The 72089-nt window shown below is 28.8% G+C and overlaps 1 protein-coding gene across 4 annotated transcripts; it reads right to left on the bottom strand.

Annotated features, from left to right (window-relative positions):
- Positions 1–23374: 23374 nt before the first annotated feature.
- LOC129969546 (N-acetylneuraminate lyase-like) lies at positions 23375–69224 on the bottom strand. Of its 4 annotated transcripts, none has more exons than XM_056084165.1 (12): positions 69106–69224; positions 62289–62408; positions 53675–53730; positions 51451–51521; positions 51275–51362; positions 49396–49453; positions 48970–49045; positions 47566–47658; positions 45333–45478; positions 34950–35081; positions 26587–26626; positions 23375–23744 (listed from the first exon to the last, which is right to left on the bottom strand). In XM_056084165.1, exons 1-12 carry the CDS (start codon positions 69106–69108, stop codon positions 23593–23595), a joined length of 1035 nt encoding a protein of 344 aa, XP_055940140.1. In that variant the 5' UTR covers positions 69109–69224; the 3' UTR covers positions 23375–23592. The 4 variants fall into 4 exon arrangements, with proteins under 4 accessions (XP_055940140.1, XP_055940141.1, XP_055940143.1 ...); XM_056084166.1 differs by lacking the exon at positions 69106–69224 and adding an exon at positions 68702–68792; XM_056084168.1 differs by lacking the exon at positions 34950–35081.
- Between the last annotated feature and the right edge of the window lie 2865 nt (positions 69225–72089).

Genomic DNA, 72089 nt, shown 5'->3' with positions numbered 1-72089 from the left:
TCAATTTGTTGGACGAAAAGTCAGACCCCTCACAGAAAAAATCCCTGGTTTGAATCCTTGCCTGAGGGTGACCCTTGAAAAAGTCTTCGGGCCGGATTCAGTTAATCTTTCTTTTTCTTTTTGATTCTTTGACTATTAACTTAATATTTATTTCTAATTTGGTTTTATGACTAATATATCATTTAAAACTAATTACAAACACCAACAATATATATTAAACTAGATAGAAAAAACTGCAGTGCGTTAATCCTCTATTGTATTGCAAATAACAATAGCATTTTAAAGAACAAAACTTTTTAAGTTTTTTTTTAACATTTAGCTACTTTTATAAGATTTTCCATTAGTGTCAGCTGATATGACTGTCCATTCCACTTATTTTATTATATGTGCGTATGTAAGTATGCACTATCCGTTTTTAGCGATCAGTTGATTCGCCAAAATCGAAAGCTAATTATTAAATATTTTATGTAACTTGTCTGAATATCTTCATAAACAAACTATTTTCAAGCTTCATATTCATATAACAAAATATTTTAAAGCTTTAGTTCATGTCGTTTTGTTCATTTTACTATCCATTTCTCTTACTTTCTGTCAACTCGACCATAGTTCATAAAAAAATATATTCACTTTGGTATTTCTAGCGTCTTAACAACATAACCTAATTCCTAACCTAAAATGATGTAAAATTTGATCTTTTTCTTCATAACAGCATTTTAAATATTCGTTTAAATCTTTTACAGGTTCTTCTGATAATTAATTTAAATATATCGCATCATTTAAAATTTACTTTGCCAATAATAATTTATGTTAAGTACAGAGACATAATTTCATTATTTTACACGTTTTATTATTTTTATATTATTTACAGCAATTCGCATTTTAAAACAATCAAAAAAGAATGTCAGCTGATTGCCATATTGATCAGAATTATTCCATCCATTTCAGAATCCATCAGAATTATTCCATCCACTTCAGAATCCATCAGAATTATTCCAGGATCCTTACAGGTTTTTTAATTATAATTATTATCGTGCGTGGAACATTTAATATTCGTTCAGAATTCTTACGTTTCTTTGTGTTCCGGTTGGAAAATATGCTTAAAATATCTTTTAACACTTGATTGAATATTTTTAAAAAATTAAAAACTGAAAACGTCATTTTTTTTATTTTAAGGTGATGTAAAAATTATTTTTAAACCTTAATATTTTCGAAAATTATAGCAGAAAAACTATAAAATTACGCTTAATTCTTTCTGGATTATTTTTTTAGAATTCACTTCGTTTTTTAGAATTTTAATTAAACTTTTTTTAAAAACTCGTTTCGAGATGTTTCCACTCCCACCCTCCTCAGTATATATGCGCTATGTTTGGTAGCTCTAGGTGAAGTGGTCTAACCCGTGAAATGCTGAAATGCAGACACACACAAATACACATTTATCTTTATTATAATTTGGGATAATAAGTCGTTGAAAAAGTATTTAATATCTGTGGTTTTCAAAAGCATAAACGTTAAACTTAAATAACGATATGCATTTCTCTTTATTTATTATGACTTAAGGGAACTAAATATTATATATTTACTAAGTTATATTCATTTTCTTTGTGAAATACTGACAATAAAATTGGAGTCATGATTCATGTGCGAAGAGATTATATTTCTTTATTATATTATTAGAATTAAAAAAATTAACTTGAAAACAATTGAGAATCATTTAATAAATTTTTCACATTCAATGTGAAAAAATACTTTCTATAATACTTCATATTTAAATAATACTTTCTAAAATACTTCAATTTTAAATAATTTACTAATTTAATAATTTGGCTTTATAGTAATCAAAACAAAAATGATTTTATCGTAATAATATTTTAATTACTCTTTTTTTTATAAAACATTACACAGGCAACATAAAAAAATTGTTTGGTTCTTCGATTTTTTAATTTGATTTTTTTGCAGAGTTCTGTGAACTATTTCAATTATAAAAGCAATTTTTCTGCAACATCCTTTTTTTTTCTTTTTTTTTTAAGATTTTCGAATGCGATTAATATAAATTTCGAAATGCGATTAACTTTAAAGAATAAGTTCTTCATCGAAAAGATCAATAACGTAAAAAGAAAAAAAATGTAACATTAATATATGTTCCTATATAGGAAGTTGTGTGACGTATAAAAATAAAAAGTGATATCACAGTTTTGACCATCGCATCACGTGGTATCACAAAATTAGGTTTCATGAATGCCAGCTAGTATTTTGTGTAGACTTACAAATTATTAACTTTTTCTTTGGTCAGCAAGGTATAGGAAGCCACAAGAAATGCCTTTTCTTCTGGTATCTATGAGAAACCACAGCCAAATAAGAACAATAGATAAAAAAAAAAGAATAGCAGATGAGAAAGAATATGGTTCTTGATAAAACTATCATGTGATTTTTGAATCTTTAAATTTACAAGATTTACAAGCCAGAATCATATTGCTTCCACTGTATGTATATAAAGCAAGCGTAAATATCTTTTAGATCAGAATAACTGTTGATTTGCAAATACAGAATAAAGCATACCTGTAAGTACAAAGAAATTCAAAACTGAAAGGGTTGTTGTGTGTGTGTGTGTGTGTGTGTGTGTGTGTGTGTGTGTGTGTGTGTGTGTGTGTGTGTAAACAACTTCGTCAGAACATAAAGCCGATGGATAAAGACAGGCATCAAGACATATGATATTCTCATATGGCAGCAGATTACCGTTGAGATCTATGAAGTGATTATGTAGATAAAGTTCATTCAAAATTGTCAAGCAGTTTTCAAGGTAGAGCAAAACTATCTTTCCTTTTATTATTATTTGATTTTTTTTCTAATTTTAAATTAAGCTACTGTTGATTTACAAGTATTGTAATAAATTTTTCTACTTATTAAAATATTTGACAAATTTTAATTGCGAAATTTATTTTAATTTAATACTTCATCCAAAATTTAATGCGTTTACATAATTAATGGTATGATCATTTCTTACAACTAAAAATAATGCTCAAAATTCGCGACATGTTTCGTTTTAGCACAAGAAATACACGTAAATTCGATTTAAAAAGTCTTTGATACAAAAGTATGTAATACTAGGCAAATTTTTGTATCCATATTTCATTTATAATCCTAATTTTTTAGAAAGAAACTAATAAATATCTGTTCTTTAAGAAGAGGGAAATGATAAATCTTTTCATTGAAGAAAGCAACATAATGAAATAATGCATACAGAATTTTGATAATCCTTTAATACTGAAAGTGCATCAATAATCCTTATTTACAACGAAAAAAAAAAAAAAAAACGTTGATCTTCGTTAAACAAAAGAAACATATTAGTTAATTTATTTAAAATTTCTTTTGTAATCCAGCCCTCTGGATTTACAGATGATGAAATATTGTTTCTTCAATGTTAATAAATTTACCATTTTTTTTAATTAGCATCTCTACGTTCAAAACACATTTTTGGGAAGTTATAAATAATTCCCTTCAATAAACATAATATTTACTTATTTTATAAAAATTTTGTATGCTCATTTCAAACTAGCAATATCTTTCATATTTTTAGATGAATTAAATTTATCTTCTAAAATATTTAAAATGTATTAAATTTAATTGCGGTGTAAAACGTTTCATTAAAAATATTTTATTCCAAAATGCTCTTCATTTACTAGAAAATATATATCAAGCTCTATCAGATTATCAGTTAAAATTTTTAATTGTTTTACACAATTACTAGTTTTAAAATAAATTTTTAAAAAAGACATTTTTTTTCGATTTAAAAGTTTAATTTGGTTCTACAATACATGAAGGTATTAAAAAGTACTATCTTGAATATAATTTTGGATTTTTTTTTATTATTGGTCTTAATTTTCTCTGAGCGGAAAGCATCAATATGAGAAAAATTATATTTCTTACAAAGCAAATAATGTCGATGTTAGGGGGGGGGGTAAAAATGAAAATATATAAAACAACTAAGAAATATTTTTGAGGCATTAAAAATAAACTAGAATGAATAAACTATGAAGAGGAAAAAAAAAAGAAATCAGAAGAAGAATTCTCATCTCGATTTTCAAACATACTTTCACAATATAACGTTAGGTGGCTCTTCATATCGTGAGTAAAGCACGCAATTTTTATTTCTTCTTATTGACTAATTAAATCTCATCACTCAATTATTCTTCGTGGCCAGTTTAATTTCTTTTAAAAAATCTAATAACAATGTTTTGAACTTTAAAATATCCAATATTAAAAAAATCCAATGTTTGCCAAATTCCATTTATTCAGTTAGTTGAATATCATAATTACATGCACAAGAGAACAGATAGAAATTTTGATCTTAAGAATGCATACTAAATTTCATTTTTCTAGATTATTCATTTTTGCAATTATTGTATTCACAGACAGATAGACAGAATTCAAAAATGTGCTCTTTAGAAACAAGAGAAACTCCAAATATGAAAAGTGGGTAAAATTTAGAAATCATATTTTTGAATATTACGATACGTTCTCTTTCTGTACTTATATGTGATTTTATAAAAAAAATATGAAAAATAAAATATTACTTAAAGTTACAAAAAATACGAAAAAAAATTTATTTCCATTCTTAGTTGAATTGAGAACACGAAATATATTAAACAACACATAACACTTCTTTTAAATAAGCTTTTTAAAATTTCATTCCATTTTAGAGCAATTAGTTTGCAATATATAGAGATTAAAGATTAAAGTACTGCAACGAATACGTAATGTACATATTTCCATACGGTGCCACTTCTTATTATTTTTTAACATGATAAAAAATATTTTATATTTGAAAAATTAAACTTGTTCTTTGGACATGCGTGGAATTTTTTGGAATAACTAAAGATTGAAGTACTGCAACAGATATGTAATGTGTATATTTCCATATAGCGTTACTTTTTTATCATTTGTTAGCATCTAGAATTCATAGAATGTTTAATATTTGAAAAATTAAATTAAGCCTGGTATTTCTGCTGCAGCAATAAGATTAATATCAGATTCACTAAAATTTAAAAAAATAATCCAAGTCTTTATTCGTATTTGTAGTTAGCTCATCGGATACAAATTTTTAACTTCTCGAAAACAATTCTTCCTCGATTATGTCGCAATCGCGTGTTTCCAAAAATCATTTTCACTTATTTGCTATATTTCAACTTTGGCATCTGATGAATTACAATCAAGCATAGAACACAACAAAGAAAAAATTAGAAAAAGAACTCCGTTGTAGTAGCGTTGGATTATTCCACAGAAACAGGAAGATTTTTAAACCGAATTGGTTGATTTTTTTTGACACATAGGGACGATCACTACATTACACAACTTTACAAAGACTAACATTTAAACATGAAACATTTTAAATTTTAATAAGCTATTCCTTCCGGTGTTTCTTTTTCACGCACACCTCCTCATTCCGCTCCAGACTTCTTTCTCCACGTTACCACTCAGCACCAACTAAATATAGCTTCTGTCGCCATCTCACCAAAGCGTCTAATCCTTCAGTACTTTACACCGTTAAGAAGATGAAAAAACACTTTCCAAAAATTGTTAGTGTAGCAAAAAAGAGAAAAGGAAAAGGACAGAGTAGAAAAAAAACTTCTATTTCTCGACTAATAAGAAGAGATGAAGCAAAAATAGTGCTTAAAAAGATAATAAAGTGTCCATAAATAGTGGAGAAGCAGTGGAATAGATAAGAGAGTATAAATTAAAAAGTGATGTGAACCAGATTGATAATGATAGTTGTCACTGAATAGTTTAGTACATAGAACGTGGGATTTGATAAAAATAGAAACAAACAATCCAGTTACCATAAAATACTGTATATTCGGATATATATTATATGAACATTGCACATTATTGTACAAACTTACACGGAATTTTTCAATTTTGTCCGTTATTGCATAATATTTTATGACATTAAACAATATTGCCCGATTTTGTGTAGTATTATTTGGCATCGTATAATATTGTTACGAAATTTCCGGGGTTCGTTTGGATAGTGGAAGTGATATGGTGTTGGAGAACGCTCAATCAGCAGGCGGCAGTAGAAAATAAAACAACGACGTTTATTTACACGAAGACACACAAGACAGCACAAAGACGACAACTATATACAGCACAAAAGACGATTATCTTCAGCCGAGACGTGCAGCATACAACAGACTCAACTGCAGACAGTAGCACACAGCTTAGTTCAGCACTAGCTTCACTCCGTCGCTGCTCCGCTTAGCTCTGGAAGGCCAGTTCTTTACTGTCGATTCCGACTCTCCAATCTGGTTCACGACGACTCTTCTCTGTCGCTTCCGATGACGACTCCGCACTTTCGCTTGTGACAATTCTTCGACTACTCTTTGGTTCACCACTCTCTTCTCTGTCGCTTCCGACTACGACTCAATTCACCACCACTCCCCGGCAGCTGCAGCTCCTTTTATAGGTCTTAGGAGGCGGGGCTAGAAGCCTCTCAACCAATCAGGAACGTTCGAAGCGTAACTCGGTTCCTACTGGACGGATCGGGAAAATTCTCGATGTTTCGGGTATAATCTATTTTGGCTCCAAAGTCTCCAAATTTGTCACCAAATGGTTGCCAAGTTTGTCGCCAAGCTCTGGGACCTCCTATGGAACCAACTATGATGGGAAGCCGCATCACAGATTCGTAACAATATTATTCGAAATTATATGGCATTCTATACGGCAGTCTAAAATCTTATACAATATTTTGTATAATACTGACTACCAAAAAATAGAGTACAATATTTTTGTGTTTCAGGAGAAACAGAAAAAAAAAATTGAAAGGTAGTCTTTTAATAGTTTTTATTAATGAATAATGAATGACTTAAATATTAATATTTAAGACTTAATATTAATATAATATTAATATTAATATTATTAGACTTAAAAATTAATATTGATATTAATGACTTAAATATTAATATTTAATAGTTTTTTTCTTATAATGAATTGACCTTTCATTAGTTCTTTGATAAATCGCCTTTCATCGAATTTCGTGTGAAGAAATGGCATAAAATTTCAAAACCCTGGATGACTTTCAAAATTATTCTTTTTTGCTCTGTTCACTTACAGAAAGTGGTTTTACAAAAAATAATTTGTATTTTTTTTAATTAAATTCATTGTAAAAAACATTTTAAATATTTGTAAAGCAAAAAAAAATAGTATTGCTATTTTTTTTAATAACTTGCAAGGTTATTATGTTATTTTTTATATTTTATGTTAAATTTTTATATTTTGTATTATGTATTCATTTAGATTTTTTTTTACTTTTTTGTTTTTGCACATTGTATTTTTTTATATATATGTACATAATCGCGTATACTTTAATTAAAATGTGCATTTGTGTTTCAAAGTCAGAAAAAAATAATCTTTTTTTTTCCCTCTAAAGTTTTTCTTATTATTTTTTGTTATAAAGCAAATTCATGGCGATTCTTATAATGCTTGAAAAAATATTTTTGAAAAATAATGTAGGCAAATTAAAAGAAGTTAAAAATTAAATGTAATCATTTCTTATTCTAATTATTTTTTTTTCGTGAAAGTTCTAACAAGAGAACATAATTGCCAGCTTTGAATAGTTTGAATATAAACAACAAAAACAGACAGCAAATCAATTGTACCGCATAATAAAACAACTTCTCCATGAGTTTATCTATAATATGGTAGCTAGTTTCCCAAGCAAACGTTATTCAATTACATAAAAGGACTTTGAGGAAGTTTACATTCTGTGAATTCATCTCATGGTCGTATAATATATATATAATTCATATCTAATATGCATTAATAGTTTATACATATTTATAATTGATAACCTGAAACTGAATAAGTTTCGCTGTCATTGTTACCGACTTTTATTTAATTTTACTTGTTTTAAACTTGGAAATTAATAATCGATTTTTCAATTCTTTTATTGATATTATGAAATGTTGTACATTTGTGTGTTCTTACTGACAATATATTGTTTTAATAATCTTAGGACTCAATTATCATTTAATAGAATAATTTAAATTTGGATCGAAATCTGAGGCGCCATCTGGTGACGAATTTCGGAAAAATATTCCAAGTTTGCATACAATTATAACAATTAGCTCTAAAATGATACTCAAATGGCAGAAAATAATTAAAATAAAAAACTGCCTTGAAGCTTTGTAATAAAGATGGGATTTAAAAATTAGTTTTTACACTCATTTTACAGGTAAAACTTCACTCTAAAGATACAAGATGTTGAATAAGGTAAACTTGAAGTAAATTTGAAAATATATTGCCTGTGTCAGTACTTACTTTTGTTTTTTATCATGGATGAGATTCACGAAGAGGTAAGAGAAATTTATATCAATGCAATTAGAAACGATGTGAGAATAGCAAGTGAAGAGATCCTGATTAATATTTCGAATAGTGTCATTGAACTAGAAGGAAAAAAGAAACCCCGATTATTGTTCCATCTTTCATTTGGAGCTAATTGCAAAAGATGTAGGGAAGTGTGATTTCCCTAGACTCTAATAAAATTGTCTGGATTCTCATATTTCTACTCAACTACTCATCTATCGAATTAAAGAAGAATATGCGATGAAAGCAACATCAATATTATAAGTAAGTTTTAAAATATTATTTGCTATGTTTTTATTTATAATTCTTTTTTTTTTTCATGGTTGACTATTTTTTAGTCTATAGTCTGATAAATTGTCTAAAAAGGAACCAATGGGCCACATTGTTTATAGGAGCTTTTAATTCAGATTGCAGATTGGTTATGTTGATTAATTTTCAATGCAGCCTCTAATAAACTATTTAAAGAAGGAGTTGTACATTCTGTTGTTTATGGAAGCGTTTCATTCAGATTGCATATTGATTATCTCCCATATTGTATTCAAGTTTCTTTCGTCTGATGTTCACTATCTTTCAGAGTAGCGTATAATAAGCTATCGGAAGAATGAACTGAATATCCTGTTGTTTGAGGCAACTCTTTATTCGGATTGATTATCTCCCATATTGTATTCAAGTTTCTTTCGTCTGATGTTCACTATCTTTCAGAGTAGCGTATAACAAGCTATCGGAAGAATGAACTGAATATCCTGTTGTTTGAGGCAACTCTTTATTAGGATTGATTATCTCCCATATTGTATTCAAGTTTCTTTCGTCTGATGTTCATTATCTTTCAGAGTAGCGTATAATAGACTATCGGAAGAATGGACTGAGTATCCTGTTGTTTAACGGAACTCTTTATTCGGATTGATTATCTTCCATATTCTATTCAAGTTTCTTTCGTATGATGTTCACTATCTTTCAGAGTAGCGTATAATAAGGTATCGGAAGAATGAACTGAGTATCCTGTTGTTTAAGGGAACTCTTCATTCAGATTGCAAATCGATTATCTTCAATACTAGATTAAAATTTATTTTGTTTCATAATGACTATTTTTTTATGCAACGACCAATAAACAATCCAAAGAAAGAGCAGTGGAACACCGTCCATTTAAGGAATTCAGATTGCAGATTGGTTGTCTTTCTGACTAGATCATTCGTATTTCGACTTGCCAGGAAAAGTCTTTCCTATCTGTAGCAAGTTTCAGACTAATCAGGGTTCAAGGAGCTCATATTTTGTCTAATCTGACGAATTCAAACAATGGTTTGAAATTTTCAATAGTGAATTTGGATTTCAAAAGTTAATTAAATCTGGTTTTGTTTGGAACTCTAATAACTGCTAACAATAATACTTATCCTGTTGTTTTACAAAAATAATTATTGATATTCTCTGTAATCTAATATTTCCTATTAACATTCAACGCTCGCCAACACCAAACTGAATACAGGATATTGAACATTGTCTGAAGGCTTTACAGTGTCTTGTATTAATAGAGGTATAATGCAATATGTTAGATCTCTTAATAAATCGATAATTGATGGCGAATTAGTTCATGTCCTCCTTAGGCAAGGGGCTTACTGGCTACACTTGTCTTAATTAGCTTAAGACAGCAGCTATATTTGAAGATATTAAACTATGCGTTGTTTGAGTTGGTATTCAATTTATGCTACATTTTATTTCAGTAATGCATCAATAATAAAACTAGTAATCTATACATTATAGAAAAAAATTTTAATGCAGCAGGCATATGATTCAGTATTACAATGTAGTTAGTTTGCGTGTTTAGAAATAACTATTATTCAGTTATTTCTCTATTTTCAGACATTCCCTTCTATTTAAGTTGAATCAAAGTGCACCCTGAATTTTCAGCAGAAAAAAACATTATATAACATAATGCTGTTTGATATATTTTTATTTATATTTTAATATTTCAGACAAACCTCTGCTCGGGGCACTTTTTCAGAATATATCTAAATACAATGTTATCTTCTATTTATTTTACTACATAATTCATAAGTTATTATATTTTATGAGATCGTTTTTAAGTCACCCTATATCTATATACTTTTCAAATGCTCTTGAAAATTACCGCATGCCTTGTCCTGGTTCATAAAAGATAAACTTTCAATTTAAATAAAGGTATATTAAATAATCCAGAAGCTCCGAATAAACAGTTGATCAGACATACATAAATATTTTTGGTCTTTGAGGTCCATGCTCCACATCGCAAATAAAAGAACCATCTAAATAGAAACGCAAGTAAATTGCACAATAAATTGCTTAGGAAAAGAAATATTGACTTTCAGTTGATCACACATCATATACTAGAATTATGGTATAAACTATACAGCTTGCTTATGCAAAATATTGCTTAAAATAAACCTATGTCACGAATAATTGTAGCAGTTATAACTGCAGTATATTTTTCTCAACATTTTCGAGCAGCGTATATTTCACTTTTTCTGTTAGATTATCCTCCACCCCTATGGAACATCAGATGTTGAGATGAAAAGTTTCTTCTATAATGATTTGTTCTGGTGGGTAGAGAAATGGCGTGGTGTCAGCTACCCCTTACCAATGATGGGATATGCCTCCTATAAGCAGAAATGCACGGAAACCGATAATGGCCCTTAGAACTCAAGCATAGTTCCAATCTATGCTATTATGGCTTTCCGTGCATTCAAAATTTCCGTGTACCTTCGAGCGGATCGAAGCAGCTGTTTATAGTTTCCTCTATTAGATTATAAGTCCTTAAATCTTTCATAAATATTTACTCACTTTGACTGCTATAACGTTTCTGTCGATTAGTGTATTGAACCTATAAAATTATGCTATTCAATTTGTTTCTGTATCTCTTGGAATAGTAAAGAAGTGTGTGTGTGTGTGTGTGTGTGTGTGTGTGTGTGTGTGTGTGTGTGTGTGTGTGTGTGTGTGTGTGTGTGTGTGTGTGTGTGTGTGTGTGTGTGTGTGTGTGTGTGTGTGTGTGTGTGTGTGTGTGTCATTATAGGAATATATTTGAAGCATTAAAGGAATACTCATGGCAAACTAGAGCTGTATTTCCGTCGTTCTTTTAAAATTGTTCTGTATTTATGTATCTAACTTCTATCCTCAACTGCTCCATTATCTTTGTTTAAACAGTAATTTGCAAGAAATTGGAAAAAAATTCAGTTTCAATTAGTAGACTTCTGTGTATCTTTCAGAGAATAGTTCATAGTTCTGGACTGAGTTCTGCACTAAAAAAGATATCTGAAATTTGAGTTTTATTTTAGGAAAAAATAAATAAAATACTATAAAACCATGTTTTTTTATGCATGTAATAATATAAATTACAAAATTGAGTTTATATTTTACATCTTCATTGCTATAATTTTTTTGGATAGTTTTAAAAAGTTCTTAACAATAATAAATTATTAAACAGCCAACATATAATAAATAATTTCTTTAATCATTTGTAAGATATACTTGTTTCTTTATTTCATCTTTTTTCTGTGTTTAAAAACAATTGTATAATTTTTAAATATTTCAAGTGTCTTACTATGTTATTTTTCATAATATAACACGGGAAAAATAATTGCAACAAAAAATAAAAATTTTGTTGCAAAATTGAATTAGATTAATTTAATTAATGCATATAGTCTTCTAATTCGATTTTTAAATTTCTATGAAATTGGAAAAGTTACTTGTCGTTTCTGGAATTGAAAGTTGTTAAAATTATTGCTTCTTAGGGACTTATATAAGATATATGAATGGAGCAAAACGATAATGTGTAGATTATTTTCTCTGACTCATCTCGGTTTATCATTTCGTGAGTCATGGTAATTTCGTGAGTTGGTAAGGCCTCGGTTTCAGAAATAGAGATTCCCAATTCACCACCATTGAAGAATCACTCTTCACGTTGGCCTGATTTACATTGTAAGAGATATAACTAACCTCCAAACTACCAAATGACTACTGCCCCCTGCCCATCGATATTATTTTCCAAGAACTCAGTGTTCTCAAACGAGTTAAGACGATGCTAAGAGTGAGCTTCCCATGTACCTCATTATGTTGCACAATATTGTAAAATATTGTTCTATATTCTATTACGTTATTCAATATTTAACAATATTATATAATATTGTGAGTATTTTTTGATATCATATAATATTGTACAATATATATGTGTTATGGGAGTGGTTAGTCAAAACGATAAAATGAATGTCAGATTATTAGAATTATTTCAAAATATAAATCATCTCATCAAATATGTGTTAAAATATTTATTCTTGTCTATAGAACTATAATTTGTTAATATCTTACAACTTAAACAAAAATGTCAATACGAAAGTATCCCAGAGTTACATTATGTTGCACAATATTGTAAAATATTGTTCGATATTATATTACATTATTCAACATTTAACAGTGTTATATGATATTGTGAATGTTGTTTGATATCATACAATATTTTGTAATATATATGTGCTATTCGAGTTATTGGTCCAATCAATAAAATGAATGTTAAATTATTGGAAATATATCAAATTATAAATCATCTCATCAAAAATATTTAATCTTATTCAAGGGACTGTTATTTATCAAGATCTTACGTTTTAAATCAGGATATCGATCCGAAAGCATTCCAGAATTAGAGATGCATAATCCACGATTTTTTGAATAAAAAATAAAATTGCTATTGTTATTTTTAAATATGCGTTCCAAATATCTGTTATTTCAATCATATTATTAATTAAATATTATTACTTAATATTAAATATAAAATTTATTCATTGTAATTAATACTTAATTTACTAATTTAAGTAACGTGTGATTGCATTAATTTAATCTGTTTCAGCTTACTTCTCAAATTTTTTTTTTCTCAAAACTATTTATTTAATTTATTTATTAGAGTGAATCATTTTCTGGGAATGGTGAGTTAAAAATATATGTCATTTCTTTAAAATGTTTACTTTAGTCCTATATCCTACCAATAGATGGCGCCAGCAGTAATCAGAATACATGTAATCAAAATCAATCATGTCACGAGCAATTAAATGATCTGTATGGAATAGTGCATCATCAAATACGGATATCGGTCACTCCCGTAAAGTGGAGCGGTGACTTCGCACTTTCCAGTGAAGCCTCGCACTTTCCGGTGTAATCACTGCTCCGATAAATTTCAGTGATATGCAATTCAATGATACGATACGATAATTCCAATAACCGGTCCGTTCACTTTTCAATCGAATCACAGATTTCTTTCGAGAGCTTCCATTGGACAGATCGTATGAATTGTTACTTTCCAGTGAAATGACCGCTCCGGCAAATTTCAGTGATATCGTATCGATTGTTACTTTCTATCGTGATCCAAAACCTGTAATCGAAATATCATCAGTAAGATCGTATCAAGGATTTGAATCACACCCCTCTTTGAAAAGTATTGATCACTTGTATTTGTGACTTTTTGATATTGGTTACGTAATAACCGCTCTTAAAATATTCGTCATCCCTATCCAGAATTGCACAATTGTGTAAAATATTGTTTATTTAATATTTAACTATATTATGAAATATTGTGAATATTGTTTGATATTACACAATATTGTATAATAAATGCATGCAACTGAGTGGTTGTTCGTTTTAATAAAGTGAATGTCAGATATTAGAATTACATCAAAATAAAAATAATATCATAAAATATGCATTTAAAATATTTATTCTTGTCCATGGGGTTGTGATCTGTCAAGATCTTGCAACTTAAACCAAGAGATCCGGCCGAAAACATTCTAGCGCTATAGGCTTAAATTTATCATCAAGAGTCAATATCGTCTACTTAATGTGGTGTGATGCAGAAAAATGGAGAAAGGGTGCTGGCAAAAGTGCCGTTTTGATCATCTGCTCATAGCTCAAAATTGTAAGATCAATTTACAAAACTAAAAAGTCATGCCGAAGTCAATGCACGTTTCTTCAAAACGTACATTTTATAACTAACACTTTACCATATCTTTCCATATAGTCTAGTTATTTTTTCAGTTTCTGAAAGAGATAAAATTTCAGATGTTCTGGTTAGAACATTTCAGAATGACATTTCTTCTAGGTATAGAATATCATGCTAGAATTACTTTTTTGAGAGAAATAACATTTCATAAAAGCGGATGAATTTTATTTTCCTTTTTTTACAGAGAAAAATTCCGACAAAAAATAATATAACTATTACAAATGGTTAAGCTACAATAAAATATAGTAAGCTAAGCCTAAATTTTTTTTGGAATTTTTAAAAGTGGACCATAGAAAAAGCTTTTCTACTTTCAATATTAAATTCTACCACTGAGAAACTTCATTCAATTTTAAATAAAATATTTTTCATCTATTTTATGCGAAGTAAATTTCCACAAAAATAAATTAAAGGCCTTTTTGTTAGGTTCCAACAACATATATTTTGTAAAATTATGACTGCCAAAGGTTTTGACATTAGGATATTAAAGACATGAAATACAATTTTTTTAAATATAATTTCTCTCTACTCTATTTATTTAAAATTCATTCAATAGATTGAAGTTTTTGTATAGCCTTCTCTTGCAATATTTGCCCAAATAAAATTAAAGTACAGCTGAATATTTTGTTATTATTGGCAAAAATATCATACACAAAAGTTTTTTAATAAATGGGTAGGAAATGAGGAAGTTCTGGATTCAGATTGTAATATATCTAAGCTTTTAAGGTACTTATGAAAAATTTCCTAGGTGAAATTGAATATTTTTCTAATTTATAAGCAAATATTTTGCATAAAAAATTCTGAATAATTTAACTGAAAGTATATATATGGAGTTAATTGCATATTCTTATACACACACATATATACACACACATATTTACAATTTATATATATATATATATATATATATATATATATATATATATATATATTATAAATAATGTTGCTTTTCAAAACATGAAATTATGAAATTGAAATAACATAGATTCCGTTTTCCTTTTTTTTTTAGGATATATTATGAAAAAAAATATTTACTATCAAAAGCCAATGAACGATATGAAATTAGAATAATTAAATGTATAGCTTTTTTATTCTCTATCTTTCATTTATATTTAAAATTAAAATATACCAATTAGTTTTTTTGGAAAAAAAAAGGTTTTGCTAAAATTTTTCAATAAATTTATAATAATAGTTATATATTATTGATTTTGGATGATTCTTTTTATTTTAATTTCCTTCTTTTCTTCTTATTGTTACAAGCTGGCTGATATTGTCTCTGAAATATAAAATAGGAGAAAATTCAGGCATGGGTGAACGTTTAATAAGAATAAATATGTAAGGGTTTTTTTTTTTTTTTTTTTTTTTTTTTTTTGAACTTCCAATTATAGGCTAGTTTAAATTTGAAATTTTCTTTAAAACAATAGCTGTTAAAAAACATTTTTTTTAACTAACGAATAAACTTTTTTTGCTAGAAATAAGGTATGTATAAATTATTTTGGGGTCCTTCCAGAAAATAATCTTTTTTGAAACGAATTTCGATATTCGAATTGTATTTCTTCCATTAGAAATTAACTTAATAAAATATTTCAATTTACTTAATAAAATATTTAATAACTTAATAAAAATATTTTAATTTCATATTATAAAATCCTTTCATTTTTTAAGAAAAAAAATAAATTCAGCTATCTTTTTTTCTGAATTCTTTTATAAAATAAGAAGGAAAACAATAATATGAACTAAATTATTGAATGTTAACTACCAAAGTTCCAATTCTAATTCAAGAGCGTTCTTTATGTTATATTTGTTTTCATTTTATACAAAAAATATATTTACCTTTTAATTTAGCTTGTTTTGGAAATAAACATTGATAAAATAAATTTTTCAAAATTTTATTTGCACTTATGTTTGGTAAAATACTGATAAACATACAATTTTCATTCCTCCAAATAAAACTTTTGTGAACGATAAAAAGAGATTTTCAATTTTCTGGAAACAACTGCCTTTCTTAACATAAATATTTTTTTTATGATAACAAAATTTATTACAATCTAAAATTAATGCACATTTTATCGTAATTTTTAAGTTCACTTATGAATTTTGTTTTCATTAAACAATAGATTCTTGAAAATATTTAGTTTTAGAAATTGAATTGACTGAATAAATTAGATAGGCACAAATTCCAAAATTACTGCTCGATGTATTTCTCAATTCCCTAGATTAATCCCTCTTTTGGTTCAGAGCATTCGATATCCTGTCACGGGAACAATACAAAGCAGTAACTAACAATCAGTAGTAGTGTAGCAGCCGAGCCTAGAGAAATGAGCAGCAGGAATGAGTACAGCTCTAGTAAGTAGTTGAGAGTAGACTCCTGCTAGTTCTTACTGAACATTTCGAGCTACTGCAGATTCTAATAACTATTTTCTGCTTATGTGCTGTTGTTTATTGCAAATTCTGTTTTGGTGTATTTTTGGTTGTGTTTTAATTATGTGCTTTCGTGTGGAATAAAGTATCTTTATTCGTTATTGAGTTTTTTAGACTTCTTCAACCTACAAACAACAGATGAATTTTGGAATTTTTTTTTTTGTAATAATATTCAATTAGATAAACAATATTCCACTATATTAAACAAAATTCAATCCAAACATTTTGTTTTCTAATGAATTTTAATGCTAATTACAGTTTATTTCCTTTAAAGATTACACATTTTACTAAGAGAATATATTAACCTTCTTTTATTCGAATTTAAACCAATTTTATTTAAAATAATTACAAGAAATTAAATCGAATAAAATACGTAAAAGTAATTTACTTCAAAGCCCAATTCGAACATGATAATGTGCAAATTAAATTTAGTTTTTGCCATTGATCTCAGTTTAATTTAATCATGCAAATAATATAAAAGTATTTAAAATATATTTATTCAGGAATAAGAATTACTCAAAAAATTTATTTGAAATTAAAAAAAATGTATGTATCTAACTTTTTTTCTAGTGGATTCTAAAAACAATTGAAACGTAAATTTCGAAAATTGATCTCAGAATGAAAAAGAGAGAAAAAGGGAAAGAAAAAGATGTTTTTTTTTTTTTTTTCCTTTGTCAACCACGCATATTATGAAGCAGTGGAGAAGATATCTTTATTCAGTCAAATATTCGCCTGACCAGAACTTCAAATATTTTGACAAAAAATATAATGGCAATTGAATTAAACTACATTACTTCGCCTTCTTTTAATCAAGAATATTTGTACAAAAAGAAAAGCGCCGCTAGTGCTTGTGCAGCTCATTAGTAAACTTTTGAAGATAAAAACACTGAAAGATTAAACGAAATTTCAGGCAACAAAGTTTTAGTTACTTATTGAAAAAGAAAATAAACCTTTTTATGGATTAGAAACCATGAATAAGCTACCACTTCAAAGTCATAAAGCTGGAAAATGCATGTAGTAACTTCTAGTTGAATATGATTTTAAATAAGAATTTCAAAAGTTTCTTTGGTGAAAAGCCACATATAGATTCTACAAAAGTATTTCTACAAAATTATTTCTTATTATTCTTCTCTCTTTATGCTGTTCTTCAGAAAAATTTAATTTTTTTTAACTTCAAAGTAATGGGAAGTTGGGCACAAAAAATAATTTCAAAATAAATTACAACTTTAATATCACACAGAACAAAAGAAAAAAAACATTGATTTGTTATGAAATTCATTTAGACTTTAGAAAGATACAAAATTATATAGTTCAAAAGTCTTGTACGATAACAGAAATGTCAGAAGAAAACCTGAATATGTGATTAGATCAGCGCAAAAGTATTCATTTTTTTTTTTGTCATAAGTTATTAAAATTTTCGCAGATGTGCCTAATAAGATAATAATACATTTTTAGTGAATTTTTCACTCATGTATATGTTTTTCCTTACATTAAATAATAGGATCCTTATTAGCACAAAATTGTTACAATATCTGTTACAACACTGTTACAATATCTTACATAAGTTATTAAAATTCTCGCAGATGTGCCTAATAAGATAATAATACATTTTTAGTGAATTTTTCACTCATGTATATGTTTTTCCTTACATTAAATAATAGGATAATTATTAGCACAAAATTGTTACAATATCTGTTACAATATCTGTTACAACACTGTTACAATATCTTACATAAGTTATTAAAATTCTCGCAGATGTGCCTAATAAGATAATAATACATTTTTAGTGAATTTTTCACTCATGTATATGTTTTTCCTTACATTAAATAATAGGATCCTTATTAGCACAAAATTGTTACAATATCTGTTACAACACTGTTACAATATCTTACATAAGTTATTAAAATTCTCGCAGATGTGCCTAATAAGATAATAATACATTTTTAGTGAATTTTTCACTCATGTATATGTTTTTCCTTACATTAAATAATAGGATCCTTATTAGCACAAAATTGTTACAATATCTGTTACAACACTGTTACAATATCTTACATAAGTTATTAAAATTCTCGCAGATGTGCCTAATAAGATAATAATACATTTTTAGTGAATTTTTCACTCATGTATATGTTTTTCCTTACATTAAATAATAGGATCCTTATTAGCACAAAATTGTTACAATATCTGTTACAACACTGTTACAATATCTTACATAAGTTATTAAAATTCTCGCAGATGTGCCTAATAAGATAATAATACATTTTTAGTGAATTTTTCACTCATGTATATGTTTTTCCTTACATTAAATAATAGGATCCTTATTAGCACAAAATTGTTACAATATCTGTTACAATATCTGTTACAACACTGTTACAATATCTTACATAAGTTATTAAAATTCTCGCAGATGTGCCTAATAAGATAATAATACATTTTTAGTGAATTTTTCACTCATGTATATGTTTTTCCTTACATTAAATAATAGGATCCTTATTAGCACAAAATTGTTACAATATCTGTTACATAAGTTACATAAGTTATAAGTCTTACATAAGTTATTAAAATTCTCGCAGATGTGCCTAATAAGATAATAATACATTTTTAGTGAATTTTTCACTCATGTATATGTTTTTCCTTACATTAAATAATAGGATCCTTATTAGCACAAAATTGTTACAATATCTGTTACAACACTGTTACAATATCTTACATAAGTTATTAAAATTCTCGCAAATGTGCCTAATAAGATAATAATACATTTTTAGTGAATTTTTCACTCATGTATACGTTTTTCCTTACATTAAATAATAGGGTTCTTATTAGCACAAAATACAACACTGTTACAATATCTTACATAAGTTATTAAAATTCTCGCAGATGTGCCTAATAAGATAATAATACATTTTTAGTGAATTTTTCACTCATGTATACGTTTTTCCTTACATTAAATAATAGGGTTCTTATTAGCACAAAATACAACACTGTTACAATATCTTACATAAGTTATTAAAATTCTCGCAAATGTGCCTAATAAGATAATAATACATTTTTAGTGAATTTTTCACTCATGTATACGTTTTTCCTTACATTAAATAATAGGATCCTTATTAGCACAAAATACAACACTGTTACAATATCTTACATAAATTATTAAAATTCTCGCAGATGTGCCTAATAAGATAATAATACATTTTTAGTGAATTTTTCACTCATGTATACGTTTTTCCTTACATTAAATAATAGGGTTCTTATTAGCACAAAATACAACAATGTTACAATATCTTCCAGATATTTGCCAACATGCAGAATATCGGACAACATATGGGAGAATATCATATAATATCTTGTGCTAATAAGGGTTCGTGGATTTTCCAGTTTGATTGGATAAGTATTTTAAAACGTAAAACAGACATTTAAGGTGATAGGTAATCTTTCTTTTAATTTTATGCAAGTAGCTGTTTACTTTAAAAGAACTGTTATAAAATGTAGCATCAAATTTTAAGAAATAAATTTTATTACAAATATAATGCTACTAACGCAAAGTCATTTAAAAGTAAGAAGTTTAAGGTAATAATTATCGTGTAATATAGTTCTACATAATATTTAAAATAATAATTTAATTTTAAATTTAAACTAAAATCAGAGAATAAAAAAAGTCATGTCCTTTTAGTTATCTTGAATATTAAATGTGCATTTTTATTTTATATGATTGATATGCATGGGTGTAGGCATTTAATTAAAAAAAATTCTTTGATTCTCGTCTAATATGCCAAATGTGTGAAAGTATTAAAAACAGTATTATGAAACGAATTGCTATAAAAAGTTTCTTTTAATTGTGTTTTCGTAAATGAAATAAATTGATATTTTCCAAAGTCTACAGAGTCTTTAAGTGGAGGTCGAATAACTTCTTCATATTTTTTTATCATTACTAAAATTAGCACCAGACAGTTTGTCTTCTACTAAATTATCAAATGTGAATAATTCCGAATTTAAGATATTGGTATCACAGCATATAATCTTCGAAAGTGATAGTGAAATAAGCTTGGAAAACTACAAATAATGAGCCCTTACGCAGTATGAATCACAGAGAAAGATAATCAAGAGAATTCCTTTTAATATCTCTTGATTGATCGCAGCGCCAACACTGAATGATCGCAGCGCCAACACTGAACGATCACAGCGCCAATACTAAACGATCGCAGCGCCAAGACTAAACGATCGCAGCGCTCCCACTCGCAGTTTCCAGGACTACAAACCGAAACTATCGCCGCCATGCTGTTCTAGTTGTGGTATGAATGTGTGTGATTGTGCCTCTTGTGATATAAATGAAGTACTATACAATGATTCTGAATTATTTCAGGATTGTAAGGACTGTAACGACATATATAAGAGAAATAAGCAGTGTTATGCCTTAATGTAAAATGAAATATTTTTATTTCACTTGGAGAAATATATTTATTTATTTTTTTCGCTTTTAATTGCATCCAAACCAATTTTAATGTTAATTACAGACCATGAAGGAAATTTTTGATCATGATAAGACTAATTTCGAACATGTAGAAAGAGTCATTTTATTCAGACTTGAGATATATATATATATTTAAATGTATTACATTAAGAATTTAAGTGCATTATTATATTCATTTATAAGCACTTATTTACTTTTCCAATTAATTATATAATTACATTATCACTTATGCAAGAACTTAAAGAAGTCTTGAAATATTTAATCAATGTATATAGTCATCTACCAAAGTCTGCAACTCTCGGCAGAGTTTTAAAATATATCCTCCCTTTTTATCTGTATCATTATCGGATGCGTAGGTCCCAACTTCAATTTTAGAGTCGGGCAATTCAGTAAGTTTTTTTTTTTTTTTTTTTTTTTTCATATTTAAAGTGATTGATTTATTGTAGCTAATAAATATAAACATAAATAACTAATATTTATGCTGATTCATTATATTCTCTTTTCTCAGACCAATTTCAAGTCATTGATAATGTTTTTTTCAGTACTTTTTTTATTTTGTATTCAGCATATTTTATATTTATATAAATAAAATTACTTGTATATGTTTCTGTTAGTGGATTGCTATTTGTTTCCATATGATTTTAATTGAGTATTCAATTGATATAAATATTAGCGAATATTATGGATAAAGAAGATCGCATTATAAGGGAACGAAACTTTTCTTTAAATTTAACTAGTTTACTACAAATAAGTTTTTTTATTATTATTTCTGAATCATTCTGCCAGTATGCATGAGGTTTTCTACGACAATTTTTATTACTTAATCTGTGACAATGAGATCTGAGATATTGTTAACAGAATAACCGTCCGTCTAGACAGGCACTTTTTCTAGATTCTAGATTAATTATTTCAGGAAGCGAGTACGAATTCGCTTTGAATTTTTAATGAATTACTATTTTGAATTAATTAAAGATTTATGTCCCGATATTATTCGATTCACCAGTCAGTCGCACTACTGAATGCAAAAAAAAAAAATTAATGTAGGAGATTACGTAAAAATATCGATTTTTTTGCAAGATTATGATTTTTTTTTTTAAATTTAATCTTCATAATCTTTGAAAGAGTTCTTTTATAAAACCATTACAATTTTCTTTCTATTTTTGGAAATTAAGCTGATTTTTAGATTTGCAATAACATACATTTTAATGCTATTTTGCATTTTCGATGCCATTTCCGCGAATTCCAATCTTTGAAAGCATTTTCTCACGAAAAACCTTATAAATTAAAATCTGATGCATGTTCTTTTGTTTGATTTTAGTATCATAATTCTTCAATATGTTCTGTAATTTCTGAATTAGAAAATAAGTAATCTATTCATTTAGAAATATTTTATAATTGCTTTCGTGCTTCAAAATGTGAAAAAAATAGGAAAATTCGTGTTATTTATTATTTGAATCCCAATATTTAAAGAATGGATAGAAATACTTTTTTAGTTCAGTTATTACTTGCTTTTATATATTTCTTAAGAAACATTTTCAGCAAATCATTTGATAAACATCTGAACTAGAAGATTTTCGCTTTATTTCTCTTTTTAACCAAAAAACGCCCTTTTAGCTGGCGTCCTGGCCTAGGGGTAGCGCGTCTTCCCCGTGATCTGAGCGTTCCTGATTCGAGTCCTGGTTCGGGCATGATTGTTCTCTTCCTTGTGTCCTCTCTGTGAGGTGCGTGAATGAGCCCCCCTATAAAAAGGGGTTGTGCAAGCGAGTGTGTGTGTGCTATCTTCATTTGAGCTAGAAGTCAGACTTCTGCTCTCGGGTGCTCAGGGGTCTTTACCCTCAGAAGCTACTGCGTAAAAATTTGGCTTAAATAGTCATACAACAGAAAAACAAATGCCTTTTTTTTTCATTTGGAACTTAAATTATATATTTTGATTTCATAGGTGCTTTATCAATTTCTTTTATACAAATATTCAAAAATATAACTATTTTCGAACGTTTTTGAAACGTAATTACATACCTTAAAAATACTGCATACTTCTTTATTTTTGTGACTGTTTCACTATTCTAAATAAATATAAGTAACCGAAATCTATCTTCATTAAGACATTAAAATTAAAAACATTAAAAAAGTAAAAAAAATAATAATTTTATTTATTACAATCATTTTGGCACATTTCTTCAAAAACTGAAATATTACAACCAAAAATCACACGGAAATATTTCAAACATCAAAAGAAAAAACCCGCATCCAATCAAGATCAAACAGAACATATTTTAAAACATGAGAGAAAACTTGGTAGAAAATCCCCGAAAGCGCCGTCATCCGATATCCTTTAAATCTAGGCCCATTCCTCTGGCTTGAGTTTTTTCAGATCTTCTTTGAGTTTGGACAGAGCCTCCGGGCTTAGAGGAACCAATGGCACTCGCGGAAGTCCGACATTGATAGGGCCTACAATATTCATGACTGCTTTGAAACAGGCTATTCCTTGGCCTGCATAAAAGAGAGTAAAATCGTGATTTCAGGATTTCAGAAATATATTAAATTACGCGAAAAAAAGTTTATGAAAAAGTTTATGTCATGAAAAAAAGTTTAGTTGTTGGGAAATATCTGTGGTTATAAGTAATAAAAGGAATGAAACTCAATTTCATATAAAGAGTAGAAAGGGCAAGGATAAGTAAAATCCATAAACAAATTTAATAACCAAAATTAATAATGGGAGATAGTTTATTGTTGTTAGAATGAAAACTCTTACAGTGAATTCTGAAAAAAAATGGATTATGAAAATTCACTTTCATATTATTATATTCAGATCTTTTTTTTTATTCTTTCATATTATTATATTATATTCACTTTTAAGTGATAAAAAATTCATAATAAGGATTAAATGGCATACAGTATGAAATTCATACAAAATAATCTTTTATTAATCAAAATTTAACCAAAATGAATAATGGGAGATAGTTTATTGATGTTAGAAAGAAAACACTTACAGTGAATTCTGAAAAAAAAATGCATTATGAAAATTCACTTTCATATTATTATATTCAGATCTTTATTTTTATTCTTTCATATTATTATATTATATTCACTTTCAAGTGATAAAAAATTCATAATAAGGATTAAATGGCATACAGTATGAAATTCCTACAAAATAATCTTTTATTAATCAAAATTTAACCAAAATGAATAATGGGAGATAGTTTATTGCTGTTAGAAAGAAAACACTTACAGTGAATTCTGAAAAAAAATGGATTATGAAAATTCACTTTCATATTATTATATTCAGATCTTTTTTTTTATTCTTTCATATTATTATATTATATTCACTTTTAAGTGATAAAAAATTCATAATAAGGATTAAATGGCATACAGTATGAAATTCATACAAAATAATCTTTTATTAATCAAAATTTAAACAAAATGAATAATGGGAGATAGTTTATTGCTGTTAGAAAGAAAACACTTACAGTGAATTAAAAAAAAAATGCATTATGAAAATTCACTTTCATATTATTATATTCAGATCTTTATTTTTATTCTTTCATATTATTTATTATATTATATTCACTTTCAAGTGATAAAAAATACATAATAAGGATTAAATGGCATACAGTATGAAATTCATACAAAATAATCTTTTATTAATCAAATCGAATTATCCTAATACACATGCATCCTGATCAGTGCTATACCCCAACCCCATAAACAATTTTGTATCGGCAATTTTCAGTTTGACTTATTTTTTCCTTGAAATTCATCATTATATACCTTCTACAATCTTCATATAAAATTTTGCATCATTTTTTTAAAAAAAAGTTCCAAGTATCAGTAATCAAACTATGAAGCTTTGAATATTACTGTTTTAGATTATTTTAATCCATTTTGCTTGGGTAGTGTAAGAAAGATCCAATAATCAATACACGCACGCACTTTCTCAAAGCAATTGTTAATTGGAAAATAATAATAATGAAATGAAAAGTTTCACAGTTCAGTCAGTTTTGCTCTGAAGCCTGTAAGCTTTTTTTATTCTAATTAAAGTCTTAATGTGTCAAAAGTATTTTACTAAGCATGCTTATAAAACTCCACGATTGTATAAAAATTTAGATATCATTTTTTCAGAGTTACATTTATTATTTAAAATAACATAAAATATAATTTTTTATCGCTGAAAATACATGTCTATCTCTAACGATTTAGAAGTTAACTATAAAAACTTAATTAAAATGGATACCCAGTATAATATTTAAATTAGCGAATTAAGGTAAAACAAAATAAATCAAAAGAATTAAATTCACATATATTTTACGTCATCTTTTTTTTCCCATCCCTAAGGACCAAATAGCTTATGGCCGAGAGCATCATTCCGAGGTATGAAATCAGTAATTTATTGATTTGTACAAACTGCATCAATTAATCCTCTTCGTAAAGGGAAAATTAACTGATTTTTTCTAGATGATTCAAGAATTTTAAAAAAAGTCACTATCGGTGGAAATTATCAATATTCTGAAGTTATATTAATATACAATATTATATATACAATATTTAAAAAATTTTCATGCAAATAGGATGAATCACAAATTAAAAATCTTCAATTTTCGTTTCTTCATATGACATGAAAGGAAGCAAGCACATAATAAATAATACGATATTTTGTAATTATAAAGTTAAAAATTAAAAATATACAGTTAACTTAATGTTCTTAGAAAAAAATTTATAAAAAAATTTCCTTCCTTTGTTGAATTAATTCATGAAATTTACTTATTTACATTGTAAAATATTTAGTTAATTCCTTTTTTTCTAAAATGTTCAATTGAAAGAAAAGAATATAATGTTTAAATGTTTAACATTCGTCAAATAACAGCGGTAAAATTAATTTACTTCTACAATTTTCGAGCCGCTATTCGTTCCATGAAACATTCCCTCATATTATCATAAATTTTCTCATATAATTTGCATGTAAAATCAGCAAATACAATTTTTTTATGTTGGATGAAGAAATATTGGCTCTTTATAAAACTTTTGCAGTATGAATATTCAAAGCGATGAATATCAAATCATGTCTGATAAGAATTACATCAGAGATGTTATTCGCTCTTGTTTTTTCCACTATTATGAGGTATTCGATATTCTTAATGAAAACTATATTCAGGTAATTCCTGTATCAGTATAAGAACGTAGGTTTTGAATTATGTTACGAACCATAAATCTAAATAAACAAATATAAACAAACAAAACAAGGTGTACATTGTTATAAACCGAATTTTCATAAACCAGTAAAAATATATCAGAATTTATTTTTTTTAATCAAATAAATAAATAAAATGATTCTTACCGTGCTTTGTGAGCGTCAAAACAGCCTCTAGAACTTTGTTCTAAAATAGATAACATGAGACAATTATAAAAGAAATTAAACAACATTCACATAGATTATAACAGCAAGTAAATTAATAGTTCTAAACATATTTTTAATGCAATATTTAGTTTCTAAATTGGCAGATTTTTTTTTTTTTTCATATTTTAAAGCTGTAGAGGTTATTTTTTGCATCGTAGAATGAAAAAGCATCTTTTGATGTATATATTCCAAGGAGTCTGTAATAATTTTTAATAAAAGTATTTTTTAAATATTACATAAATGTTATTTATCTCAAAAATGTATAAATGATCAAAAATGTTATAATTTGTTTTATTAAATGGAGGAGAATTAAAATCAACTTCCAATTAATGCTTTAATAATGGTCAGAAAATAAGCAACATAAAAAAAAACTTAAATATGATATTATGTAAATAATTTTAAATTTGCCTTTCTCGCATCAACATCTTATACTTTTTTTCATGAATTTCACAATTCTCTAAATTGGTACATAGAAATACTTCTATGTACTGGTAAAAAAAAAAAAAAACTAGTTCCCTACTAAAGAAAATAAACTAGTTCACAAGTAAAAAAAATAAACTAGTTCACTAGCAAAGAAAATAAACTAGCTCACTAATAAATAAAATAAAGTAGTTCGCTAGTAAAGAAAATAACTAGTTCGCTAGTAAAAAAAATAAACTAGTTCACAAATAATGGAAATAAACTAGTTCACTAGTAAAGAAAATAAACTAGCTCCCTAGTAAAAAAAATAAACTTGTTCACTAATAACTAAAATAAATTAATTCACTAATAAAGAAAATAAACTAGTTCACTAATAAAGAAAATAAACTAGCTCCCTAATAAAGAAAATAAACTAGTTCACTAGAAAAGAAAATAAACTAGTTAGCTAGTAAATAAAATTAACTAGTTAGTTAGTAAAGAAAATGAATTAGTTAAATCCCCAAACTTTTGCGAAAGGCAAAATTTAACATAAATCTTTTGTAGAACAAAGGCTATAAGAAATTAAAGTTAAGAAAATATCAAGACAATACAACTTTAGATAAGAATAGTGTTCCTCATAAAAAATAAATGTATTCATTTCAATGACATTATTTTGACATGAATGAAATACTTAAAAATACCATAAAAATGTATTTTTTAATTTGTTTAAAAGAGGAGATCAAAGATTGCAGTTTGTACTTTTCAAATCATTAGATCTCAAAGCGATCTTTCAAATTTTTAAAGAGTTTTATAAAATAATTTTAAATAGCTTATAAAAAGATTAGAAAACCTTTAAAATTAACATTTACACACAAAAAAATCTATCATAAATAATCAAAGTCGTAAAATGAATAAATCTGTCGTAAATCATATAATAATCCAAAATTCAAACAGCAACTACTTAAAAATTTTCAATTATAATTCAAAATTAAACATATTTATTATTTATTTTCATTCTTTCCAACAACAAAAATTCTATTAGAAATTCTTCAGATAGTGAAAGCTGAAAAAAAAATTCTCAAGGTGTCCTCAGTTAAGAAAACAAAAACAAAAATTACAAACAAAAAAAATTGTCATAAATCATCAAAGTCATAGAAAAATGAATCTGTCGTAAATAATATAATAATTCAAAACTTAAACAGCAACTAGCTAAAAGTTTTCAACTATTATGACTTCTTAAAACAAATTATCAAATAGTTCAAAATTAAACATATTTATTATTTATTTTCATTCTTTCCAACAACAAAAATTCTGTTAGAAAAGAAAACTAACAAAAACTTCAGATAGTGAAAGCTGAAAAAAAAATTCTCATGTGTCTTCAGTTAAGAAAACAAAAAAAAAACAAAAAAATTACAAACAAAAAAAATTGTCATAAATCATCAAAGTCATAGAAAAATGAATCTGTCGTAAATAATATAATAATTCAAAATTTAAACAGCAACTAGCTAAAAGTTTTCAACTATTATGACTTCTTAAAACAAATTATCAAATAGTTCAAAATTAAACATATTTATTATTTATTTTCATTCTTTCCAACAACAAAAATTCTGTTAGAAAAGAAAACTAACAAAAACTTCAGATAGTGAAAGCTGAAAAAAAAATTCTCATGTGTCTTCAGTTAAGAAAACAAAAAAAAAACAAAAAAATTACAAACAAAAAAAAAATTGTCATAAATCATCAAAGTCATAGAAAAATGAATCTGTCGTAAATAATATAATAATTCAAAATTTAAACAGCAACTAGCTAAAAGTTTTCAACTATTATGACTTCTTAAAACAAATTGACAAATAGTTCAAAATTAAACGTATTTGTTATTTATTTTCATTCTTTTTAACAACAAAAATTCTGTCAGAAAAGAAAACTGAAAAACTTCAGATAGTGAAAGTTAAAAAAAAAGTTGTCATGTGTTTTCAGCTAAGAAAATGAAAGCCCCCTCCCCATCACGCACACGCACCAGTATTCACGTGAAATAGCATTTCTAACAAACAAGAATAATATTAACTATTAAAAATAGCTTTTCTCTCTTTCTTCTAGACATTTTTTTAGTTCTACTGTGAAATATATCGCTATAGATAAGAAGCTGGGAGGCCAGCAATATAGAAGAATTTCAAAATGAAAACTCCGAGAAAACAAATAAAATAAATTCAGGGAAAATTGCAACTGCAGAAATAAGAGGTCGGAATTTTTTAAAAAAGAAGTGAGGATTTCGAAAAATAAAATAAAAATGAATGCCAGACTCCAACGGCAAGATTCATAAAAATCAAGACCTCCCATTCTTAAAAAAAGAAAACTTGAGAGAAAGCAGCAAGATATAAAATTTATAAAGAAAATCACAGTAGGACAAAATAGAAAATCTTGTGTGTTCTGAGGCTTTAAGAGGCAGTGAGCAGTATCTATAACTATACTCATTAAGGTTTCCCCCGGGATAGTTGAAGTTTGCTTGAAAAAGTCTTTGGCTTCAAAAAACTTTTTTTATGCCAAGAAAGTACAAGTTTTTTATGAGCGCTTCTTTGAGGTAGAATCAGAAAAGGGAGAGGATTACTCAGAGATATGTTGATTTTAAACTTTTTTTTTGTTGTTGTTCGTTGAAAATTGCAATAGAAATGCTATAGAACAACCTATAAACGTGAATTAAAAGAAGTGATAAAATAAAAATGGCTTAAGGCATGTCATTTTTTTTATTGTTTTGATTCAGCAATGAAACGGTTTGGAATATTTTTTTTATTCATTGTAATTGTATGGAATGATTGTTGCTACAAACAAAAAAATATTATTTTCGGTTGTTTCTAAAGAATTTAAAATGTGGAAAAAATTCAATGTTATATCGAGAATGAATTTGTTGTTCATCTAATGAATAGTAGTAGAATTTACAGTATAACCTTCAAAGATATACTGACAGAGATTAAAGCTTAAAAATTTATTTCACTAACTAATCTTGTAAACTTAAAAATGAAAATCTAAATAAAATTAATTTTGAGTCAATATTAACTGCAGATGACATTCTCAAATGTCATTTAAAACCATAACTTTTTTGACAATGTTATTTTTAGACTGACATTAGAATTCACAAGATAGCTTCAAAGATATACTGACAGGGACTAAAGTTTAATAAATTTATTGACAGTAACTAATCTCTAAAATTTATTAATGAAAATTTAAATAAAATAAATTAATTTTGTGTCAATATTAGCCATAAACAACATTCATAAGTTTTAGTTAAAACCGTAACCTTTTTGACAATGTTATTTTTAGGCTGAGATCAAAAGGCTTGACTTTGTTGAAAGGAGTAATTTATTCTTCTGGAAAAATCAACGAAAATAATCAGAAGACTTGACATTTTAATCGCAAGTGTTTTTTTTATATATGATTTATTAATTAAATGTTTCTGATCTGATGATATTGAATGATTATGCTTATACAATACCTGTTCATACGATCTCATCAGTAATACTTACATGTTCTTAGATGGCAACACCATCTGAATACAAATGAATAATAAATGAATAATTAAATTAATTAATGTCGTTGAAATTAATTATTTATTTAATCTGCGATAAATGAGAAATTTTAAAAAGGAAGTATTTCTAATTTGTTAGACTGAGATTGGCTGAAAGCCTTAATTCTGTTGAAAAAGAGTTTTTTATTCTTCTGGAAATCAACGAAAATAATCAGAAGACTAAATATTATAATCAAAAGTTTGCTTTTTATGTATGATTTATTTATTTTTTATTTCCAATCTGATAATGTTGAATGATTATGTTAATACAATACATGTTCATACAATACATTTCATCACTATCACTTATTTGTTTCAAGATGGCAGCATGATCTGAATACAAATGTATAATAAATGAATAATTAAATTAATTAATCTAGATGAAATTAATTATTTATTTAATCAGATATGAAATGAGAAATTTTAAAAAGGAAATATTTCTAAATCGTTTTTTTAATATTTAATTTTTAATAATAATTAATAATTTGGATTGAAGAGGGTCAATTTCCTTTATACATGATATTTCTGAGGAATTCTTTTAAATTAATATCATCCTATGTCTCATACTTTTGTTAATTGAATTCCTCTGTAGGTTCTAATGAACTGGTCATCTATTTCATCCATCTTAATATAAGACAAAATTATTTGACTAATGAAACCTTTTTAGATCAGTAATTTACTTAGGATAATATCGTGTTGTTAATTCTAAAAAAAATTGTGAAAAATTTAATCTAATCTAATCAATGCAAGCAATAATCTACTCTAGGCCTATTGATGCAACATTTTATCTTTAATTTTTTCACATAAGTAGTTTACTCTTTTTTTTTTTTTTTTTTTTTTTTGTACAGAACTTTAAAGATGTCACCATCTAAAGCCTATACAAAGAAATTTTACTAATTTTAGTTTCGGGTGAAAATTTTTGACCTGCACAAAACACATAATCACTTTATTCTTTCTTTCATTTTTTTTTTTTTAAGAAATGCTGAGCATTTTATTTAGCGTTTATACATTTGAAGCTAACATCGCAAACTAAAACATGTTTAAAATTCCTCCTTCCTAGAATTGTCAGAGATAAGTCTCTCAACAATTCAATCGAAAAGGAATTTAATAACTGCTTTAAATTTGATGCATAATGCAAATTTATTTCATGTAACAAGAATGAAATATAAACAGCTCACTTTTCAAATAAACATTATTTTTCAAAATTTTTAAAATTAATTTTGCAATGAAAAAGATGGAAATTTACTTTGAAAAAATTTATTTTTCTTTTTTTTATGTAAAACATCTGTTTAATTCATCTTAAGATAAAATATGAAGTGCAACATTGTTTTATAAAGTAATCAGTAAAAATAAGTTTTGATTATTTGATATTTTGAGAAAATTACTGATAGAGCATAAGAGGTACACTAAACAATGAATTTCTGTGAAATGAATTGATGTGATTATTATCAAATATTTTTATCCTGATCATTTAATAATATTTCAAAGACAGATTAAATATATTACAAATTTGTTACTCATGTGTAATTTACATTTATATATTCAGTATTAATAAAAGAAAACATGTCTTCTCAGCTGAAATTAAAAGGACAATGTAAAATTTAATGTTATTTTGGAATTAAATTTTTAAAAATTGATTATTTTTCATACTTATCAAATTATTTAATTTAATTGAATAATTTACCTGTCTAACAGAAAAACATAACTCGTAATTATTTTTTTTTCCGAAGTGAGAAAAAGTTCTATTCCAGATATCGTGGCGCCATCTACACACAAATCTTAGTACTATTTAAAACTTTTAATTCCCAAATATCATAAAACATATATAAACCATTCGGAAATCTTTTTGCGTGTGTGCGTGGGTTTATGCATTTGAATTTTGCCTTTTAATAAATCGTTATTCAATTTTAAAAACCAAAACTAACTAATGCTAACGTTTAGAAGAAATATATATTCTAATATATGTGAAAAAAATCCAATTAAAAGCAATTAGTTATCCATTTGGGCAATGTTCATTTTTATCAAATGGTACAATGGAACAATTAATCATTGATTTATTAAATTCCTATAATAAAATGGATGATTTAAACAAACATTTCAGAATTTTAAAAAATAAAATGCCGAGGGGATAATACTGGTTTTTCAACAAATTACTTTTATTAAAATGCGAATCGTAATGTTATGTTCCATGCACATATTCTAATTAGACTGCTTTAAAAAAAAATAAGAATAAAAAGTATTGTAAGTTGTTCTTGATCAATCATTGTAGATGGGAGAGTGGGGCCGATTTGATTCATTATCGATGAATTTATTTCCCATTTTAAGACCAGAAACAACAAGAAAAAGTTGTTTTCATTTTTATTTCAGAGCGAGTGCATTTAGTCTTGTTACGACATTAAAAATTAATTTGAAAGAATTTAGACAAAAAAAATTGTAATTTCTTTTTCCAAATAAGAAGCAAAATCCTGCTTCAAAAGTATAGCAGTCTAAGACAAATTTCTTTTTAACTTTAGCTCCAGGCAGTGAGAAGTTTACTTTTATTTTTGGTTCTGATTCGAAAATATAAATTCAAAATTGGCGGTAAGATGAAATCTTTTTGTGAATGTTAAAACAAACATTAAAAGATGAAATTCAACTCAAAATCTTCTTCCTTATTTAACAAATTCGTTACATACACATACTTTCCGTTTCAGTATCCCGAGACTACCACGTTTCACCGATTCTGTTTCGCTAAGGGGTGAGATGAAGAAGGATGGACGCATTTCTGGAATTTTTCGCCATTATTTGACGTTGATTTTCTCCACCCATTAGATACTTTTTCACTTTTTTTTTCTCTCTCTCTCTCATGTGTATGAGAGTGTCATGTCGTTTCTGATTGTACTATGTTATTTTAATTTAAAATTGCGTATTAATTACTTATTGGGCTAGTTCAAGTGGCAAAAACACTTTCAGGAGTGACCCAAGGAATATTTTTATAACGTGTCTAAAATTATCTATAGTTAATTTCAAAATGTTATAAAAAATCGATGGCAAATAAAAAAGAAATGTTACAAACATAAAAAAAAATATTAATTTGTAAAAAAGTTAATTTTCAAACTTTCAGAACCGAACTCTATTTATTTATCATAACTTAATGCTTAGTCTCTTTAAAGTAAATCATAATTATTCTATAATATTTTATTAGGAACTAGCTGTTACCCGGCGCGTTGCTGTTGCAGAAGAAATAATTTTGGAAATATCGCTTGAAAATTAAAATAGCTATCTTGCTTAATTAGGAATGATAGAAATAATTACATTTTTTTTGTACGACAATGAATGCATTCAATAAAATTGAATGATATATAAAGGAAAAGTATAAATAATATTTATTCTATTTTTTTATATTATCATTCAAGTATACTTTAGGGTAGACAATTTTTTCCCCTATTTTCAGCAAAAACAAATAAATTTTGTGGCTGTCCGATTCGCGAGCATCTAACATACAACTGGCCATGTGAAAAACATAGATTTTCTAGGCTCAAAGCAATAAGTTGGCAAATTTTTCGCCAATTTCTTGCCAACTTATCGCCACCGTATGAACGGTACGGTAGTACATAGATACGAACAAACAAAAATTCATTTTTATATATTAGATATGATAACTGTACTGTGCGTATAATCTTCGCGCAAGCGCAAGCAATAAGTTGGCTAAGTTTTATCGAAATCGGATATACGGCACGGCAGCGCATAAAATACGAACAAACAAAAATTCATTTTTATATATTAGATTAGCACCTTTTACCCTATAGTATCACAAGTCATCTGTAGCTTTTAGGCTTTCTAAATCCGCGAATAATCCACCTAATTGCTAAAAGTAAACTTCTCTTTTCATCTTTCATCTCACTCCTTTTTTGACTAAATAAATGCATCCTGACACATGCGCAGAAGCACTGAGGGGTTTCGAATCCGAGAGGGAACAATAGTAGAGATTTTCAGAAACTAGTAATGTAAAAAAATATACTCCATTGCTTGCAAAACTGAAAAATTATCCAAATACAATTTTTTTAAACTAATTCAAAATTCCTGAAAAAATTATTTTAGTGAAGAAAACAATAAGTAATTTTCACTATAATTTGTATAAATAATTAGTTTAAAATATTTCCTTTTAATCTATTACACCTTTACATTTTATTCTTTCTATAGGAAAAAAAAATTATGAAACCAAAGTCCAAATCCATTGTTAAAACAGGTGATATCAAAACCAGTCCGTGTTAAACCCAAAAAGAGAAAAAGCTAATTTAGAAGCGAAAACACTGCACAAAGATTTGCATTTAAATAATTTCCCTCCTGCATGTAAACAGATATCTACCTGAATTTTCCGAGCTGTTTCAATATCCCCTCGTCTGAAAGCTACCATTGTCTTGAGTCCGAGCGGGCCCATGAAATTGTAGGTGGCTCCAACTGCAGAGGTGACTCCGCATGACAAACAAGGCAATAACACCTGGAATGAGAAACAGGCGTTGAATTATTCAGTAAAGCGAAAGATCTTAAAAGGAAAACACTCATTTTCATGGAGGGAGAAGTACTGGTGTTTTCTGTCTAGACAGTTTTCATCAAGTTGGAAAAGTACAGTTGATTTTAGAACACATACATATACCAGTGCAGCTGGCACAAACGCATATAAGCACACAAGTGAATACTTGATATATTAAAGGCAATTATCAGGGATTTTATTTTTACTTTCTCGTATGCGAAGTATAGAGAAAGTATAGTAATTGTCAAAAAATTCGAACAGGACATTTTGACGTACAGATTTTTAAAATACATTTTTGGAAATTTTTCATCTGTCTGTGATAATGGTAACTCAAAAATGTTTTTAACTAGACGGGTGAAATTTGGTATATTATCTTAACTCCAAATTTGCAGAATTCTATCAAATTTTGCGTAAAATCTATTCAGTCTGTACGAATATAAGTTAGCACTATAATTATAAAATGAAGATGGTTAGACAGATAAAATTTGATACACATATTTACTGTCTATAATGCAGACATTTGTCAAATTTTGAGCCAAATTCAACTGCCGGTTGACTATCTGAAGATATAGATAATCAACTGCCGGTTGACTATCTATATCTTCAGAAACATATAAACGTGATAATTGAAAAATGCAATCACTTAAATATATCAAATTGGATGTGGAATTTTATAACTACAAGTGTCGTTTTATGTCAAATCTTTGCTCCAATCAGTAGAGGAAAACCTGTCTAAAGCAAGAATTCGATTTTCGTATACCATTAACAGCATGCCAGAGATTAATCGCCAAAAATCTTGCCAAGTAAGATAGATTCAGTAAAATTGCCAAATTCACGCCAAAAATTAATATTTCTTGACTATTGTAAGCCAATGCCATGCAAGGCATTCTCTGGCATAACAGGTTTATTAGAGAGTATGCGAGAAAGTTTTGAGGAGACCACTTCAGCTGAGTAAATCTCTTCTTTTTCATTCTTTTTTTTTTTTTTAACTTTCACATTCTGATTTTATGTTCTTTCATTTTCTTGTTCACGAATTATGTTAAAGACAAATTATCGTCATAGTCAAAAAATTTATAAATTTCCATGTTTCATACCATCACCACTCTCGTTTCGTAACCATTGCATGCCAATGCCGCGCTCTCTGGCATGACAAGTTTATTAGAGAATACGCGAGAAAGATTTAGGAAGGTCACTCCCAGTGGTTCCTATCACAACTTCCATCTTATTTTCCAATCACTATTATGCAAAAAGCGCCGAAGCTTTAAAATATTTTCAAAAAGTTCAGACTGCGTACATACGAATTAAAATCTATTTCAAAATGGGTTTCTTGTGGATTATTCCATTTGAGATTTTTCTATTTCCAAGAAAACTTCCCCACTAACATAAACAAAACAGAAAAAAAGACAGTAGTTAATCACCCCAGCATTAGATGAATGCCTACCATCTTTACTACATCTAACGTCTCGCCTCGCCAGAGGTGATCTCAATTGTTTTCTACCAACGAAGGCATCCTGTTTCCTACCATTTAAATTTATCGCCTCACTCCCCGGTATTAGAAACGTTATTTTTCAATTCAAAAAGCGATCCTATCCCACCTGTCCAATAAATACCAAGTCCAGGAAGAACTCGCTTTCTAAATCTCTCAAGATGCATTCGACTCGTAACGCTCGGAGACAGGGGCAAAACGCAGGTCTCGAAACAAGTCACGTTTGGTCATAAATATCGCGGCGTGGAGCGAATATGCTCCAAGTAAATTCTCTCCCCTCCCCTGACAAAGCACAAATCAAGGGGAACACTTCTGGAAATTTAACTCGGAAGAGTGACATTACCGATCTGTGGTTAAGGGAAGGGGTGTGTCTGTTGTGTTATGGATTGAAGCACTTGACCTCCCATTACATAAGTGGATCACCCTTCTCGGTGGACAATAAAGGATTGAGGTATGGCTCTGCACACTCCCCTAAGTAGCTGACAGGGACGGAAAGAGAGGGGGAGCTTTGGAAAATGCCATTAAGGCGCGTCGATGTGTTTGCTTTTTGGTTGTGAAGAGAAGAGGAGTAAGAGGAATGTTTTGTTATTAGGATATGGTGTCGGAAAGGTGATTCTGGAGTTGCTATTGGATAAATTTTCTCGTAAAAAATTTGTAATTTAAAACTTTAAGTCTTGCTTACTATACAGAGGTGACAATGTGTTGACAAAGAAGGTTTATACATATCTGTTTGTTTAAATCCAATTCGTTGGCCAGTTCTTGAAGTAAAAGAAGAAGATTCATTTCCCAGTCATTCAGATATGTTGTATGAAGGAAGTAATCTAAGAGCTCAGTATAAGACTGGAAATAACTTTTTCTTTGTAATTGAATTTTATCATTCATAACTTCTCTATCGTGAGCCCATCGTAAGTGCTGCTAAATATTTTTCAAAATTCGAACAATTTACACAAGATGTACACAAGATTTTTTCGGTGATTTCATTTACTTATTGACGATTAATATAAATTTACCGTGAAACACTTCATTGTTACAATATTGTTTGATGATTTAAAAAAATGGTAATGCAAGGATGGTTGCTTCAACTACAAGATGGAAAAACTGGTCCTTCTTAAAATTTGGATCACAGAAACCCCGGATGTTATTCTGGATTCTACTGAATATGTAATGTTTGAACACATTGGGAAATATCAAAATTGTTAAATTTGAAATTTACTCATTTTTTTTTTTTTTGACATCGAATTTGGTTTCTTTTTTTTTATAATTCAAACAATTTACACAAGAAGTTTTTTTTTCGATATTCTCACATGATTATTGACAACTGATATAAATTCAGTATAACATGAAACATTTCACTTTTACCGAATTTTTTAATAAATTAAACGATGATAATCCATGGAAGGTTGCACCAACTGCAAGAAAGAAAAACTGGTCCTTGTTAAAATTAGGATTAGGAAATTCCCAGGTGATATTCGCGATTCTTCTGAATATGTAATGTTTGGACGAGTTGGGGCATATTAAAATTGTTAGATTTAAAATTTATTCTCATCTTTGTGTCCTCAAATTTGGTTTGACACCAGATGAGAAAGGAAAAAAAACTGTCGCACGAAATCTAGAATTATTCAAGGGCGCCCTATGCTTAGTTTTCAGCAGTGATCAAATGACACTATGACATCTTCTCCAGCCTAATTCTAAAAGATTTCAGCTCCTTATTTTGAAAAATTAACGTAGCAGTTGTAGAATAGGTCCGATGCTACTATTCTACAAAAGGCCACTGCAGTCGTACTGTAATGTTTTGAAAGTGTATGGCCTGTTCGTATGCCACCATCACTTAACTGCGATTACTCTCAATAGCCTTTGAGTAGTTTTAAAGCAGAACATCAAGTAAGTCTCCGTTCTATTAATATAAACAATAACACATATTTAAATATCAAGATTTGAGAAAGCGCTCCAAAAATAAAATGAAACAACAACAAAAAATAATAATAAATTTGAAAAAATAAGTTTTATGCCAATTACAGAAAAAAAATATACATACATGCTAAATTTGATTGTTAGTAATGTTGCCGCATTGAAAACAGGCAGTCGGCTCTCTATGGCCGAATGGGCATAGCCCTGGTCTCTTAATCAAGAGATCGTAAGTTCGAATCCCGCTAGAGACAATGCGATTCACAGTCTGTGTAAGTATTTAATTCCTTGATTTTATGTTTTCCTTTATTTCATGTTCCAGAAGATTCTGGACCTCTCTTTAGTTTACCAGACAAATGTTCTGGACTTTTCTTATTGTCTCCAGAAAAGTATTTTGGAACTTTCCCTGCTAGTATAAAAGCAGAAGATCTGTCAGTCACTGTGTTTTCAGTTCAGATTTGAGTTAATAAATTGGTTTAGCTCCACTTCTTGTGTGTGTGTGTGTGTGTGTGTGTGTGTGTGTGTGTGTGTGTGTGTGTGTGTGTGTGTGTGTGTGTGTGTGTGTGTGTGTGTGTGTGTGTGTGTGTGTGTGTCATTGCGTTCCACACTAAAGTACCTACGTGACAATGTTATTCCCAAAGTTTAAACAATTTATGTACAATTTTAACGGTTTATGTATTTATTACAGTTCCTTATTGGGTGAGGGGGGAAGAGTATTTTTTGGTCACCCAGTAAATAAAGAAAGAAATGGATAGTATAATTCTGTTTAGAATGGATACGAAGCTATTCTTATGTTTTTGCTCAATTTCATTCCAATCAAATTAACTTTTGTAAAATTCGTTTTCTTTATCAGAGCGATTGTGACGTTGGAAAACAAAATGCTTTAATGGCCTAGGCTAAATAAAAATTCTAATTTTACTGTAGAAACTTCGGTGCATTGATCAATCCCAATCTTTCTCTTTCTACACGTGCAGTTTCAAAATCTTTCAAAGCATTTATCAAACAATATAATGAAGATAACTGTAAAAAGATAATATAACCCTTCAAAATATCAAAAACAATGGAAAACTTTTCTTGAAAATTCCGATTTCTTATTTCTTATCTTATCGACAGTTGATATCCATATTTTGAAGCTGCCAAATGATAACGCATGTTGACAGACAATATTCGATTTTTTTTTTTTTTGTCTATTGAAGGAATGTTTTATTTGTAATAAATTGCGATTAAGATATTTTAAACTGCTAAATCTAACAAATTCGCATTTTCAAACTATTATCTCTAGAAACATTATATACGATAAGCCTCCACTACATACAGAGAAAAATAACAACCGAATTATTTAACTTAAAAGAGTATCTACAAAAAACTCAGGCTGAATGAATAATCTCTCACTGCGTGCAGTTTGGGATATAAGAAAACAAAAGTGCAAAAACAAACAAACAAAAAAGAACCCCGCGAGATATTCACTTTGTATATCTAGCATACGAGAAAGTCAAAAATGAAGAAACATCTTATAAAATGGACTAGGGTTTTTTTTTTTTTTTTAACTTAGATCCTTTTTTTTTAAAAATATTTTACAGATATTTGATGTATCATACTATTATTAAAATCCATTCAACACCTATTTAATAATATTCATTATTAAATAGAGGAGGGAAATTCCAGAATCATGTTTTCCATTAAAGTCAGTTCCCTATGTTGCTGAAATTTGTATCAGTCATTTCCCTATGTTTTGAATTTCATACCACCAAGTTTCGGCGTGCTTGCAACAACCAATACTTTTTTTATCGACAGTTATCAGAAACAAAATATTTTGATTCTATTCTCCCATTATTCCGAGTGTTTACTTAAATCTAATTTAAAATAAATGAAAGAAATAGTTTCTTTCAACCTGTTCCTTTCATTTACATAATTTTATAATTGGTGCATTCCATTATTAACTTATAAAAAGCATTATAAGTCATTTCTTTAAATCAATAGTATCATTATTCAATGTAAGTCAATTGTATTATTCATTGTAAGTCAATAGTATCATTATTCAATGAAATAATGATACTATTTATAGCTAATTAAATTCCCTTTCTTTAAAATTCTACTTCCACATTGGGCCGCGGTGGCTTGGTGGTGAGATCTCAGCTTCAGAACCGGAATGTTTCAGGTTCGAGACCCGAGCCGTCGTGTAAGCGGGTGTGGTGCACGGTAAACAGTCCGGGCCAGACATCCTCACGCTGGTGTGGTGTGATGTGGGGTGCCAGCTCAGAAGTCGTCCTCGTCATCAGCCCGAGGTTAAAAATTGCGAGGTCCGTCCCAAAAAAAGCCCTATTGTTGCTTTAAAACGAGATGTTAATATAATTAAGCTAAGTCGTTTTCACACGAAGGGTTTTTTTAAAATGTCGAATAAAGTGTCATCATTAATAAAAGATTTTTTTAATACAGAAAAATGCAAGTTCTCTGTTATAACATAAAAGCCAAGAAAAGTTTTGACGCTAAAATGAAAGCAATAAACAGAAGCATAAAACAAAATTGCCTTGCGGTTCAATAGACAGATAAAAGTCCCAGGATGACAAATGCCGTTGATAAGTGTCAAAAAATATATTATTAAATGCAAGCAAACAAAATCTAGCACCTTTTTACTTCTGATATTTTTTTGAAATCCTTAGGAGAAAAAATTCTTTTTGCTGTTAGTCTTTTCGGTAAGAAAAGTATTATTTTGAAATTCAAATTCATCTTATCAGTTTTCCTTATTTAATTTTAAAATTTATTCTAACCAAACATTAAAGCTAAAAAATTCATCGTAATAATAAAAAAATGGTGCTCGAATCAATGAGGTTAAAATAATAAAAGGTGGGTAATTTATTTTTGTTTTTAACAATTTATTTTTAATCCGAAAAAACTTTTTTGCTTTATTACTTTTTTCTCATTCATTTATGGGAAATCTAAATTCACAGAGAAAAATAGAAAAAATTCCACTATTACAAAAATAGACTTTTATATAAACATTATTTTCAAGTTTGCATTTTCATTTGAAAGTAAAAATATTCGCTTTTGTCTTAGTTTATATATATATATATATATATATATATATATATATATATATATATATATATATATATATATATATATATATATATATATATATATGCTTTAAAATTACATATAAAATCAAAAATGAGCTGGTGTTTAAGATTTTTGCTTTTTTGTTGTTAGTCTTTTAGGCAAGAAAAGTGATATTTTGAAATTCAAATTTATTTTCCATTAGTTATCAGTTTTCCCTATTTCGTTTCAAAATTTATTCCGCTCAAATATTAATGCCAATAAATAATAATAATCGTAATAATAAATCAAAAAGAAAAAAAATCATAAAAAAGTGTTTAATTTGTTTAGTTTTTTTTTTTTTTTTTTTCAATTTATTTTTCATCAGAAAACACTTTTGCTTTACTTTATTACTTATTTCCTCATTAATTTATGCTAAATTTACATTCACAAAGAAAAATATAAATATTTCCATTATTACAAAAATCGCTTTTTATATAAGCATTATTTTCAAGTTTGCATTTTCACTTGAATGGAAAAATATTCGCTTTTGTTTCAATGCATATATATAATATAATATATTTTGGTTTAAGCAGAGTGCAGGTTTGAAGACAGACGAGACGTTGCATTTTTAATTTCGTTTTATTCTCTCTTTAATATCCATCTCGGGAAAGCAATTTATTTACAAGCAGACGCAGCGGGGCACAAAAGCAGAAGTAAAGAAGAGCAAAAAAAAGCCGAAACAAATGATCACTAGTCTTATATAACATAAGATTTTCGACCACGCGCCAATGGAATACATATGATGACCTTTGACAAGGGCAAAAGTATCACTTTCATTTGATACGTAGTATTGATGGCGCATTATTTTTGCAAAGGTATTAATTAAACCAAAAGGGGAATTGGATCACGAAATAAGAAAATATTTTAAAATGAAGCTACTATGGGCTAAATTAGGAGAAGCTTTGGGAATTAATTTGGTGTGCGTGACCGAAAAGAAGAAACTTTTAAATTTAACTTCAATTTATTTTACACGGAGTCATAATATATACAGGAGAAAGGCGATGATAGAAAGATGTCTCTTTACATTGAGATGTAAGAGTAAAGTGACAGAAATATTTTCCTTCGGTAATTTTGCTTAGATAATCTGAATTGAATATATTGAATTTCATTGACACGTGTATACTTAGAAAAAGTAATGTTAGGTATGTTTGAAAGATATGTGTGGATGTTAAGGATTTTTATCTCTTAGCTCGGAGCATTACAAAATCCAATGGTCATCAAATTTCTAGAGTAGCATATTAGAAATAACTAAATGAAAAAGTCGGAATCGGATCAGGAAATGAGAGAACATTTTAGAATGAAGATAACTTGGACCAAATTAAGATGTTTAAAAAATTAGAAAATTAAAGTTTAAATTAGATTTTAAAATATCATTACTAAAACTATCTAATCCGCATTCATTTTAACTTCTTAACTGCGCTATTATCCTGTGCTTCTCATAATGTAATAGCTATAATTTTTAATTGTTTTCAACTGCAGTCCAAGCAATTCTTTAATTTCGGTTACGGCTTCTTCCGGAAAACGAGGAATCCTCTATCTGAACTGTTAAAATGTTGCGAACTTCTTCTTTCACCCTATCCAAACATGAATTTCTGAACGTCAAAACTGAGCCGCATTTCTTTCAAATGTTATTGCCTCGAATTCGTTGACAATAATATTACGCATTCATTGTATTTAATTTTTAATTTTTCAAGGAAACAATAAACAAAGTTAATTTTTATTTTCTCAGTGACTGCAATTTCTTTCATAACTCTACAGAACAACATTCGTTTACATAACAATATATATATATATATATATATATATATATATATATATATATATATATATATATATATATATATATATATATACGGACTCAAAAGGACTCAATATATATATATATATATATATATATATATATATATATATATATATATATATATATATACGAGGGCAATTCAGAAACTAACCTCCGGTTGATTGAAAAAAATACACCAAGTTAAGTAAAAATATTTTAATATATACATCTTACAACTACATCTTTGCACTATTTTTCGACATAGTCTCCATAACGATTGAGGCACTTATCGTATCTCTTCACAAGCTTTGAAATTCCTTCTGCATAAAAATCACCCGCTTGTGCCTTGAGCCAGCCTGTGACCGCATCTTTGAGCTCTTCGTCGTCATCAAACCGCTGGGACCCGAGCCATTTCTTCATACGCATGAAGAGGTGATAATCGCTTGGCGCCAGATCTGGGCTGTAAGGTGGATGGTTGAAAACGTCCCACTTGAAGGACTCAAGAAGGGCTGTTGTTCTGCGAGCAGAGTGAGGACGGGCGTTATCGTGCAACAAAACGATACCGGAAGTCAGCATACCACGGCGTTTGTTCTGTATAGCCCGTCGTAATGTTTTTAGTATTTCACAGTACACGTCTTGATTAATGGTCGTCCCACGTTCCATGAATTCAACCAACAACACCCCTTTGGCATCCCAAAACACCGTTGCCATCAGTTTTCTGGCAGAAAAATCTTGCCGGGCTTTTTTTGGTTTGGTAGGCGAATCTGAATGTGCCCACATCTTTGATTGTTCTTTTGTCTCAGGGTTCACGTACTTAATCCAGGTTTCGGCACCGGTCACGATTCTGTTTAACAATGGTTCTCCTTCGTCCTCATAACGTGACAGAAAGTCTAATGCAGAGGCCATTCTTTGACTTTTGTGGTGGTCGGTAAGAATTTTGGGCACCCATCGTGCACAGAACTTACGGTAACCCAATCTTGCTGTCACTATCTCGTACAAAAGAGTCTTAGAAATCTGTGGAAAATCAGTAGACAACTCCGCCATTGTGAAACGTCGATTTTCACGAACTTTTGCATCAACTGTCTGAACGAGTTCGTCAGTCACCAAGGATGGTCTACCACTCCTCTCTTCATCATGAACGTTTTCTCGTCCACTTTTAAATAAACGTACCCATTCACGGACAACTCCTTCACTCATAACTTTTGGTCCGTACACGGCACAAAGCTCACGATGAATAGCTGCTGCAGAGTATCCTTTGGCTGTAAAAAACCTTATAACAGCACGCACTTCACATTTGGCGGGATTTTCTATTGCAGCACACATTTCAAACTGCCACAAAAACTAAACTAGCGCAGGTACGATGTTCACTCGACTACGGCTTGATGCCGACTGACCTGCTGAGCGTGTGAATGCACAGATGGCGCGCTACTCCCCCCACTACCCGCACTGTGACCAATCGGAGGTTAGTTTCTGAATTGCCCTCGTATATTCAACTCTGAATTAATAATGCTTATGATGGAATATAAATTATATATCCTTAAATGCCTACGGCAGTCTATTTCATAAAAAATTGTTATTTTAATGTTCATTTTTTAATTTCATATAAAATTTCCATTACATTTGTTTCTTAGGAAAGTCAGCCATCTAACTCTCCGATCCGCCACGAAGGCACACGGATTTAAACCATAAAAACTGAATGACCGGACCGCCGCAACAGAAACATCGGCGTGAACTGTGGTTGAGTCCTAAGGGCCACGGTACAACCCTCCCCGAAGGAAGTACGTTTCGTCATCGATGGGAGGAGTCCCCCACCTATTAGTGTACCCTCCAGTGTGGCGCGATCCAACCACCATGCCGGAAGCATCTCATCCTCATTACGAGGTGTCCCCCCCGGGGGGGTTTGTTTCTAAGGAAAATAAGTCCTCATTTTTTTAATAATATATTTTCTTACCTCATCGAAACCAGACAATACTTTGAAGGGTTCACCAGGCAGGTTGTGACAATCCAACAAATCCCTTACGTCTGTTGATGTGTACTTAGCACCACAAAAGTTTGGAACCTCTTTTCGAACTCTTGGCATGAAATCAGCTAATCTAACTGCATTAACAAAAGAAAAAGAATCAGTATAATCAGTATTATTTGATATGTATTTAAGAGAATACATATATCATCTCAATACACCCTTATTTTTTTCTTTCAAAGATGGCCCAGTTTGCCATATTGTGAATTACGCATCTTTGAAAAGCACTTTTTTTACTGACAGATCAAATGGTAATTGCTATAAAAACCATATGTTAAATGTCGTTTGCTCAATAATTTCTATAGTTAGTTGCAAAATATTTTTCTGTGATTTGGGGAAGTTTATGCCGCAGAAATTCGTCAAATGTAGAATAGGTCTGATCGATTCACAAATCATAATATTTTTGTATATACTATTGTACTATACTATACCTTATATACTATATACTATACCTCGTATATTACTTTTATAAAAAGGAAAAAATTATTTCTTATTGTTACATATTATTTCTTATTGTTACATATTATGTTTGTTATAATTAAAATATCAATTAATTTATTAGACAAAAATTTCAACTGCAGTACATATGAGAAGGTCTGTGTATAGGTAGACGACATCTGTTTAAAAACTCATTAGCGAAATTTCTACAGCACATTTAAATAATAATGCTTTCGCTTTAAAAAGAATTTACGCACTATTGCAATCACACCTTTTTAAAAACACGCAGAAAACAAAGATCCTAAGAAAATTAAGAGGTGGATAGTATAAAAGAACTTTTGACGCATCTCAGTTCTACGGAAAGTTATCTATGAAATTATTTTAAAGATATCCGTGATACTTAAATAGCATGAGCATTTAAATCATATGTGTAAAGTAATTTCTTTCCACTAGATGGCCCTCTGCACTGTTTCGATGATGGTTAGTAGCGAGAATTCGACGAAACTTCAGCCGGGAAGGGTTGGGGACCAGAATTCGAAAAGACATTATTAACTAAAAGAACTTCAATTAAAATTTGTGCATAGAAAAATTCTTCTACAAATGTTAAATATAATAGGCATAGGTGGAAAAGATCATTCTGAACAACATTACATGTCCTTCTTTATCATTGAATTTTCACTTGTAAAAATCATCATAGTTATCTTTGTTAATCAAGAAATAAAACAATTAAGTTTCCAAATGGGCTGATGAATTAAAACACATCACACTCAAATGCTCACCACTAGATGGCGCTTCACATGTAGAAAAGTATGCATTTCTCTCCATCTCAAAATTATAGAAAGCGTCCTTTAAATAAACAGCCTTTCATTTAAAAAATATCGATATTTGATGTTTGAAAATTATTCAATTACAGTAGAGTCTTCATAATATTCAAGTCATGTCTATACTAATGATCTGCTACGTATTATAAGCCGGTTACTTGAATTAACCATGTGGTAATGACAAATGTTTTTGAATTGGATTAGATATAAATTTGAAATCAGTTCTCGTCATCTTCACTTCTCCATTGATTAAAATTAAGAAGTCTCTATCAAATAGTTATCATGTCTCTTTGATACGTGGTGTAGATACAATAAAAAAAGATGCTTCTAATATTATTATGACAAAGCAAATTTCTAAAACGTTATTGCATAGCAGAGCGGTCAGTTATGATCTGATACGTAAAATAGGCCGGGTACTTGTTAATTATGCGATGGTAAAAAAAATTTTTAGGGGTTGGATTGGATGAAGATTTAAAATCAGTTGTCGTCCTCACGTTTCGCCATTGATTAAAACTATGAAGTCTGTACCAAAAAGTTATCTAGAAACGTGACGCAAATACAATAAAATAGTAATATCTAAAATCATTATAGCAAAGCTGACTTCCAAAAATTTTTTTATAGCAGAGCAGTCAGTTGTTAAAAAAAATAAAATATCACAACTCAGTCGATTCTTCAAAAATTTAATATATAGAAAAGAAATCAATTTTTAAAACTGTTTAATATTAATTCATAGCAAAACAAACGATTCTAAAAATTCAATGAATGGCGAAGTTGCCAATTTTTAAATAAAAATATATTTAATTTGGATAAAGGATTACAAAAAAATTTATAACAGACGATTTAATTTTTTTGGAATCAATTAAAATAGTACAAAACAGCAAAAATTTAAATTCCTGTGAACTTACTTTCAACGCTTGAGTAAGAAGGAATATGGTACAACATAACTGGCAACGAGGGTGCAGCTTCAGAAAGGCTTTTAAAATAAGCTATTAAGTGATCTGGGGGAAAAAATCGGTAGTTATTTTCAAATAAAATTTACCAATTTTATAACAGTAAAATGAGCTAATGAAATCATTAAAATATCTTTTAAATTGAAGCTATTTATTTTTGTTTGAAATTTTCATAAATAATTAGAACTGTGCAGATAAAAATAAAAAACAAAAATGTCATAACAGTTGAAGATTTTTTTAAAAGAATCATTTAAAAGAAAACAGTTATGACTTTCAGTTATCAGTTATATTTATAACAGCACTGAAAAACATTTGATTAATTCAAAACTGTTAAAAAATGATTGTTTATGTTAAAGGAAACAAAAGGCGAACAACCAACAAAGATTTTCTTGGAATAAAATTAAAACTTAAAATTAATTATAAAGTTGTTGTTTTTTAATATTGCCATAACATTTGACAAATTTTATTAATCATTCATTTCGCATAACATATAATATTAAAAGTAATAAAAGTTAGTATTTTTGCTTGCAATTTACATTTTGCTGAAGTTTACTCTACTACAGATTAACTTATTGTTTAAGTATAAATCTTTGACTTATGAAAACTAAAAATTGTTCATAGTTAAGTCACCTAACTGAGATACGTTTTTAATAAAATAAAATAAATTCAAGATTTGTATCACATTTTTATTTAAACAAAACTTTTCAATCGAAGTTTTTTTTAATCCAATTAGCTTCTATTTATCTAATATTTACGTTTTTCAAAGAAATTCGCTTTGAGATTCAAATAAAATATTATTCTATAAAAACATAACATTTTTTTTTTTCAATTACTAAATGCCGATTTTTTTTTATTCTTGAGTTACTCTTTTTTCAATACAACCTAATTTTGCTTTTTGTAATCATATATATTTATGATTGAAAATAAATATCGCATTGAAAGCATTAAAAAAACATTAATTACATTAAAGAAAGTATCGTATTTTATAGCTATGTATATTGGTATCACATACATTTTTTTCTTTTAAAATTTTCCTTTGATTCTTTAATTAATTCAAGAAATTTCATCATACATTTTTGTCTTGATGTGTCAAAGGCTTTGAATAAAGAAATTTTGGCTATACAATTAAAAGCTTTTAATTAATTGAATTACAAAATCAAGTTCACAACTATTTTTTATTATTTTTCTCTGGATTCTTACATTTATTTAAGAAAACATACACAAATAATACTGAAAATTACTCGCATAAAATTGAGTTTTAAAATCAGAATTTCGGTGATGTAATTTATTTATTATTTAATTAATTTTCACTTATACATAAAAACCAAATTTAGATCCATAAAAAAATTGCAAAGTTACCATGTGTTTGTGGTTTATAAAAGATTGGTGGTAAAGAAGCAATTCCAGTTGCTCCAATCTTTTCTGCATGCGCTGCCTATATTAAAAGGGGGAAACAATTAATTCCATTGATACAAAAAATAAGACATTTAAATTATTTTCTTCTAGGAATTATATTTTTAACATAAAAATAGCTGTATAAAAAGTCATTTATTTTATAATTTTATTGTCTCAATCTTTTTATTTAATACTAATTGTCTCAATCTTTTTATTTAATACTAATTGTCTCAATCTTTTTATTTAATACTAATTGTCTCAATCATTTTATTTAATACTAAATATGATCCAGTAATTTCATAACAATGTTAGAGATTAATGGATAAAGTAACAGTTTTAAAATTAAACAATTAAGTTCTGAATAATGTGAAAATTGTCAATACATCTTACCAATTCACGAGCATCTTTTATGCTGTTTGCCCCAACTTGAATAATAACAACATCTAGCCTAAGAAAATATACAAATAATTTAATTTTCGAAATAATGATGTCAGAAAAATCTTATAAATGTCAAGCTTTATATTTAGTAAAGTTTAAATCTATTTATTAAAATTAGTAAAAGTATATAATTCCAAAATTAATAACATATAATCATGAATAAAGATTTAACAGAAACTTCAATATTCATTTCGGCGTTTCAAAGAAGATTTATAAAATAAGAAAGCTCCTAAATAACTATAATAGTATTGTTACGGATCACGGGTTCGCTTGCAGTGGGTGTATGTCGTGAAAACAATCAGCAGGCCTCAGTAGAAACCAACGAAGACGTTTATTTAACACGAAGACACTAACACACAAACGAGACAAATACAAAGGCGACAACTATATACAGCCGAGACGTACAGAACAGGACAGCAGATAATAGCCCACAAGTAGTAATCGTCCGCAGCACACAAAGTGGCCAGACAGAATCTAGCAGGATAGGGGATCCTCGGAGCTTCACTCTACGTTCTCTCCAAAAGGCTGAAATTCTCCACTATAACCTCGCTTTAGCTGTATCCAACTGCCGATTCACTACTACACGACTGGCTGTTCCATATACGACACGACGCTGCTTCTACAATAACCGCCAGGACTCAGCACACAGCTCAGTACAGCACTAGTTTGGGCTCCACACAACGCTGGCACTCCGCCGTTGCTCCGCTATCGTCTCAAAGACTCGTTACTTGTCTATGACAACGATTCAATTCACGATACTCGCAGCTTGATACTGCCGGCCTTTTATAGTTTCCGGGAGGCGGAGCGAGAAGGTTCTGGGCGTATCTCAGCTCCTATTGAATGGATCGTTAAAATTCTCGAAGTTCCCAGCATTATCTATTTTGTCGCCAAGTTTGTCGCCAAACTCTGAGATTACTGGCTCGGCACCCGAGCAGCATCCAATGCAGATGATTGTAAATCAGTCTTTCGGGTGATAGAACTAACCGTGCTGGGAAGCGTCTTTATAGGCTTGTAACACTATCTTTAATTCAAAGATCATTAAAAAAACCATCCATTTATAAGCTTGAAGCTTCATATGAGTAAGAAGTAGTATTTCAAAACATTGTTGTTCAGCAGACACGACAAAGAAATACGCTGACTAAAAATTCACTGCCAAACTTGGCAGGATACTGCCTTAGATTATACAAAAACAAACATGAAAAAACATCAGAAACCATCACTAAAAAATACTATATGCAAAATTTATAAGTTATTATCAAAGCTACAATTACCTCATCAAAAAGTTAAAAAGACATCAATGAGCAATTTACATGAATGCTTTGATTAAGTGTCGTACATTTCTGAACTGAGAGCCGAAGACTCTTCGTGCGTGTATGTGTGGTGGCTGGCGCATGTATAAATCTGTCGTGATCACAAAGTCCTCCATGTCGAGAATAATACCTCTAGGGGTAACAGTTCAGAGGTGATTGTTCTCTGATTCAGGTCTAAATTACGATCTGTGCATGAAATGCATGAATGAAGTCCGCCCCGTAAAAAGAGTTGTGACGCGTGAATAGCTAAGTCGTACTCTTGGCCCTAGTTGGCGCTACTATAAAAACAAGAGACGCTCACTTGGGCTTAAATCGCTGCGTATAACTGCGTCAGCGGGCTTGTAAAGTGCCATAAGTCACAACACACACAAAACAATAACTAGTATGCGCAATCCAGCTTATTTATTAATCCAATTAAAAAAAATTGACCATTTGCGCTTTCCGAAACAATTTCTTATCTATCATTAGTAGTCACATACAATTTTAGAATAAATGTTAGTAGTTCAAAAATCAAAGCATACTTATTTTTCCCTGCCTTAACCCAACCTTCTGCAATAGTTTTTCTTTCTTCTACTGTCAGAGACAAACCTTCTCCGGTAGTTCCATTGACTGAAAAACGTTGAAAAGCATTACTTTCTCATTTAGTTTAAACCAAATAACAGTTCGTAAGAATAAAATTAGTAAAAAAAGAACCTACCAAATGCGGCCTTCACGCCTTGTCTAACCAAATGATCCACATATTCTGGAATAACACTTGGATTGATTTCCCTGAAAAATAAATGTTTTATTATCTAAGGGCCAAATTTTCATTAACATATTTAAAATGCTTATTTCGAAATCCTTCTAGATTTGATTGTCATCAGGTTTTACATAAGTAAAGGGTGTCCAAAAATTAATGCAAGATTTGAATTTGCCACCATTTATGCAGTAAAGTGTTGGCAACCCTGTTAAAAAAAACATCTGACTGCTGATTAGGGTTAGTAAAAATGGAGTGTTACACGATAGAATAACATGTTAACGCAAGATTTGATTTAAATAAAAAAACACAGTTTTTTCTTTAAATTTTACTTTTATTAAATCGTAAAGTACACAGGATAGGATTATGTATGGAATAACACATAGGGCAAATGGTATCCACGGTTTTTACCGGTACATGCGCATATTTTTGTAGAAATTTTCTATGACCATTTTGCTTAAATGTGGCTGAATTTCATTGATACAGCGTTGAATTTCCTACTTCAATGGACGTGTGCTCGTGGGCTTGTTGGCATACCACTGATTTCAAATAGCCCCATAAAAATAAATCCAATGGTGTTAAATCACACGATCTAGGAGACCAATTCACAAATTTTTGAACTGTGACTGCCATATTTTCATTATTTTTGAACTATTATTCAACAATGAAAACACATTGTTCTATCGTGTAACGCTCCATTTTTAGTAACCCCAAACTATCAGGTGTCAAATGTTTTTATAATAGGGTTGCAACACTTTACTGCACGAATAATGGCAAGTTCAAATCTTGAGTTAATTTTGGGACATCCTTTACTTGGTGGTTTAAAAAAAAACATTTTCCCTTTCCCTATATTTGGTTATTCATTTTCTAATAATCAAAGAAATAATCATTATCAATTTAATATAGATGAATTTGAAGATTGGTTTTTAATTACCAGAATATAAATGAATTGAATATAAGGATCGGTGAAATCAAAATATTTTATCCCCTTTAAACAGCAATCAAATGAACAGCGGCATTTTTTAAAATTAAAAAGAACAAACAATATCATGTCGTAGGCAAATATTATTATTCCAGTGTCAATCAAGACCATTTATGTTGAAAGAAAATCATATTATGGTGCCATTGAAATCAAATACAAGCAATCATCTATTAATATCATGCTGTTTTAGATAGAAAGAAAAACAGTACTGTCTACAAAAATGCTCACTCAAGACCTGTAATATTTCAGATCTGTGATAAACCGAAATGCTTTTATACAGGACTCTAAAGAATTGGGTTTTTTTTCATTTGTAACTAAAATAATTTGACATTTTAATTAACTTTTATGATATATTAAAATATAAATTGAAATTTATCGTTAATTCCTTTCTAAATTAATTAATAACATATTTTCCTTCCTAATTTCTGTTTTGCTTTAACGAACTTCAAAAATGATTTAATCAAACAAATAAATGCAGTAACGTTTTTATATCTGATTAAATTGAATATATTTATAACATTAATAGAGACTGAGTCATCTTTACTTGAATAGTTTCTTGAAGCTTATAAATACTTACAAAAAATATATTGAAAGCAATATTTAATTAATATTATTTATATAATTTCTGATATAGCAATGTGTTCTTATTCGTATCGTTAATACAGAATTTGTAAATGAGCACTTCTTATAATTTATCAGAAAAGACCAATGTTTTTCTTTTATAAAATTTGCTGTGAAAAATTAGTAACTGGAAAAGAAGTAAATTCGCAACAAGAAACAAGTATTATTTTCAGAAAAGCATATTTAAAGAGAAAAAAAATTCAGATAATTTGTAATATAAAAGTGTGCTTTAAAAATTTTCTAATAGGAAAATGGAGAAACAATTTCGCAAATGAGCACTTTTCTGAATTTTTAATCAGTTATATACACTAAGTTTCTTATTGATACTAAGTAAATAAAGAGCAATGAAATTTTCTATCGGAAACAATTTCGTAAATGAGAACTTTTCTGAATTTTTAATCAGTTATATACACTAAGTTTCTTATTGATACTAAGTAAATAAAGAGCAATGAAATTTTCTATCGGAAACAATTTCGTAAATGAGAACTTTTCTGAATTTTTAATCAGTTATATACACTAAGTTTCTTATTGATACTAAGTAAATAAAGAGCAATGAAATTTTCTATCGGGAACTAGACATACCCATTATCTTTGAATGCAGTAAAAGGAGCAGCATACAGTCCATTGTAGGAGTGAATCTGAAATAAAAATTATTAAAAATAATTCCTAGGTCTCATTACCTTTTTTAAAAATAATACTATACTATATAAATCACAGGCAGCTAAAATATATGAAATTTAATCTCTTGACTCTTTTATTTTTTCATTACCTACTTAGATAACGCTGTCTTATTGATTTAATTATCAATTCACAAAATACAAATTCTTGAATCCAGATGTCTGTGGATTATTTGCAATAAATGTATTGAATTTTTATACCCTTGAATGATTTAATTTCATCCGATAAGCTTAAAAAGCAATAGTTCGACCCCGCATAGCACCCGGCCAGGACGATTAAGGGGTTAATCATACGTCTAAAGGTTACATATTTCCTTTTGAATTATTTCTGAATAGTTCAGCCGACATAAATGCTTAGAGTTTATTTGCGTTGAGATGCAAAATGCTTTGTAAAAAGAGGTGAATGCTAAAATATTCATCTTTTCAATTCCATTTAATGTGAAATATATAATCATATGTCCATTTTTGCAGGTGATCAAAATGTGTGCTTTATGTAAAATTATAGCTAAGTGAAACTTTTGAATGCATGTGCAAAAAATATGATACATCATGAAACTTCAGCAAGTCATTCATATTCATTCACTGCAACGTTATGCAACTTCAGAGTATCTTTCAATTTGATTTATTCCTACATTATGCAATTTCAGAATATCATTCAGATTCATTTATAGCTATTTGAATTTTAATTCATCGCAAAAAAAAGCTTTTTTTTATAAAAAAAATTATTTCCTCTGAGTAAGTTTATAAAGCTTGCTCCCATGAACTACTGAATAAAACTTTCAGGAATTGGAAGCAGAAACTACATTTCATGCAAAAAATAAGAATTTTTTTTATCATTTTTTTTTTGCCTTTGTATATTTTTATCGTTTCTCATACTAAAGAAAGAGGCTTTTTTAAAATAACTCTTATATAAATATGTATGATGAATTTTTTCCCAAGTCCTAGAAATATTTCTGTGCCTTCTAGTTTAACCAAAAGAAAAATGTATTTTTAAACTGCAAGATTCAGATTCAGCTTCAGATTTTAGAAAAAGAGCTATTACTTTCCTGCTTTGTTCTTTACTGTAAGTTTTTATTCCCTTAATAATTTACCTTTAAGGTACGAAAAAAAAATTCACAGCAGTTTATAAAGTATATTTTTCAAACGTATACTTTGTAAGAGAAACTATTATTTAAAACAAATAGGTGCACTTTATTCATAAATATTACGTGGTAGTTTAAGGGCTGAAAAATTTAGTGTTTGGATCATAAGGCATTTAAAATTTTTGAAACAGTTTCCTGATTTCTGATGCAAAAATGAAATACAGGACTTAATACAGGATTATGTATGAAAAATATAAATTTGATTTATCTTGGTGATTGATCATTTATAATTATCTTTCTGGTGGAAAGAAAACTTTAAGGCAAAGAATCAGCATGGACATCAAAGACTTCACACATTTGGATGCTTAGTTTAGTTATATTAACGTCCCGTTGTAAAGCAACACTAGGGCTAGTTTCGGACGGACCTCATAATTTAGAACCGCGGTCAGATGATGAGGACGACACCTGAGCTGGCACCCCTTCTCCACACCAGCGGGAGGATGTTTGGCATGACGGACTTAACGTGCAACAGAACCCCTTTCAAGATAGTTCTTCGGTGGAATCGGGTCTCGAACCTGAAACCCTACGGCTCACAAGCCCAGACCTTACCACCAGGCCACAGCGGCCCTACATATGTGGATGCAATCAATCTCCTGAGTAAAAGAATGAAACATAACTTGATATCGAAATATCCATACAACAATAGTACAGCAATGCATTTCGCCATATTTTCCATCGTTCAGAAAACTTTTGCGATATAAATTTCATCTTATTTAATTCATCGTTACACCCCAATAAGCTGAAGTTTCAGTTCATCACTTTACATATTTTGATACACTTAAATAATCCATTTATAATTATTTATTGACGTTTTTAAGATATAAAGAATAGTAGACATTTTTAAAATAGTTAGTCTTATTATGTTAAGCATGCAAACAGAGCCAAATTATTAAGCAATCAATATAGTTAACAGTCAGGGGCCAGCAAATTTAGGGAGGTCAAATTTTTTTTTTCAGTTGTTTCAGGGTAATTTCATCGTAGGAGTAATCCAAGGGTAATAAAGGTAACTTAATCATAAGATAAATTCAAGGATAACAAAGGTAATTTAATCATGAAATTAATACACAGATATTAATTAAAATCTTTTAAAAAATTGACTGGTTTAGAAAGTTGGAGCAGCGGAAAAGAAGCCACTACAAGGCTGCATACAAATAAAAATATGTTTGTCATAGAAGCATAACTGAAAGATTAAATAAAGAGCAATTTCGTATTATCCTTTTCATTTTAATGATGTCACTGTGTAATTACTAATTTTCAGGTATTATATAATATTTCATTTTTCAGAAGAAAGAATAGTGACAAATTTTTTTTAAAGTAACCCTACAATATTCCTAAAAATATTTGAACATTTTATCAATAGCTCCCAGTTTATAAATGTTTCCAAACATTTTAGCAGGATTTTAAATATTTACAAACTTTAAAATCGATTTGGATGAGAACATTAAAAAATATATGTCATACTTTTAAAACAGTATTTATTTTTCTTTTATTTAGTTTATTGACAAAATATTGTTCAAAATTAAAATGGCGCTCATTTTCAGAATATTATTTACACACCGTGGAATTTTTATTTTTATTTTTTATTTTTTCTTCTTCTTTTAAGAATCAAGTGAGACAAGTTTTTTGAAGTAAATGTACAAATTTTATTCGTCCATCATTTATCTAAAAAAAATTAAGATATCAAAAAGTTAAATACGATTTCATATATACTCCATTACAATGAAAAAAATCACAAATTCAAAATCAAAAAGGATTTTTAACAATTTTCCATGAATATTTAATTATATGAATAACAATTTTCCATGAATATTTAATTTCTCAAAAAAATATCGGACACTTCTAGAAAAAAACAGTTAAGAAGTATGTATAGAAAAGTATAATATAAAATTTATAGAAAATTAACGAAGAACTTTTTTTTTCTGAAAAAAGTATTGCTGAGATATTTGGCCTAAAAAAATACCGCAAAATTACTGCGCATTTTTAAAGTATACAAATAATTTTCGAAGCAATTCGGGAAACAACAGAAATATAAAACAAGAGACTAAGCATCACTTAAAACAGTAAACATACTTTTAAGAACAAAAAAAAAAAACATCACTTCCCATTATTTTAAGAAAATGAGCTTTAGTGTTTATTTTCGCTGCAAATGAATTCCGCTTAGTATGCACTTTTCACTACGTCCAAAATGGTGATTGTTTGTTCCAATTCGCTAAATGAAAAATGAAAAAAGCCAACCACCTCATGAATTTTGGGGTAAACGAATTTTACAGCAAAAGAAATAAAAACGAAATATAAATTTTAACTTCAAAAATGGCATTTGTAAATTCTAAGGTAATAACCAGAGACTTAAATACACAGACACGTGGAAATTATTTTTTCATATTATTCTTTGAACTAGGAATATCTTTTTTTTTCATTCTCTTAAAAAAAATTCCCTCTTATCTTCAATGTATTTGTGAAATTTCTCGTCTTTTAAAGAAAAATAAGACAGAAGAGTTTGCCAAAAAATTTCAAATGCAAAGACAATGCCAAAAACAAAGCAAATGAAATTCCAATAAATGGTTAAATAATTGGATTCAAACATACCTTTGAGGCAAAGGGAAATCATTTCGTCAAACCAATTTTTTCTCCATTTCTTATGGTATATTAAAATTTAACAATACAAAATATAAAATTTAATATAACCATTAAGTAAATTAAGTTTAAAGTAAATTATAGTTTTTCAATTGCACTTTTTTAATTTCGTGGCATTGATTATGAGTGATATATGTGAATTTAAGAAATACAAAGATGTTTAAAAAGGAATTTCGCTATAAAAATAAGAGAACATAATATTTTTTCGCCTCTGTAAAAAAAAAAAAAAAAAAAAAAAAAAATCTTAACCGAAACTGAGAAACCAAAACTCAATTTTAGTTATATCATGTTAATAAAATTGTGTTGGTCCAATAAAATAGTTACCTTTTCTAAAAGTATGTAATATCAATAATAAAAAAATCGGCATTAATTAGGATTGATATATATAAATTTAAGAAATGCAAAGATGTTTAAAAATAAATTTCGGTATTAAAAAAATTACGAAGTTTTTTCTTTTATTATTGCAAAAAAAATCTCCTTAACAGAAATTGAGAAAAAAAATATTCAATTTCAGTTACATTATGTTAATAAAATTTTGTCCAATAATATAGTTACTTACTCTAAAAAATACATAATATCAATAATAAAAATAAAAAAAAATCGCAACAAAAATCGGAAATGCGAATAATTTAACTGGCATTAATTATTATTGATAAGTATGAATGTAAGAAATACGAAGATATTTCAAAGTGGATTTCGATATAAAAATAAAAGAACATAATATTTTTTCATCGTTGTAAAAAAATCTTTCCTTAACAGAAATCGAGGGAAAAAAAAAAACTCAATTTTAGCTCTATCATACTAATAAAATTTTGTTGGTCTAATAAAATAGTTACTTTCTCTAAAAATACGTAATATCAATAATAAAAAAATGCAACAAAATCGCGAAGGCGAATAACTTAACTGGCATTAATGATGATGGAACAACTGGCATTAATTATAATTGATATTCGTAAATTTAAGAAATAAGAAGATGTTTAAAAATGAATGTCGGAAGAAATAAAAGAACATATTTTTTCATCATTATAAAATATAAATCTTTGCTTAACAGGAATTGAGAAACCAAAACTTAATTTTTGTTATATTTTTTTAATAAAATTTTGTTGGTGCAATAAAATAGTTACCTTTCTAAAATATATATAGTATCAATAATAAAAAATCGCAATTGCTAACAATTTAACTGACATAATTATGATGGAACAACTCGCATTAATTATGATTGATATGTATGAATTTAATAAATACAAAGATGTTTGTTTCAAAATGGATTTCGGTAAAAAAATAAATAAACAAAAGAATATAATATTTTTTCGCCACTACAAAAAAAAATCCTTCCTTAACATAAATTGAGAAACCAAATCATAAATGCGAACAACTTAACATTAATCATTTCATCGCAAAGCTTTTAAAAACATTTCCAGCATTTTTTCATTTTTTAAAACAATTAATAGCAAATTCAACACTTTTATATGTATTCTAACATTTGAAAAGAAAAGATTTTCAAAAACCTACTTGAGCAATTTTCTCGGCCGCCATCTCGAAGAGGAGGTGTTTGCAATAGGAAATGATTGAGAGTGCCCTGCTTCTGACGGCTTTTAATTGTTGTTTATCTTGACGTCAACAGTGGCATTGACCGTGGACGCCGTTCTTTATCTCCAATGTCAAAGTAACGTGAGTCGGTGTCGAAATCAAACAAAATAATACCTTCCGCCTGACAGTAGCATGATTTCTCTGGCAAAGAAACTTCGTCTAGGTTAACACTCCGTTGGTCGCGTGCTTTTTTTACACAAATTCAATTTTTGGATACTATTAACCGCATGCCAGGAATTAATCGCCAAATAATCGTTAAAGATGATATGATATATTCAGTAAAAATGCTAAATTCACGCCAAAGGTTAATATTTCAGCAGTATTTGCACGCCAATGCCGTGTAAGGTGTTCTCTAATTTCAAACAAATGTGGTCGCGATGTATCCATCAGATACACCAATATATATTTTTAACGATAGTAAATTATAGAACTTAGTAATAGAATAATATAGATATATAAATACAATTTAAACTAATCACAAAACATAATATTTTTTTTTCCCAAAACGAACTAGGAAGGCAGTAAAAAAGAGTTTTCTTTCAGACATAGCATCATCTACATATTAAAAAAAATAATCGTGTCTCTGTCAGATAAGGAGCGATTAGTGGAATGTTAAAGGCATGAAAAAGTTTCATAATAAAGTGGAGCTTTTTTTGTGTTTAAAATATTAGATTATCTAGCATATTTTAGTAAATATTCTTTTATTATTAGGACCGAATAGCTGTATAAAACTATAGAGTTTGCAAGTTTTTCAACAAACAGATTCTAATAGAATAAAAAAGAATTTTTTGAGCGATTTAAAGAATTTTTCTTGGCAAATATGTACTTATTTAAAACAAATAAGAAATTAAATATAAGGCTAAAATTAGAATGAATTTCATGCTCACATTTCACTTTTACTCACAACATAAGCAGAATTTTTCTTTACCTCCAAATGGGTTTTCGCCCATTCATAGCTAATCTGTCTTCTTCAGATAACCCCATAGATAATTTTGTTCTCTAGGATCAATCCAAGTGGGATCATTATAATAATTGTTAATAAAACCAAGCAAAGGTAGTAAATTTTACAGAAAGGGATGAGTGGGCCATAATAATAACAGATTCCAGCATCCAATATCTTAAAAAAAGTTAGACGGACACTTTTTATTTCTCATCAGAATGTGAGATTTATATTTCCAAATTATTTATATATTTCCAAAAATCCTTTTTGGAAATTTAAAAATGCTAATAATCTAGAATTATTACCATTTTTCAATATCATTTTTTAGAATATTTTTTTTTATTATTTTTACATTTTTATTTATGTATTTAGCTTTACATATCATATTTTATATCAAGAATATTTTGCTTTAAACTCTAAATATGTCTTACTCTTGTAAAACTGTTACGATAAACTGTACTCTCCATGTTTTAAAAATGCACAAACCTCAATGGTTCTCATTAAATAAATTACTGGAAATGAATCTTTATGTGCCTGATTGTTTGATTGTTTTTATTATTTTATCGCATTAGTTGTCACATTTTAAATCATTTGTCAATAACGTAAAATATAAAATATATCATCTGACAACAATTAATACAGTTAAATTTATTAACACAGATCATAACTCTGAAACTAAAATAATCGCTTGGCAATAACTTTAATTCAGAGAATATAAAGCGAACTTTCATCTTTTCCGAACTTATCTTTTCAGTTAAGAGAATTATGAGCTTTCGGAAAGTACTCTATCAATAAAAATTGTTGCTAATAAACAATATCATGAAAGTAATCTTACTATTTAAGCCAAAATTGCTGACATCATCCGTTTGTTCTTATTATCAACTCCTGACACGACGTTCTCTAACCATTTGTAAGATAAATCATAAGCACTTCAATTTTTTTAGGATAACTTCTAAATTTTTATCATATTTTGGAGATATTCGTCGATTGTTTCTCTTATATGGGTGTTCCACGTTGTTCTAAATAGAATTTTCCAACATATGTATTTTCAACTATCATAGTACGTTTAAGCAATCCTCACATCTTGAAAACCAGATATTTATCTGGTAATAAAACCACATACATCCATAATAAAGACCATAGTAAATGGTGATAAGGTTTCGGTTTGGAAATTAAAGATTTCGAAGCTCGAAGGCCACCAGAAAACCACAGCATAAGCATATCTGGTGCACGCTAAATCTGGCTGCACCAAATGCCCACCTGTTGGTCTGGTGTGGAAGCTTAGAGAGAGTGAAAAGCCGGTGGAAGTACCGTCCTCTTTATTTGACCACCGCTCTAAATCATGCGTCTATTCCGAAATAGTTCGAGTGTTGCTTCGAAACAGGACATAGACATAAATAAATTAAAATTATTCATTTCATACTTTATTTATAATATTTATTTTATAGTTTTCTGGGATCTTAGTGGTCTAATTCCAGCTCAGCTTCTGGATCTTGTTTGCAGGCTCTATACTGTAATTCATGAATGATGCACAGAACTTTTTCTTTTTAACTAGGCGAAGCTCCCGAGGTAAAAAGAGAAAAAATTAGATATCAATCAAATTTTGTATCAATTTTGTATAATTATGTTTTCTAAAATTAAAGATGCGATAAAACACCAATTTTTAAATAACGAAAATTGAGAATTAAAATCTTAAAAGATCACTTTGGAGTTACATTCCCACCCTCCAAGTATATTTGTTTCATTTAGTACGTCTATGTCAAACGATCTATCCTGTTAAGTGTAAACGAACATAAATACACCCATTCCCTTTTATTATTGATAGAGATTATAGTAAAATACGTCTGAATAGGATCATTATTTAGACTTTTTATTGTTTTGGTTATCAAGCAAGACTTCAGGAAAATTTCCGCACTATTTATTTAATCATAACATTTAGCAGAGATCAAAATCATCCTCATTTAAAAGTTGTATAAATGCGTACTAAAAATGTATTTTTTCTACAAATATCTTATAAATTTTTCGATGATTGCATTCCGTTAGAAATTAGTGGCTGAAAAGTATTTGTATAGAATTTAGTTTTTCGAATTATCATCCAATAATTCCTATTGGTGTTGTTCTCTAGTAAGAAATAAAAGTCGTTTATTTCAATGAAATTCTAACAAGAAATATTATGATAAAAATTGAACTTTTATTAATGAAATTTTGTTTACCTGTGCTTTTGTAACACTGTCAAAAAACAGTTTCCGACTTGGAATTGTTAAGAATTTCTGATTCAGGTGGTTGTACTTTATCACCCCTCCAAGAAGTTTGGAAACCTTCAGCTGGAACATCTGCGAATGGAAGAACGCGGCCATATTAGCTAGTTAAGAAGTTAAATCAAGATAATTATGAAAGGCGAGTAATATGATAAGGCGAGAGATTGAAAATTGATTTGAAAAGGCGAGTGATATGATAAAAGGATGTTGAAAATCTCGTCCGAGTTCGTAGATGAACCGTCCACTTTAACAAGAATGTAGAGTATGGAAGACTGACATTTTTATTTCCCCATAACTTCCTTCGATAACATTAATAAATAATTCCAATTAGGTGACTTATCGTCTCAACATAACGATACCTTTTGCCTGAAAATTTTTCGGTCGATGTTGTAGCTAAGAAACCGTAAACCCAAAAAAGTGGTTTTGGATCTCTTAACCCTTTCTAAGGCCGTGGGAAGTATGCTTCCCACCAAATTTATCAATCTTTGTATGAAATTATGTAGGTTGGCATAAGTTCTGACAAATTTTTTTAGAAAGACAGAAACTTAGATGCTTCAGTTCTTTATCTCACACAAAATGATGTGTCTTGGTTTGTTACTTTATTATTAATTAACCAAATTAATTAATCAATCAAATTAAATTTATCTAATAAGCTAAATGAATCCCTTTTCTTATTCTAATTTCAAGCCTAAAAATATTTTAACATAATATGACTAGAAAAAAAATTGTCCTTTAAAGGGTTAACGGCTTTTTAACCTAAATTTACGAAACGTCATAGGTGAATTCTCGTCACTTGGATGCTATTCCAAACTCTTTCACCAATCTTTACAGCAATTATAATTTTAATTAAGCTAAAACACCAATGAAGAGGAATTCTTTATATCTTCAAACAAAGGAAATCTATCATCGTCTTTAAGTTTAACGTAATTTTAGGAATGACAGCAATTTTTATGCTTTTTCTTCTGGCTGTTATAATACAAAAAAAGGGAATGTTCTCTTCTCGACTTTCTTGTATTTCTATAGTATAGCTCATTTTGTGCCGAGCTTCATCTTATAACTTTAAATAAGCAATTCTTCTGTGTGTATATATATATAAATTTATTTCGTGTATCTTGGAAACGCTCCAGCAATTTGGATCAGATTTTATATTTAGATAAGGTTTTGCTTTTTAAGTTTATCTATAAGCTAATTTGATAAGGTGTCTTACCTGAAAAAACACGATTTTACACACAAAAAAACATTGTTTATACCTAAATATTGACACGTGGCTATATATAACCTGCAGAAGAGTCTCAGGGATAAAGTAGTGGTTAAGACTTCGGATTCCCAGGCATTTTACTCATGTCCGATCCCACTTTTATAATTCAATGTAATTTCGCTAATAACTTTAAACGAGCCAGAAGATAGGATTTTATTTACGATTTTACAAAAAAAAAATTAATTAATTAACTCCGAGCAAAGCTTAGTCTCCCAGATACTATTATAATATTGTTAAGTGAATATGATTTTTACTTGTCTTTCGCTTCATCTGCCAGATTCAAAGTTTTGAGTTGAATTATCAGCTTGTTGTCAAAGTCTTATACCAAACTGCACTTATACTGATTGGCGATTTTTTTCTTCATTTGCATAGTTCATACACACATAATAAGTTAACAAACAGACAGTTTAGTTCAGTCATATTAATGCCCCGTTTCAAATCAATGCAAAGGCTATTTTTGGGTGGACTTTGTGATTAGGCACCGCGATTAGACGACGAGGACGATATTTGAGCTGGAACTCCTCTTCAAATTTCCACACCACACCAGCGAGAGGATATTTGGTCCCGACGGATTTAACGTGTACAGGACCTGGTTACACAACGGTCCTCTAGTGGAATCTGGTTTCGAACTTGGATTCCTTGAAGACAAAACTTTACTACCAAGCCACCGCGACCTAACAGGCAGGCAATCTACCCCTTAAAAATTTAATCAATAATGAGACAAAAAAAGATCTTCAATTTTAGTATTCAAAGCATGCTCCAAATTTCTCTTATCTAGCTTCTTTCGTTTTTCAATCTTTGTGGTGGCATATATAGAAAAAGCAAGAGGTAATCTTCGGCAGTTTTTTTAAAATTTTATTAGTTCTATAATTTCCCTGATAAATGTATTTTAACTTGTATCCATCTAACTCACTGTCTTCCTGAGATATCGTATTAGCTTATCACAGCCAGGCAGACAAAAAAATGGACTTTAATTAAGTAGAATAAAATTTTATATACAAAAAATGTTGTGAAGACAACGTACCAAATTCATTTCTATTTTTCTATTACAGTGCTTATAGATGGTGAAATATCCAAAATTGTATTTTCAAACTGATATATATCTCCAGAAAGTAAAAATTCCCCAAAATTTCGAGATCGAATGTTGTTTTTTTTTTTTTTTTTTTTTTTTTTTTGTTGTCGAATTTTCGATGATTATAAAGACATCTTTTTCTATATTATATGCGCAAGAAAATACAGAAAATTACTTTTCTTTTATATTTATATATTTTTATTTGTAAACTTCAAAAAAATAACTATTGTAAAAGTTGTACCTTATTGCTATTATACTTAAAATCTCACGCAGCTTATTTTATTTCTGCTAAAATTACAACTGGATATTATACTTTTCTAAAATATTTGTTGAATATTACAGTGACTTTTCGTTTTTTTGGGGGGGGGAGGGGGGGGGGCTTTAGCGCGTATTTGAGGCATTCCAAAACCTTAGGGCTCCAAGCAGAAAATGGAAGTCTAGACGGTTTATCCTAGTTGAACCTAAAAGCTATCAGACCCTTTTATTTCTCTCGGGCAATGTTGAAACTGAGAAATGTGTTTGGGTTGGCATTTTTCATTCGCTACAAACATGTCGTACAGAATTTTCGTGGCGGAGAAATATTACACTTGAGCCTTCAAGTCTTGTAGATGAAAAAACAAGAAAGTTAAAACTTTCGTAAGAAAATGTGGTTTTCCAAAATATATATTTTTTATGCAAAAAGAGGAGTAAAGGAAATTGATATTCTAGGAAAGTATGCAGGAAAATTTTTAAAGTTTTAAATGAATTCTTTTAAAATATTTAATTTTTTTTTAAAAAAATTACTGTTTCACCTTCTTTGTCCGAAAAGAGTTTGAAATTTATATATTTGATATAATACTGTTATGGAACTTCCGTAAGTCCGTAAAGTAAACGGATTCGCTTGTAGTGGGTGTATGTTGTAACATAATCAACAGTCCTCAGTAACAAACGACTACTTTATTAACACATAACAAGAATACACAGACAACAAATACAGACCCAAGAGGCAATAATCAATCACAATCAACCCACAAATAGTAATCGGTAGCTAACAACAATCACAGCACAGAAAATGGCCAGGCAGAAGAACTCAGCAGGAGATTGGAATCCGCGTAGCTATCCTCTACGGTCTCTCCAAACGCCTGCAATTCTTCACAATCTCCTCATTTTAGATGTATACGACTTCCGACTCACTACTACATGACTGGCTGCTAGTTCTATAATAAACTCCAGAATACGACAAATAGTTCAATCCATAAATTACTTGAGATCCACTCAACATTTGCGCTTCGCTGTACTGATCTAATTAATTCGCAGTTGACTCACTATGCGATTCTAAATCTCTCGATGACTGTATTTGGCTTAGACTATCGGCCCTTTATACTTTCCGGAGAAGGGCAGAGAAGGTTAACGAACAACCACACATATATGGTGGATTCATATTGGCTCTATCACCAAAATTCTTGAAGATTCCAGTGTCATCCATTTTGTTGCCAAAGTCGCCAAGTTCGTCGGCAAGTCGAGGGGATCACTGATCCGGCATCCGATCAGCATCCAATAGAGCTGATCATAAAGCTGTCTTTCCTGCGATACAACTAACAGTGCTGGGAAGCAACTTTACAGACTCGTAACAATACATATAACAATGGCAAATTCGAATCTTCAGTAATTCAGATTTTAACATCCTATAACTGTTGCGCTGAAAGGACGCCAAAGACAAATCGATAGGTAATATTATCTAATTTGCCCAATAAATAAATTTGGAAGAAATACGAATTCAATAAAATATTAAAATAATATTAAAACTCCTCCGCCAATACTATTTTGATTAGGTTCCTATCTATCTGATAATTCTATCCACTAAGTTATTAAGGAGTGTCTCAAAATCAACGCAAGATTTGAATTTGCCACCATTTGAGCAGTAAAGTGTAGGTAACCCTATTTAAAAAAACCATTGATAGTTTAGGGTTAATAAAAATGGAGTCGCAACATGATAGAACAACGTGTTAATGCAAGATTTGAATTAGATAAAAAAAAACAGCTTTTTTTCTTTAAATTTTATATTTTTATTGAATTGGGAATTACACGGGATAGAATTATGTATTGAATAACACATAGAGAAAATGGCCTCCACGGCTTTGCTGGCACATACGCACTCATTTGCCGAAATTTTCCATGAGAATTTTGCATAATTGTACTTGAATTTCGTTGATTCAGCGTTGAATTTCCTCTTTAATGCACATGCGCTTAAAGGCTTGTTGGCATAGACCTTTGACTTCAAATAACCCCATAAAAAGAAATCCAATGGTGTTAAATCCCACGATCTCGGGGGCCAATTATTAAATTTTTGAACTGTAGCCACCATATTTTCATTATTTTTAAAATATTGTTCAACAATTAAAACACGTTGTTCTATCGTGAAACACTTCATTTTTAATAACCCTAAATTATCAGCTGTCAAATGGTTTTTAATAGGGTTACCAACTCTTTACTGCACGAATGGTGGCAAATTCAAATCTTACGTTAATTTTAAGACATCCTTTACAATGCATTTATAAACATAGTCGGACTTATATAATTTTTTGTACAAATATAAATGCTTCTTAATTATAAGAAACAATAAATAAAAATAATTAATTTAAAATAAATTATTAAAGTATAGATTTTAATACAAACAAATAATCTAACTAAAGTTAAAAATCTTATGAAAATATGAAACTAAATTATTCAATTTTATAAGCAAGAGCTCACGATATGCACAACATAAAATCTTAAAGTGCTTCAATTCACTACTGATTGAAATTTAAGCGCTACATTTCGTGTTAGAAAATTTATATTACGCCTTTTTATGTTTCAAAGATGGCATCTTGTCAATGATTTTCGCTTACTTAAGGAAATTAAAATTCTGAAATTTGTATACTTTATCCCCTATAAATATACAATATTCAAATGTTTACGGGAATTATCGTGTAATCAGTTGATTTTGTTAAACTTTTATTTTATATCAGAAGATTTATTTGATTGAAAAAAATATTTAAAATATTTCACAATATTTTAAAATGAATCTTGAAATACATTATTATAGGCTAAAAAAAAGGGGTAAATAATAAAAAGGTTTTTAATATTTATTTTTATTAGTGTGTTACAAATAAGAAAATAACATTTTATCAAAGTGTTAGATGTCAAAATAAAAATCGTGAAAGCCTAAAGCACTAAAAATTACACTATAGTGATAATGAATTTTATACAAAAAAAAAGGGAAAATTTCTAAGTATTCATAAAAATAAATAATATGACTAAGATTCCAATTCGCATAGAATATTTTTATCAGTATCTTGCACTTTCATAATTTCGTGTTGATTCCGATATTTTTGATTTTTAGAAAAGTTATTTTCTACTCTTTTTCTCATTTTCTTGTGAATACTGAATGCATAAGAAAAAATAGAAATTCCAACTTAATTGTTTTAACCATTATAGCAATCTTTGCATTCTGAGAACTATTTTTAAACAATTTAGAAAAACCAGAAATACCAGCTTAATGAAGAAATTCCAAAGAAATGCCAGTAACACCATCATGTTTTTAAAAAAAGTTTATTTTCTACTTCTTATTTAACTAATAAAATGTATTTATTTAATTACTAAAATGTATATTTTAAAAAGCGTTGTTTGTTATTCTTGCATTCATAATAAAGACAATCTCATTTTATCTTATTTAGATTGGATTTTTCTTCCTACCGAATTAAACATAAGTTTTCATAATGCTAGAATTGTTTGTGTTTAATAAATTATTTATTTTAATTACAAAAATTTCACAATGTGCACTACTACATTTCTTTTATCATTTTTTCATCCATTGTAAAAAAAAAAAATGAATTATTTCATTAAGCGGAGATACTTGTTATATAATCATATGATTGGTTAAAATTATCATACAAATAATGTTATCTTAAAAAATAATTTTTTGGAATTATTTAACTCCAGAACCTTTAAGAAATGCATATAACAATTATGTCAATAGTAAAAGAATGTCGAATATTCATAATAAATACATTCACTTACTTAACAAACTAAATGGAGCTTCAATTATTTGCTTCTATATAATGCTTCGTGTCTGAGACGGAAGTGAATGTTTAGTTAATACAACATGAACAAAAATCCAGTGCGTCCTTGGAAACATAGATGTGCTACAAAATTACGAAATGTCTAGGAAGTTTCAAATTTACCCCGCAGCAAAAAGTCTCTAATATTGGTGGGGTTTTTTTGGAGGGGGAGGGGGGGTGTTCCCCATAACCTGCATAGGACTGATTTAAAAGTGCTTTAAAAAAGAATGATCTATTGATAAATGAAATTAAATTCAAACAAATATCAATATATTACGAAAAGAACCAAAACAAACTTTGAAGTTTGTTGAAAATCATAAATTAAAAATTATTGACAAGAAAAAAATATATTAATGTACTTACCATCTTAATAAAAGGTAAAATTCTACGATATAAATTGATATTACTATTGCTTATGTAAAATGGAAACCATCTCTTTTTGGAAAAGGCGACATTTACATTTAAAATGTTATTTTGTATTGAAATTTTGATAGAAAAACATTTTCAAAACGCCAGCTGAAACAACTTCCAATTCATCATATTTCGTGTCGCCATCTGTTGGAAATATTGAGAAATAAACTTTGTTGCATTATTAGTTCTTCATGAGTATCAAATTTTAAATTCACTTTTATTTTATTCAATAATAATAAAAATGTGAATTTTCAAATTTTCAAGAGCATTTTTTTTTCTTTTCCTCTTTAAAATATTCACAAGCATTTATGTCATTATATAATACATACAATGAAGAATAACGAATTTATATAAAATTGCACTTTACAAAATTCTGATAACAAATAAATTTCGATTTCTTCGGCTCTTAAAACTGCATCAAAAATAGCTTTTATATCTCACTTTAAAATTTTAAAATATTCATATTTTTTTAGATTTTTCATTTTAAAACAATAATTTTATAGTATTTAACATTAATCTTTAAAAAAATCTGGAATAAGTATTTTTTCGATTATTAGAGAACAATTATTTGCATTCATTCGTGACCAAAATTTTGAAAGAAAAAAACAAAACAATTTTAAGCACAAAAATAAAAAAATGCTCTTTGTACAGATATCAAATTTACTATTTATTAAGTAATAAATGCATGGGCAGATCGATTGTAAATGCTCATAGGTATGTTCATGTTGACTGGTTTTCTTTCGGTCATTCCAAAAAACACAATTTTTGGCATCATGTCTGTCTGTGAAAACGATCATTCAAAAACACTCTGAGCTGAACAAGAAATTTTATGTATTGACTTTATACTATATTTGTAGCTTTCTATCAAATTTGGACTGAATTCCATTAAAAAAAATCAGTCTTTGTGGCATTTCAAGTAGAAGTGAAAGTTCCTAAATTTACTATATTTACGTTAAAGATTTATATTTTGACATTATTGTTCCGAATGTCATGCAAGGCATTCTCAGATTTTCCTAAGGCTCTATATTTTATGCTAGTCTGTCTGTCTGTCTCAGTGCAAATGAAAATAACATCAAAATGTAGAGCTAGATTGATAAAATTTGGCATAAAAATGTAGTATCTAAAATGTAAATTCATATCAAACTTTGAACCAAATCCTTCAAAAGGCTGCTCGTCTGTCCTTCAGTGCTTTCGCATGCATATAAACGCAATTATTTAAATCAATGAAATTTGATGTATGATCTTCTGATTACTATTATAATTACATGTTAATCATTAAATTCAATCGGCAAGGGGGAAAGTGTCCGAGTACATATTTGCATGATCGATTCGTTTAAAAATGCTAGATTCGCACCAAATATCTATATTTCGTAACTATTATTCGCCAATACAATGCAAACAATTCGCCTCCTTACCCGAAGTCTACAATGTTATGCGGAGGGGGGGGGGGAAGTATAAGCCCTAACTTCGAGTAATTTTCAAGTGAGCATTCCTGCTTGGAAAAATATGTATGTCTGGTGCACTAGTGGACTGTTCGTTTTACAATTTCACATCTGTTATTTTCCGACGATTTTACCCTGCAGAAGAGTGCTAGATAATAAATAAGAATACATAGCTTACAAAACATTTTTCAGAGGTAATTTATTAGATGTATCTTTTCCTTTTAACTGTTCTTTTCCCATATCGATTTTTATTTCATTTTAAATCATATAATGATGTCTTGCTTCAAAACTTTGTATATTGTTTGATTTTAAAAAAAATAAGTATATTCTGTTATTTCTTTCATCGCATTCCTATTTTGGCAAAATCAAAATTCACTGGCGCATGCGCAAAACAGCGATGAGTTTCTGTTTCGGTATCTTTTCAATGTTAGTTTTTTTTTTTTTTTTTTTTTTGACTACCGATTTTTTTTAATAAGATTTGTCCCAATAAAAAAAGTTTGTCACTTCCTTTTCAGTAGCTTAAGTATCTCTTTCGACATCCTTTGGAAAGTAAAATTGAATGTAATTGGCGGATACTGACATGTTTCGTCATGATTTTCTTGAATATTAAACAATTTTATGTTTCCTTATCATTCAACACATACTATAAAACGAGAGAAGGAAAGAGAAAGGGTTTTATTTGTAATATTTTTTACAACAAGAGAGTTAACAGCATTGAATTATGTCTATTGTTACGAATCTGTGATGCTGCTTCCCAGCATAGTTGGTTCCATCATCAGAAAGACTGTTTTACAGTCATCTGTATTGGACGGAGTCCGGGTGTCGCGTCGGAGGTCCCAGAGCTTGGCGATCATTTGGCGCCTTTGGCGCCAAAATAGATTATACCCGAAATATCGAGAATTTTCTCGTTCCGTCCATTAGGAACCGAGATACACCTCGAAAGTTCCTGATTGGTTGAGAGGCTTTTAGCCCCGCCTCCTGAGACCTATAAAAGGAGCAGTCCGCAGCTGCCGGGGTAGTAGTCGGAATAGATGGTAAACAACGGGTCTTCCAGAGATTAGCAGATCAGGACGGAGTCACGCTAGTGCTGAACTAAGCTGTGCTCTATTGTCTGCAGTAGACTCTTGTTGTGTGCTGCTATGTGCACGTCTCGGCTGAAGATAATTGTCTCCTCTATGCTGTATATAGTTGTCGTCTTTGTGCTGTCCTGTCTTAGTGTAAATAAAAGTCGTTGTTTTTTTTTTCTACTGCCGCCAGCTGATAGAGCGTTCTCCACACCATATCACTTCCACTATCCAAACGAAACGGCAAATTTCGTAACACTATCAAAAAGCGCTTATTGCTCGGTAATGGCGTTGCCATAGGCAACACTTTTCACGAACGATACCATTTCTTCCTGGGAAAGATAGGCGAATCTTATTTCCTCATACCCAACTGCCAATATCATTGCCAATTACTGTATATTTAATACTGCCATTATATAATAATATTATA

This window comes from Argiope bruennichi, chromosome 5 (genome assembly GCF_947563725.1).
Source record: "Argiope bruennichi chromosome 5, qqArgBrue1.1, whole genome shotgun sequence".
Lineage (NCBI taxonomy): Eukaryota > Metazoa > Arthropoda > Arachnida > Araneae > Araneidae > Argiope > Argiope bruennichi.
Note: the sequence above shows the minus strand (reverse complement) of the source record. Positions and strands in the feature narration are given on the sequence as shown.

Excerpts from the sequence above, each read along its gene's own strand:
- LOC129969546 (XM_056084165.1), bottom strand. Across the intron at positions 53,731-62,288 it reads ACAGTGTTACAAAAGCACAG|ATTCACTCCTACAATGGACT; the intron begins GTAAACAAAATT and ends TTTTTATTTCAG. Across the intron at positions 49,046-49,395 it reads TAAAAGATGCTCGTGAATTG|GCAGCGCATGCAGAAAAGAT; the intron begins GTAAGATGTATT and ends CTTTTAATATAG.